The 72089-nt window shown below is 36.8% G+C and overlaps 1 protein-coding gene and 1 pseudogene across 1 annotated transcript; both read right to left on the bottom strand.

The window, feature by feature from the left end:
• Positions 1–33670: 33670 nt before the first annotated feature.
• LOC149206601 (cytochrome P450 85A1 pseudogene) lies at positions 33671–34063 on the bottom strand (annotated as a pseudogene).
• A 298-nt stretch (positions 34064–34361) lies between these two features.
• On the bottom strand, positions 34362–56844 carry LOC149206600 (FRIGIDA-like protein 3). The gene is made up of 3 exons (XM_089397747.1): positions 56629–56844; positions 41602–41611; positions 34362–34981 (listed from the first exon to the last, which is right to left on the bottom strand). Exons 1-3 carry the CDS (start codon positions 56842–56844, stop codon positions 34362–34364), a joined length of 846 nt encoding a protein of 281 aa, XP_089253873.1.
• Between the last annotated feature and the right edge of the window lie 15245 nt (positions 56845–72089).

Below are 72089 nucleotides of genomic sequence, written 5' to 3'. Positions count from 1 at the left end.
CATTCACATGAAGTTTGGTATCAGAGCTCTTGGTTTTCTTTGTGCAAGAAGGATTTAACTATTTGCAAGTGAATGTCATGCTTACAAGGTTGAAGCTCAAGAGAGGAGAAGGGAAGCTGGTTGAAAGTCCTGAAGTTGGGTCAAGGAGAAGGAATGAAGGGTTGCCACAATCACCAACACCATTTCTTCCTCAAATTGCAGTTGAAGCTTTAGTGAGCATGTCACATGAAGGAGAGCCTACAAATATGACAGAGGATGAGAAGGTATTTAGGAAGGCTTTCTTTGACATGACAGAGATGGTGAAAGTCCTCTATGAAGAGAGGAATACCAGACTGCAGGGTGAAAGCTCCAAGCCTCCAAAAGGAGAAGGTTCTTCAGGAGGAAGAGGTAATGGAAATGGAGGTAAACCTCCACCCTCTCCACCATCTTCTTCATATTCATCTTCACAGGCATCTTCACCCTCTTCCACTAATACAACCCTTACTCATACTCATCAACATACCTCAAAAGGAACTGGTAAAACACCCCTATTAAAACTTGATGTTAAACTTGACCTACCCATGTATAATGGTGAAGAGAATGTAGAGAATCTTGAAAATTGGGTTCATCAGTTGGAGGTTTATTGCATAATTCAAAACCTTCAAGATGATGCCATAAAAATTCAGCTAGCTTCCTTGAGACTAGAGGGTGCAACACTAGTATGGTGGGAATCCAGGACACAAGAAGAGATTAAAAAACACGGTAAGATATCAATTTCTTGGTTTGATTTCATTGCTGCAATTAAAAGATAGTTTTACCTTCTAGCATATATGTAGAAAGCCATCATGAATTGGCAGAACTTTAGAGAACTTAAAGGTCAAAATGTGCAAGATTACACCCAAGACTTAAGAAGAAGGTCTCTAATGTTAGGTGTAGATTTGTAATCACAAGACACGTTGCTGATGTATATAGGGGGTTTACATAGTTACCTTAGGCATATTATCCTTATGTTTAATCCCAATAATCTAGATGAGGTGTGTGTGCAAGCCATTCATCTTGAGGAAAGAGGAAAAAAATACTCCAGAAGATGGTAGTAAAAAGCCATTTAAGGGTAAAGGAAAAGAAAAGGGTTTCGAAGGGAAAGGAAAGAAAAATGCATCCATTAAGAAGGAAGGAGAGAAATTAACATGCAAAAATTGTTCCAAAGAGGGTCACGATGAAGCTCATTGTTGGAAGCCTCATCCTGAGATGAAACCAAAGAAATTCAACAACAAGGGAAAACAAAAGACAACTGAAACCACTCAACAGGATTTGGGATTTGATTCGAGTGATGAAACTAAAATTACAGCCATGGGTATGAAAGGAAAAGAATCCATTGCTAGCACAAGTACTTCAAATTTACACAATGAAACTCCACATGAAAAGAAGAGGATAGAACTTTTTCACATAAGGGTAATCTCAAAACATAACAAAAATGTTACTCTTTTTAATAGTGGTGCTCAAGCCAATCTCATCTCTGAAAACATTCTCAAAAGTTTAAACTTAGAAACCATTCCACGTCATAAGCCATATCCATTAGGATGGGTGTGTGACAATGCACAATTACAAGTAACTAAAAAGTGTAAACTGAAATTCGCCATTACTGCAAATTTCATATATGAAGTGGAACTTGATGTTGTTCCATTGGACATCTATGGTATAGTTTTGGGCAACCCGTATCTCTATGACATAAAAGCTATCTTCCATATACATGAAAACAAATACCATTTGTTCAAAGATGGAGTAGAATACATTGTAAGAGCCCATAGTAAGAAACTAAATCTTTCACTTGTTAATGCGGGGCAGATGAAAAGACTAGTGAATTCTAGCAAGAATTTTGTGCTTCTAATGATCAAACCCAAGAATGATATTGATAATGAAGCTTTTCAAGGTTGTGACTCAAGATTGAAATCTGAATTGGTTGATGTTGTTAACCAATATGATGAGATGTTTCAGGAACCAAAAGGATTGCCTCCCAAGAGAGGAATCCAACATGAGATACAATTGCAGCAAGATAGTCCTCTTCCTAACATTGGCATGTACAGGATGTCAGTGATGGAAAGTGTAGAAATTAAAAATCAAATTCAAGAGTTGTTGGATAAAGGGATCACTAGGCCAAGTTCTTCGCCATGTGGGTCACCTATTGTTTTGGTGCCAAAGAAGGATGGAACATACCGCATGTGTGTGGACTTTCGTGCATTGAACAAGATTACGGTAAGGAATTGTTACCCACTACCTAGAATAGATGATTTACTTGATCAATTGAAAGATGCAAAGTATTTTACTAAGTTGGACTTAAGGAGTGGCTACCATTAAATTAGAATTGTTGAAGGAGAAATTTGGAAGACAACATTCACGATAAAACAAGGTTTGTTTGAATGGCTAGTTATGCCTTTTGGTTTTTGTAATGCTCCTGATACCTTGATGCGTGTGATAAATAATGTGTTGAGGGCATTTCTTGATGAGTTTGTTATAGTCTACGTAGATGACATCTTAATTTTCAGTAAATATCGTGATGAACATGTCATGCATGTGAGAAAAGTACTTGATGTCTTAAAGAAAGAACAATTGTATTTAAAGATGTCAAAGTGTGAGTTTGGAAAAACTTCTTTAGTTTACTTGGGTCATATTGTTGGAGGAGGTGAGTTGAAAATAGATCCCTCCAAGGTTGATGTCATTATGAATTGGCCAAGGCCCAAGACAATTACTGAGGTAATTTTTTTTGGGAGATGCCCAATATTGGAGGAAATTCATTGCTAACTTTTATTCTATAGAAACTCCTTTGCATGCATTGACTAGTGTGAAAAAGGTTTTTCAGTGGGGAGGAAAACAACAAAAGGCCTTTGATGCATTGAAGGAAAAGATCAATTCAAACCCAGTACTTGCACTTCCAGACTTGAGACAATCATTTGAGATCCAAACTGATGCTAGTGACTACGCCATGGGTGCAGTCCTCATGCAACATGGTAAGCCTATCTGTTTTCATTCGGAAACTTTCAATGGTGTAGTGATTAATTATCCTACATATGACAAGGAATTGTATGCATTGGTGCAAAGTGTGAAAAATTCGAAACACTACTTGATGGGTAAGGAAACAATTATTCACACTGTTCATTAGCCATTGCAATACTTGCAATCTCAATCTAAGTTGCAGCAATCAAGGAAATTCCAATGGATGGGTTTTCTTCAACAATTCCACTTGGTAATAAGGTATAAGAAAGGTATCTACAATAAAGTTGTTGATATGCTTTCTAGGCCTATTATTAGTGTAGCTACTTTACTCGAGCGTAATTCTGATTTGCATGAAAATTATATTGAGTAGTATGCATTATACAATGAATTTCAGGATGTTTATGCAAGCTTGAGTCAAGGTAACCAAGTAGAGGAATTGGATTATCATTTGCATGATAACTTGTTGTACCATCTTGGTAAGCTTTGTATTCCACAGGGAGAAAGAGTCAACATCATAAGAGAGGCACATACTTCTCTTATTGCTGGTCATTTCGAGTGTAAGTAAGATGGTGACACATCTACAGAGGTATTGCTATTGGCCTCGTATGCTTGAAAGTGTGTCACGTTTTATTAAAGGATGCTCATTATGTGCAGTCAGTAAGCCTAACAACAGGAATTTAGGATTATACACACCACTTCCGATACCTTCATGACCATGGGAGATTGTTTCTATGGATTTTGTAGGAGGTATTCCATTGTCAAAAAGTGGTCATGATTATTTGTATGTAGTTGTGGATAGGTTAGAAAAATGTGTATTTTGATGCTGTGTAAAAAGAAAATTACACCTGAACAAACTACTAAGTTATTCTTTCAAAATGTATGGGTGCATTTTGGATTACCCACATCCATTTTAGTGATCAAGATTCTCACTTTGTTGGGAATTTTTGGTCAAGCTTGTGGGGATTCATGAACACTAAATTGAAAGAGTACAACATTTCATCCACAAATAAATGGTCAAATAGAGGTAGTGGACATGACAGTGATACATATTCTTCGTGGGTATTGTAGCAAGCATCCTGATCCAGGAGGGTCCTGGAGGATTGATCCAGGTGGATCTTCATAAAAGTACCAGTGGCATGGTAAAAGGCTCAAAACTCAAAGTGGCAGAATCTAGATAAACTTAGCATCGGATCAAAGTTCTCGTCATCCTGATTCCAACGGTGTGAATGACACTCAAATCCGAGTCCAGATGAAGAAGTTAGAGCAAGTCAAAGTTTGAGTTTGACTTGTCCAGGTGGCAGGAGAAGATGACATGGCAAAAGTTCCAGCGAATGGGGAGGCGCCAAGTGGCAAGCTGCCATTGGGTCCTGCATATCGCATATCAGGAAAAACAAAGGTCGCAGGTCAAGAATCGACCCCCAGCAGTTCCAATTTGCGATTTGTGATATCGCAAATTGGGGGTGGACGAGTGTTGAAGAATCGACCCCGACACAAACTAATTGCGATGCGATCGCAATCGTAGAAACGAGAAGGTGCTTGCGATACAGTTCCGACTGTGAACGTCGATTAAGATTTGCGATAGGGCGCCAGACGCAATAGTTCTATATGTTACATTGTATACTTCCGCCGAGTCTGCGATTACCACAGTGTATGGGTCAATGCGCCAATGGTTGAAAGCGCTGATTGCGATGGGGACCGCCAGATGCGATACATTATATATGGTGTTCTATCAACCAGTGGGTCTGTGTATCGTAGAAGAGCCTGTTGTAATGGGTTTGGACTGTCTGTCGATAGTTAACAACAACGATAAACATGCCGCCTAACCTTATGCATAGTTAACTGGGTTTTGCTATGTTTGAAAGGGATTTCACCATTATTATAAGGTTGTCACCATATATCCTTCCAGCGTGATCCCGCCTGCCTAACTTGGTTATTATGTTAAAACATCTCGGGTTTTAAGGGATGTCACCATGTCTATATATATATATATATATATATGGTTGTTGTGTAGGAAAGGGGCAGGGGGAGTCAGCAGAATAGTTCAGAAGCACACGCACATCACAGACATGGACTTTAGCAGCAGGCTAGACCTCGCCTTGAGCAACAAGGAGGTTTCGAGAGGTTGCAGAAGGCCCAATTATCCAAATTGGGAGTTTGGATAGGCATTTTTGCACTATTTTTCACTAGGAGTTCAGTGGTATTGTCTATTTCTGAAGCTGGGCTCTCCATTCTCTGCCCATCTTTCAGCTTGGAGGTATAAGGGTTGTAATTGCTTGTTGCTTGTACTTTTATCTATTTTATGCCACTAATTGAATGAAGGCATCCCCACTATTGAGTAGGGATCAAAGGCGTAATCCAAATTGGACGAACTCCGTAATCAAATCATTATGTCAGGGATTTTTGTGTCCTTCTGATTATTTCTGCATTGTTTATGTGATTTTAAGTTCCATGGTTAATTAACTCTGTTATATGTAATTCTGATGCATCTGTAAGTAAAAGATCTTGGATCAAGTTTGGTATCAGAGCAAGTCTTTGTAGATGCAAATTGCATGAGTTTATGCTAACCTGGAACAAGCTGCGAAAAGGAGAAGGAACGCTTAAGTCCTTTGATCCTGAAGTAGGACGTGCACAACAAAGAAGAAACATGGCCAATGAAGAAGCTCGTTGGGAAGAGGAACATAATTTCCAAAAGGTATTCTACAATATGGCAGGAAAAGTGGACAAGTTGTTCGTAGAGTATGAGAAGGCACTTGGGCATGAGAAGAAGGATGTCAATGATCATGGATCAACAAATCAGGAAGGTGGTGGAGAAGATCCTCCTCCCTCTCCTTCTTCCAGTGATATTTCTCATCACTCTCAATGAAATTCCAAGCATACCTCTAAGAAACCGTTCTTCAAGTTAGATGTAAAGTTTGACCTGCCCATGTACAATGGAGAGTGTAGTGCAGAAAAACTCAATAATTGGATCAGATAGATAGAGGTTTACTGTCGAATCCAACAGATTGAAGAAGATGAGGCCAAAGTCCAATTAGCATCTCTTCAACTGAGTGACACTGCTCTCATTTGGTGGGAGAGAAATTTGCAGAAAGGAAGTACAAAGTCAGGTAACCTTTTGTCCTCTTGGTCTAGTTTTATTTCTACATTGAAAGACCAATTATACCCTCTGGGTTATAAGAAAAGGGCACTTATGGATTGGAAATATCTAAGGAAAGGTAAGGGCCAGAATGTGCAAAGCTTCATTGAAGAATTTCAGAAACAAGCACTAAATATGGGCATCTCATTAGATGCACCTGAGACTGTAACTAAGTATATAGGTGTGCTACATAGTTACATTAGACACTCATTGTCACTATTCGAGCCTAGTAAAATTGATGTGGCTAGCGTAAAGTCTATTCATCTTGAAATCCAAGGCAAGAATGATCGATATGATCAAGCCAAAAAGGCACCATTCAAACCTTAGCATGGAAAATTCTAGAAGAAAGGAAAAGGGAAGGATAAGAAGATTGTTGTAGCCAAGAAAGGGGACGGAGCAACACCGTCTTGCAATCATTGCAAGAAAGATGGTCATGGCGAGGACCATTGCTGAAAGTTGCATATGGAGTTGGGACTAAAGAGATTCGGTGAAAAGAGGAAGCATAAGACAACGGAAACAACGCAGGACCTTGGATCAGATTTCGGCGATGAGACATTGATCATAGCTGTGGGCACAAGTGGTACTCTTTATATTAATGATAGTTCTGATTTGGTTGCAAGTAGTAGTTATTTGAATGAGCCTGTAAGTAATGAGCGGAAGAGAATTAAGTTATTCCACATTAGAGTTGTCATAAATCATACAAAGGTGGAAACCCTGTTTGATTCAGGTTCCCAAGCAAACTTAATCTCAGAGTCCTTAGTGAAAAAGTTAGGCCTTGAAACTAAGCCTCATCCGAGTCCATACCCACTTGGTTGGGTAAGCGATAAAGCCAAATTGCAGGTCACCAAGCAGTGTAGGGCCAGATTTGTTATTGCTTCTAAATTAGTTGATGAGGTAGAGTTAGATGTAGTGCCTTTGGACATATGTGGAATCATCTTGGGAAGCCCATATCTATATGATAGAAAGGTCATTTTCTTTCGGCATGAAAACAAATACCACCTCATAAAGGATGGAGTAGAGTACATAGTCAGAGCTCATCATACAAAATTTAATGCTAGCCTTGTAAGTGCAGGACAAATTAAATGACTGGTTAATTCCAACAAAGTGTGCATGCTCATGATAGTGAGAGCGAATGAGGCCGAGATGGCTGACACTTTCAAAGGATGTAATCTTGATCATAAGAAAGAATTATTTGAAATTGTTTCTGATTATGATGGATTTTTTCAGGAATCGAGAGGATTTCCCCCTAAACGGGAAATCCAAAATGAGATCCATTTACAACAGGATGCTCCTTATGGAATGTTGGCATGTACACGATGGCTTCTATCGAGATGGAGGAGATCAAGAAATAGGTGTAAGAACTATTAAATTAGGGAGTCATCAGGCCGAGTTCTTCTCCTTGTGGCTCACCGATCGTGTTGGTGCCCAAGAAAGATGACACATGGAGAATGTGCGTAGATTACAGGGCGCTGAACAAGATCACAATGAAGAATCGATACCCTGTCCCTCGCATTGATGAATTGTTAGATCAGTTGAAAAATGTTGTTTATTTCACAAATCTAGATTTGCGTAGTGGTTATCACCAGGTTAGAATTGTACAGAAGAATATTTATAAGACTGCGTTCAAAACCAAATAGGGGCTATTCGAATGGATGGTGATGCCATTCAGACTGTGCAATGCTCCAGCCACGTTTATGAGGGTAATGAATGATTTATTTAGGCCTTTTCTTGATCATTTTGTTCTTGTATATCTAGATGATATTCTTGTGTATAGTAGGACATGGGATGAACATGTGTGTCACATAAAGAAAGTGCTTGATGTTCTGAAAAGTGAAAAGTTGTATTTGAAACTGTCAAAGTGTGAGTTTGGGAAGACTTCTCTGATTTATTTAGGCCACATTGTTGGCAATGGACAATTGAAGATAGATCCCTCTAAAGTGGAGGTGATTATGAATTGGCCTGAGCCCACAAATGTTATAGAGGTTCGAAGTTTTCTGGGTGTGGTACAGTATTGGAGAAGGTTCATTGCGAACTTCTTTGTTATCGCAGCCCCCTTGCATGCCTTGACTAGTGTGAAGCAAGCCTTTCAGTGGGGAGGAAAACAACAGAAATCCTTCGACACACTAAAAGAGAAGATCAGCACAGCACCAGTGCTAGCCTTACCAAACCTTCAACAACCTTTTGAGATTGAAACAAATGCCAATGGATATGCCATGGGCACTGTATTGATGCAACAAAGGAAGCCTGTATCTTACCATTCAGATACTTTCTCCTAGGCTATTGTGAATTATCCCAAGTATGACAGGGAGTTGTATGCCTTGGTTCTGAGTGTAAAGAAGTGGAAACACTACCTGATCGACAAGGAGACCATCTTCCATACGGATCATCAGCCCTTGCAGTACCTTTAGTCACAGTCCAAGCTTCAGCAAGCCCGTCACTTCAGATGGATGGGATTCCTCCAAAAATTTCATTTGGTAATAAAGTACAAGAAGTGCGCCAACAACAAAGTAGCAGATATGCTTTCTTGCCCTCCTATTTCTGCATCTGTAGTTTTTCAAAATGTTTCTTTATCATTAGAAAGTTATGCTGAACAATATGCTAATAATGATGATTTTAAAGATATTTATGCAAAAATGACTCGTGGATAACAGGTGGACAATTATCATTTGCAGGGTAATATATTGTACCACCTTGGAAAACTTTGCATAACCATTGATGAAAGGGTTCATGTAATCCGAGAGGCTCATACCTCTCTGGTGTCTAGTCATTTTGGGATTGAAAAGACTTTATGTAATTTACAAAGGTTTTGTTTTTGGCCTTGTATGAAAAACATTGTGACTCCTTTTGTAAAGGTTTGTGTGTTGTGTTATGTTTCAAAGCCCTCTAATAGAAAACTTGGGCTATACACACCACTCCCTATTCTGAGTTGACCATGGGAAAGTGTGTCCATGGACTTTGTAGGAGGTTTTCCTATGTCTAGGAAAGGTCACGACTATTTGTATGTCGTTGTGGATCGGTTTAGTAAAATATGTATTTTAATGCCTTGTAAAAAGCAGGACACTGTTGAGCAGACTGCTTTTCTTTTCTTTCAGCATGTTTGGGTCCATTTTGGGTTGCCCACATCTATTATGTCAGATTGAGACTCTCGCTTTCTTGGGGAGTTTTGGACCAACTTGTGGAGAATGATGGACACTAAGCTGAAAAGAAGTACGACATTTCATCCATAGATTGATGGATAGACAGAGGTTGTCAATCGCACCGTGGTACACTTGTTGCGAGGCTATTGTGGGAAACATCCCAAGTTGTGGGATGAACAACTTCCTTATGTGCAACATGCATACAATCGAGCAACACATTCATCTACACAGAGCTCACTGTTTGAGACATGTTTTGGCTATCTACCTAGAGATCCCTTGGACATGGTCTTTGGGAAAGAGGAGGATAGAAATGGATGAGATGATAGGGACAAAGCACAGAAGTTCATTCAACAGATACAAGTGATTCATCAGGAAGTGCAGGAGTAATTGGAGAAGAGTCAAGCTTGGTATAAAGCTGACATGATAAGCACCGAGTTGACCATCGATTTCAAGTCGGGGACAAGGTATGGCTCCATATAAGCAAGGATAAAATGAAGGGAGAAGGGAAGAAGTTGAGACCCATCCGATATGGTCCCTTCACCATATTGGAAAATATTGGAGACAATGCTTTTCATCTTGACTTGCCTGTTTACATGCAAATGTACTCAGTGGTAAATGTAGAAAACTTGAAGCTTTATGAACCTCCATTGATTATGGATACCAAGGAGGTTGCACAGATTACTACAGTGGATGATTTTTCACTAGAGTATCTAGATAAGTTGCCCAAAGATATCATACTCGACCGGAAAACCAGAACTTCACGATGGGGAGATGTGGAGTATATCCATGTTGGCTTCAAAGGAATGCATCCAAGCAAAGCTCGATGGATGGAGAAGGAAAACGTGAGGGAGAAATTTCCTCACTTGCCAATTGACTGAAAATTCTTTTGGTGGTCCAAAAGCTCTTAGTGGGGAGGATTGATCTAGGAGGATCCTGGAGGATTGATCCAGGTGGATCTTCAGAAAATTACCAGTGGCATGGTAAAAGGATCAAAACTCAAAGTGGTATAATCTGGATAAACTTAGCATCAGATCAAAGTTCTCATCATCCTGATTCCAACGGTGTGAATGACACTCAAATCCAAGTCCAGATGAAGAAGATAGAGCAAGTCAAAGTTCGAGTTTGACTTGTCCAGGTGGTAGGAGAAGATGACATGGCAAACATTCTAGCGAATGGGGAGGCGCCAAGTTGCAAGCTTCCATTGGGTCTTGCATATCGCATATCGGGAAAAACAAAGGTTGTAGGTCAAGAATCGACCCCCAACAGTGCCAATTTGCGATATCGCAAATCGGGGGTGGACGAGTGTTGAAGAATTAGCCCCGACGCAGACAGATTGCGATGCGATCGCAATCACAGAAATGAGAAGGTGTTTGCGATACGGTTTCAGCTATGAATGTCGATTATGATTTGTGATCAGGCACCAAATGCGATAATTCTATATGTTACATTGTATATTCCCGTCGGGTCCACGATTACCACAGTGTATGGGTCAATGCGCCGATGGTTCAAAGCGTCGATTGCGATGGGGACCGCCAGATGCGATACATTATATATTGTGTTCTATAAATCGACGGGTCCGTGTATCGCAAAAGAGCATGTTCTAATGGATTTGGATTGTCCACCAATAGTTAACAACGCCGATAAACATGTTGCCTAACCTCACATGCAGTTAACTATGTTTTTCTATGTTTGAACGAGATTTCACCATTATTATAAGGTTGTTGCCATATATCCTTCCGGCGCGATCCCGCCTGCCTAACTTGGTTATTATGATAAAACTACCCTAGTTTCGAGGGATGCTGCCATGCTTATATATATATATATATATATATATATATATATATATATATATATATGTCTGTTGTACCGGAAAAGGGTAGGGGGAGTTAGCAGAATAGTTCAGAAGCACACACGGCATCAGACCTTGACCCTGGCAGCATGGAGGTTCTGAGAGGTTGCAGAAGGACCAATGATCCAAATTGGGAGTTTGGATAGGCGTTTTTGTACTGTTTTTCACCAGGAGTTCAGTGGTACTGTCTGTTTCTGAAGCCGGGCTCTCTATTCTCCGCCCATATTTCACCTTGGAGGTGTAAGGGTTGTAATTGCTTATTGTTTGTACTTTTATCTCTTTTATGCCTCTAATTGAATGAAGGCCTCCCCACTATTGAGTAGGGCCTAGAGATGTAGTCCAAATTGGACAAACTCTGTAATCAAATCATTGTGTCATGGTTTTTTGTGTCCTTCTGATTATTTCCACATTGTTTATGTGCTTTTAAGTTCCATCTTTAATTAACTTTGTTATATGTAATTCCAATTCATCTGTAAGTAAAATATCATGGATCGCATCCTAAGTTGTGGGATGAACATTTTCACTACATTCAACATGCTTACAACTGGGCCAAGCACTCTTCAACTCAAACATTGCCATTTGAAGCATGTTTGGTATACTTGCCTAAGTCTCCTTTGGCTTTCATTTTTGGAAAGGATGTTGCGATTGATGGTCATAGTGACATAGAAAAAGCAAGAAGGTTCATTGAACAAATCCAATTGGTACACCAAAGAGTTCAAGAACAGCTGGAAAAGAGCTAAGGCAAGTACAAAGTAAGGCACGACAAGCATCATGTAGATCACAAGTTCCAAGTCGATGATGTAGTTTGGCTTCATATTAACAAAGATAGGCTCCAAGGAGAAGGTAAAAAATTGAAACCAATTAGATATGGTCCATTTAGAATTTTGGAAAAGATTGGTGACAATGCCTTCAGGTTGGATTTGCCTTCATATATGAAAATTTATGCTGTTGTTAATGTTGAGAACTTAAGGTTGTATGAGCCTCCTTTAATTGAAGATCAAGGAGAAAATGTCCAAATTCCTTCCATTGAGGATTTTTCTCTTGAATACCTTGATGGACTACAACAAGACACCATTCTTGACAGAAGAACAAGGTCTTCAAAATGAGGGAGTGTGGACTACCTTCGAGTGGGGCTCAAAGGAACAAATACTTCAAAAGCCAAATGAATCAATATTGGAAAGGTGAGGGAACTATACCCTCACCTGCTAGACAACTGAAAGTGAAATTTTGGGGTCTAAAAGGCTTCGAGTGGGGAGGAATGATCAGGTGCTAAAAAAATAGCTTAAAATTCAAATTTGTCGGATCATTATGGAACCTGAATGATCGCGTAGTGCTCGTCATCCTGAATTCGATGCAACTCGTTTTGCACAAAACGAACTTCGTATGCTCCCAGAATCATGTTCTGTTCGCTTTCCCAAATAGGCGAATTTTTGCAAAATGTGATGTTATGAAACCAACTCACAGAAAGATAGAAAAGATAGATCAATGCCTTAGAATTCAGCCTCTTCGAGGGGGAAACCTCCTTTACATTACACAAATGAATGATTCTTTGGTGATTCAAATGACAAAAGCTCCTTTCTATATATAGGAGTCTAAGGAGTCACAATATAACCCAGCCGACCTAACAATAATAATACAAAGGCACAAAAATAACAATAGAGGGATTCTATGGGGCACAGTATTAACAATTTTGGGACAATAGGGGCACAACAATATTAATAAGGGATACAACTACAATAGTAATGGGGTAATCACTAGTATTATAGGGACCTAAAATGCCCCTCTCCTTCAAAAAAGTGTTGTCCTCAACGCTTGAGTAGTTCTGGATGCTTCTGTATAAAATTCTCATCCTCCCATGTGGAATCTTCAGTGGATAAGTTTTTCCACTTGATGAGATAATCTGAAATTTATCAATTTCGTAGTTGTCGAGTTCTTGTTTCTGTGACTGCTTCCGGTTCCAATATAATTTTTCATTCCTCGTCAAGTTCTGGCAATATTGTTTGAACTGGGAGCTTGTTGCCTATAACCTTATTTAAACATGAAACATGGAAAACTGAATGCACTCGAGAAGCTGCAGGAAGCTCCAATTTGTATGCCATAGTACCAATCTTTTGCAACACCTTGTACGGACCATAGTACTTTGGTGATAATTTATTATCCTTCTTAGCTTGCTTGAGGGACATTTGTTTATATGGTTGTAGCCGTAGGAATACCCAATCACCTACATCAAAACTTCTTTCACTGCGATGTTGATCTGCCTATTGTTTCATTCTATTTTGCGCCAACACGAGGTTATCCTTTAAGAGTTGGAGGACTTGTTGTTGATGCTCGATGTGATGTTCCACTACTTGAACCTTAGAATTTTCTCCCTAATATGATGTGATGGATGGTAGCTGATATCCATAAAGTGCCATAAATGGGGTCATTTTTTTTGCTGTATAGAAGGAAGTGTTATACCACCATTCAGCCATAGGCAATCATTTGACCCATTGTGTCTGTTTATCAGATACAAAGCAATGAAGATATCCTTCCAAACATTTGTTTACTATCTCAGTTTGCCCATTAGATTGAGGATGATGAGATGAGCTATGAGCTAACTAAGTACTAAGACAAGAAAATAATTCTGTCCAAAAATTTCTAGTGAAAATGGGATCTCTGTCACTTACAATAATCTTTGGGTTTCCATGTAGCTTTTGAATTGTTTCCATAAATGCAGTAGAAACTATACTGACTTTAAATGGATGTGATAATGCACAAAAGTGTGCATACTTGGTAAGTCTGTCAACTACCACCATGATGACACTCTTTCCCTCAGCCTTGGGTAAACCTGTGATAAAATCCATTGCAATCTCCTCCCAACGTTGGCTTGGAATGGATAAAATTTGTAATAAACCCAGGGTCTTAATTGTTTCAACTTTATTTTGTTGGCAGACCAAACATTTCGCCACAAACTTTTGAATATCGGATTTAAGGCCATCCCAAAAAAATTCCTTCTTAACCCTGTGGTAAGTTTTTAAAAATCTTGAGTGTCTTCCTAAGGGAGAAGTGTACAATTCCATAAGAATCTTTTTGTTTGAGTTGGGAATTCTTACAGAGGTATAAGCGATCTTTGTACCATAACGAATCATTTTTCCATCTAAATGTATCAGATGTACTGGAATCTTGTTGTAACTTTCGAATAAGTGCCCACACTTCTTCATCATTCTTTCATTCCTCCCTTGCTTTGTTTATCCAATCTGGTTGGATAATAGAAATGGTGCACAACAATGCTTCCACATCCTCATCCTTTCTTGAGAGTGCATCTGCCACCACATTTTGCTTCCCTTTTTTGTAGATGATTTCAAATTCATAACCCAACATCTTTGTGACCCACTTTTGTTGCTCTTCAGAGGATAATCTTTGTTCTAAAAAGTATTTAAGGCTATCATGATCCGTTTTTACCTTGAAGTGTCTTCCCATTAGGTAGGGTTGCCATTTATTAAGTGCATGTAGTATTGCCAACATTTCCTTCTCATAAATAGCTTTGTGTAGAAAATTTCCCTTGATTGGACGACTTTCAAAAGCAATGGGTCTTTCATCTTGCATTAAAACAACACCAATTCCATTTCCTGAAGCATCACATTCCACAATAAAGGTTTTTGTGAAGTCTGGTGTAGCTAAGACTGGTGCTTGGCACATTGCCTCTTTAAGATGTTCGAAGGCCTTTGTTGCTTCTGGAGTCCATGAAAATGCATCTTTCTTCAATAATGTTGTTAGAGGTGCTGCCATTCTCCCATAATTCTTAACAAACTTGCGATAATACCTTGTCAACCCGAGCAATCCTTGCAGATGCTTTATGGATGTGGGGATTTTCCATTCCTTAATGGCTTTAATTTTGCTAGGGTCTACCTTAACTCCTTCATGAGATACAATATGACCCAGATATTCCGCCTCTTGTACTCCAAAGAAACATTTGGATCTTTTTGGATATAATTGTTTCTCCTCCAATAATTGTAGCATCCTGTCAACATGATCCTTCGAAGACTTGCTGTAGATTAGTATATCATCAAAAAATACTAACACAAATTTTCTAAGGAATGGTTTGAAAATGGAATTCATTAAACCTTGAAATGTAGAAGGTGCATTGGTAAGGCCAAAATGCATGACCAAAAATTCATAATGACCGTCATGAGTTCTAAATGCTGTTTTCGGAATGTCTTCAATCTTCATTCTGATTTGATGATATCTTGAACGAAGATCCAACTTGGTGAAGTAAATTGATCCATGCAATTCATCTAGCAATCCATCAATGATAGGAATGGGAAACTTATCTTTAATAGTGAGCTTGTTGAGCTCCCTATAATTCGGACACATGCGCCATGATCCATCCTTCTTGTGCACCAATACTAATGGAGTAGAGAAAGAACTGTGACTAGGTTGAATTATACCCGCCTCTGGCATTTCTGCAACCATACGTTCAATTTCACTCTTTTGGGCATAGGGATATCTGTATGGTCTGATGCTTGGAGGAACACTTCCTGGAATCAGATGAATAGCATGATCATGATAACGAATAGGTGGGAGACCTTTGGGAGTCTAAAATACCTTGGAATGATTGTCCAAGACTTTTTGGAGATCTGGAGAAATAGATGATTTCGATGTGGAAACATCTAGCGAACATAATTGTGCGATTACACCTCTTTGTTCCTTTTTTAGAAGCTTTGTCATACCGTTAGAGCTGATTATCTTTCTCAATTTCCCTGCAATACCCTTTAATTCAACTTCCTTTCCTTCCATAGAAAATTTCATGAAAAGTTCTTGAAAATTAAAAACTATTGTACCCAAGGATTATAGCCATTGGACTCCTAGTACAACATCAACACCTCCCATTGGAATGGAAAGCATTGGGTTAGTCAATACATATTCTCCCATGGATAGCTTGATATTATGCACTTTCCAGAGAAATTTATCATTCCTCCATTTGCAATCATCACTTGACACTCTGGTGCTGGATATAGGAAGCAATTCAATTCTTTTGCTATCTTACAATGAATAAAATTGTGGGTACTTCCTGAATCAATCAACACCATTACCTTTTTCTTCTTGATTTTTCCTTCTATCTTGATGGTTTGAGGAGTAGTAATTCCAGCCAATGCATTACAAGATATGGTCGGATTCATTTCTTCTTTATCTAGGCTTTGTTCCTGGAGTATATCCTCTTCTTTTGACCTTTCTTGCTCCTTTTCTTCTTCCTCTTCACAATTTATGTAGAATAATTTATTCTTAGCACACTTATGACCTTTAGTATATTTGCTATCATAACTGTAACAAAGCCCTTTTGCTCTTTTTTCTTCCAATTGTTGTGGTGTCAACCTTATAGGTTGTGGAAGGCTAGGGGCAACAACACTTCCATCTTTATAGTTGTGAGTGGTATGCTTCCTAGTTGCCATAATTTTGCTTTCCATTTTCTTGCTAACCTGAATGCCTTCTCTAATGAATCAGGTTCCCAAAGGCGAACATCATGTTGGATATTATCCTTTAAAGTCCCTAGAAACACATCAATCCTATGCTCATCTGGAATATTTTTTACCCTTATGTTCAATTTTTGGAACTCCTCAATGTGCTCCATTATTGAACCCTTTTGTTTGAGACTTATCAATTGGCTAAAAAAAGTGTTGCTTTTTGTATCCTCATAATATGCTGTCAATTCTTCCGTACAAATTGGCCAAGTGATAATTTGTTTATGAGAGTAAAGCCATTGATACTATACAAACTGATTTGGTTCCAAATATAAAGTTGCAATACATACCTTTTGTGTGTTTTGCACATTATTGAGATCGAAAAATTGCTCCATCTGTAATATCCATGTTGCAGGATCCTTGCCATCAAACTTCCTCATATCGATTTTTGGAATACGGTGGGTCTTCGATCCAACATTAGAGTCTATGAAATCATGATTAACATTTCTTTTGTTCTCATCATGAGTTTCCTTTACTACCCTTTCACCATTAGTAAGTATTTCTTGTAGAAAATTTGTCAAATCTGCCATGCCTGTCTTCAAATCTATCTTCAAATTATCCATCTTAGCTTCCACGTCATTCATCTTAGATTCTACATCTTTCTTTAAACCATCCATCTTAGATTCTGTTACTTTTTGTGCGAGTGACATTTGTTGCACTTGGTCTCGTAATTTTGATATATCATGTTGCATTTCTTCCTCTTCTTCCTAAGTCATGCTAGAGCTTTCAGGTTTCTTACTAGGTGTTTGCATTTTCTTTCCTCGGGGCATCAGTTACCGATAATAATTCTCTACTATGCCCTTTGAATTCCTTCAAAATAAATTTTCAAACCAAGCTTAAGCAAAAATTTAAAAAAATATACACACTTTTTTCACTTTGTAGGAGCTCGATATTGCCTATGATGTATCTCTGTAATTTTTGATCATCCAGTTCTAAAATTGCGACCTGCAGTAGTCCTCTGTGTCCTCTTTCCAATGCCACCAGTCGGATTGAATTTAGATTCTCCAAGGTAGAGTTATGCACAATATCCCAAGTTGACCTGATTATAGACCTTTTCAGAAGAGCGAACTTGTAGGAAGTGCCACATGTCACTGTTTTGACCTTAGGATCTTAAAAATATACACAGGAAACTACAGTTCATCCTCTTTCTATAACTTCTTACGAAATTTCAATCTGATGCTCAAAATGAAAGTTATGACTATTTTCCCCAGGTCACCTGTTTGGAATGTAATTCGGGAGTTTGCAAAAATGCCAACTTCCTCAGATCATATCTCCACAAATATAGCGTGAAAATCTCTGAAATTTGGACCTGCGGTTTAGAATGATTTCGACCCAAATTTGTTTTTTTTTAGCGTCTGAAACATCGCAAAAAAAAAGTTATAGCGCAAATGCCACGATGACCTGTTTGGAGCAGCGAAACCCTAGAATTCAAAGCTCTGATACCAAATGTTATGAAACCAGCTCACAAAAAGATAGAAAAGATAGATCAACGCCTTAGAATTCAGTCTCTTCAAGGGGGCAACCTCCTTTACATTACACAAATGAATGATTCTTTGATGATTCAAATGACAAAACCTCCTTTCTATATATAGGAGTCTAAGGAGTCACAATATAACCCAACCGACCTAACAATAATAATATAAAGGCACAAAAATAACAATAGAGGGATTCTATGGGGCACAATAATAACAATATGGGGACAATAGGGGCACAACAATATTAATAAGGGATACAACTACAATAGTAATGGGGTAATCACTAGTATTATAGGGACCTAACATGTGACAACCCAGTTAGTATTTTATACTGTTGACATGGCACTGACAGTGTATGCTGATGTGGCAGGGTTGGCTGGTCAATGGGCCTTCGGTGAATCATGTGGTGCCAAGTTTCATGATGTTATTAGGTGCATTTGGCATAATTCTATTGGATGGGTGGTGGCCAACCACAGGTTGCCACGTGGCAGGCCAAGGGCCAACAAAATTTTGGTCAATGTCCAAGTAGCAGCGACGGGGGTCAAACCCGCAACCTCTAAGCATCAAGACCAAGCCTTATACCAATGCGCCACACCAATAGTTCTTAATAGACTATGGTTGTGGCTTTTATTTGAAGTCGACGTCATGCACACTTCGGGGAAAGGGCTAGCCCTTGGACGCACCACCCATATGTACACTAGCGGAGTGGAGAGGGGGCCCTGTTGGCCTTAGCCTCGGGCACGTAGCCCCCATGTGGCCCAAAAATTGCGGGTTTTAGGCATTAGAGGACATTTAATGTATCTGAAAAATTCACCCTAAAATCGGTGGAAATGGTGCCCGATTAGTAGAAATCCGGTCAAAATTGTAGGGTGGTGACGAATTTTGGGGAAATTGGGTGCGATTAGCAGAAGGACTTGGGGAAGCCATAACTTCTTCAGTTTTTGACCAAATCAGGAGCAAAAAGAGGCTAGACAGGCATTTTTGGGAATTCTAGAGCTATTGGAGCAGGTTTCAGATTTATCTGAGCATTGTAACTAATGTATTCACACTTTTGAGCATAATACAGAGGGCCAAGCCATTGGAACCTGGACCAAGGAGAAGTAGCCCATGCGGGGTGGACTTATTCATCATGTGCTGTTGTGATACTATTTTGGTGGTGTTCATGTCTATTATATGTTGTTGTTCAGTCATCTGTTTATGTTAATTTGTACATAAAATTGACATAAAAATACTAAAAAAAACTCATGTTTAAACATGCAATTAACCTCATGAATCCTTAAGCACTTTTAACATATTCTGAAAAGGAATTTAGTACAACAAAACTAATTTTCCCATTCAGATCAACTGGTACCTTGAGATCTCTCCTTTGTCTCCACCCAATTTTAGATTATGAAACATCATAGAAAGAAAGTAAGAGTGAAAATACCAAGCTAACTTGTTTGAAGCAAATTTCAGGAGCATTAAGGAAGCCTAACTTCCTTATACTATATCTTTGAAATTATAGCAAATCGAGGTCTATAATTTTTACCATAGGTACATGAAGATCTTTTATATGCTTCTTCCAAGTTTCATGTTTTGAAATACCAGAAAAAAAATTATATTGAGAATGCCAAGTTGGCCTATTTGATGAGCATTCAGGAAGCCTAACTTTCTTAGACCATATATATGAAATTTAGCAATTCAAGATCTGAGTTTTGAACCATAGGTATGTGAATATCTTCTATCTATATCCTCCAAGTTTCAGATTTTGAAATATTACAAAACAAAAGTTATAGTGAAAATGCCAAGTTGGCCTATTTCATGAGCATTCAAGAAGCCTAACTTCCTTAGAACATATCTCCAAAGTTATAGTGAATCAAGGTCTAAAATTTGAACCATAGGTACATGATGATATTACATATGTATCCTCCAAGTTTCATGTTCTGAAACATCCCAAAAGAAAAGTTATAGAAAACAATCCAAGATGGCTCGTTCACCCCATAAATCACATTTTTTCTTCTACCTTTAGACTCCAAGAATCATCCCAAAAATTATTCATCATCTCCTCTTGCGACTTCATATATCTTCTTGCTTAGATTGGTGATCAAATGCAGTCATATCCCCTTGATTTATGGTGTTGTATGTTCACTTATGGGGTTCACTTGTAAAAATGGTTGGGTCAGCGTACTTGTAATTTAGTTGGGTCATCCTAACAAAATTTTTCATATCTCCACTTTCCTATGGAATTAGAGGGAGTTCCATATACCATTGGAAGGGTCTCAAAATGAGCTTTCCAACCATATATCCTATGTGTTGACGACAATTTTTGTCAAAGTTTGCTAATGCAGGCTCAACTATATCTCCCACCTCACCGCATCTAAATTTTTCAGCCCCGGTCTTACAATAAGCACCACTTGCATGTCCACATTTATCTCTCAATTGTTTTAAATTACATGCCCTATATATCTTCCGCTTATGATTCTAATATTAAAAGAAAAAGAAAAAGGCTCCCTCCTTCGACCTAAAGCCAAAGAGGGAACATAATCCCTACTTTAAAAGGGGAGGGCATATCTTTTCTTAGTTCGAGCTTCAAAATACCACGAGAAGTATTTTGTCCACATTAGTGAGCAAAACTTTTTAAAAAAAAGAGGTTTTATATTTTTTTCCACTAAACCCTCGACCCCTTTGGTGCATTGTTAAACCTCATGTGGCAAAATCCTTGGTCCACTCTATCCCTTCTTATATTACAATATTTATGTTGTGAAAATTGTGTGGTCCACTCTATCCCTTTTCATATTACAATATTTATGTTGTGAAAATTGTGTGGTCCACTCTATCCCTACTTATATTACAATATTTATGTTGTGACCTCTGCCATCATCAAAAACTATATTCATAACCTATTGAACATAACTTATTATTATTATTATTTTGAAATTCTTATATTACAATATTTATGTTGTGAAATGTGTTTCCTCGGCCCTCATCAAAAACCATATTCATGACCTATTGAACATAACCTATTATTATTATTTTGAAAAAGGGTTACCTTTATTATCTATCCATAGCCAACATTAATTCAGGCGACCTTGTTATATGTAGACTGCCAAATACAACAAAATGGATATATATATATATATATGATGCATGGTATTTGCCGACAATGGATGTGGGAAATCAGATTTTATTTTTATAAAAAGGATTTCATGTATATGCATTGACCGTTGATAAGTGAAGCCACTGAGCCCATACACCATAAGAAGATTCAAAGTAAGGTCCCAAGCCAACACAATAGAAAATAGACAATGGACAACGGTGGTCTATATATACAAGTTATTGCATTTAAACACACTACATATGGGATATGTGACTTTATTTTTATGGAAAAAGATTTTATAAATAATTTAATTGTGTGGGGAATGAAAACTGTTAACTTCCAAGTCAAGGCCCCATGACTACCAAAGGGACCTCGTTATCATCGAGAATGATACTAGCAATGATATATGTAAAATCTATTGCTCCTGCCCATGATACATGTGGCATATGTAATATCTATTTTTATTTTTATTTTTTTAATTGAAACAAGACAGGACCAAAGACACCTTGTCATATTAAAATTCAAAAGTTTGAGTTAAAAATGCATACACATAATAATAACAAGAAACTAGTGGCACGATCACAACACAAACCTGCACCATAGTGCTCTGTCCTTTATGGGCTTCTAGCTAATCAACGTATGGATATTTGGGTACAAAGTTTGAATGAAGGGGATTAATTGCTAAAGCCCGTGTCGATTCTCTTGGGTACAATTTATGTTACTAAAGGTCTTCGAAGTTTACGTCGTCAAGTAAGGATAAGTATCTGTTATAAAATTGGCCTTTTAATGCTCATTATTATCAAAGCCGAGTATACATCTATGATTATGATCTTCGTTGTGCGCAAACACTCATTCCATGACTTAACACCACTAAGGGTCGTTGTGATAGTCAGAGCCAGAAAGCATCGATGGTATACATCTACAATATATTGTGCTGACCTAACTTCATGTGGAACATCGTTAATACAAATTTATACATGCGTTGCATGCTGAGTTCACAACGGAGACCAACGCCCAAAATCAACCGATTATCCCATAAGTATGTTTTGGAAAAGACGTTGAGATGAAGTTGAAGTTTGTTGAAACATCTGGAGACAAAAGGCTTCTGATGACCTATTCGTTCTAAGAGCTTATAAAATTAGATTGTGATTATGTTATCTATTCTCCACAAATATACACTTGAGTTATATTCCACAGTTTTCATTTTTGTGTTGTCTACCTTTCAAGTCTAGAACAGGACTCATCCTCAGTCTTGAGGATAAGTATTGTTCTAGACTCGAATCATATACAACACAAAAATGAAAACTGTGGAATATCCAAATTCTGAAATTCAAAAACCACACCACAAAAATATGCAAATATACACTTATTTATCAGGGGATTTAGGGGTTGCTTTATCTAAACCTGAGCTTGAATTAGAGAATGACTACACAACGCATAAGGCAGAATCAACATAAAGCAATTTTCCAATACCAATATTCTCACCAAAGAAAGTACAACATGTTCTAAATTGAGGAGCGACAAACTCATAGAATTTTTAGAAGGCCGACAAAGTTGTGGCAATACTATACGAGAGGCAATAAGTAGAGAATAAGCAGCGTGGGGAGTCAAGTGAAGTCACCCGTTTAATGTCGATATCATTTTTTTGTCCCAAATTAGAGAATATTTACGAGGTGGATAGGAAATGTGCACCATCGATCATATTCATTGATTAACTTGACATTGTTGAAGGGCGTCGAGGTAAGGGTTTTAACAATGAAAGCGATTGAATATTAAATAAGTTATTAACAGAGGCAGATGGATTCAAATCAAACATTGAAATACTTGTCATAACTACAACAAATGGGTAAGAATCTCTTGATCCATATCTCTGCAGATCAGGCTATTTTTCTAGAAGAACATCTATAATAAAACTAGATTTGGGTGGGAGAAATATAGTTGTTGGGTTTAATAGTTAACGATGCCACAACGATTCGTAAACTGAGTTAAACATTGAATAATCATCACATGGTTAATATTTCAATTTTCTCACTATAATAGAGTTGTCATCCTACGTGGCATTCCATAGAGGTAAGTGTTTAAACATAACAGATTTGATGGAGTAAAAGTTTAAAGGAAAATGTTGAACGATTACAAATAGTTAAACTACCACAACAGCCTAATTCGTCCGACAGTTGAAGCTAGTCATCCAACAAAGATATGAACCACTTATTGAATCCAAAAGATCTATAAAAGAAATAGGACTACTCTACGTCAAGGATTCCCACTTCATCATACCAAAATGTTTCTCGTCTAGTGAGTGAGTGTTGAGAATGCAACAAGATGATTGAGCTTAGTGGAAAGGAGACGCCTTCACTAAGTGGGCCCGCAGGGTATTTTTGGCGCAAAGTCTATTTTTAGACTATGTCTATTTTCAGACATATGGATCATGGTCTATGAGTTGCAGGATGCTGTTTATGGAGGATTGGTCATGTTGGGAAAAATAGATGGACTTCTATTTCTGGTTCACAATGGATTGATCAAAGTATATTTTTAGACTGCCAGGTTAAAAATAGAAAAGTCAAATATTATTGTCTCATAATAATATTTAGACTATAAACATTATCTTATCCTCTTGGAGCACTTCAGTTTGAGCTATGGATGTGGCACATGCAACTGTCAGAAGAAAATACGATTTTCTTGTGAGTCAGTTGAGCTATTGCATGCATGACATTAGTTAGAACTCATGCATGTGAGTTTTGTGGAGTTGGATGTGGAGTTAATGGAGTTGTGTTCAGTATGACTTGGTTAGACCAGTTGTAATTAGTCTAACTGCAAATAGACTAGTGATGAGTGATGTGAATTAATTGATTAAATTAATTCACTAATTATTGACTCATAATGCAACTGAAGAATACATCAATTAACTCAGTGCATGTACAGTTCAGTGGAGACAGGTGTTAGAGGTTGAGATTGCTACCAGTTGTGACTATAGTTGTGCATGAGATCTTGCACAATCAATGGATTGAGTATGCCCATGATGATTGCCCAGTATATGCCCAGTATTATAGCCTGTGCTCACGTGATTTCCAGTGTGAGTGATTTTCACATGGTATTGTGTGCAATAGAGGCAGGGAAAGCAGCAGAGAAGATTTGAACCTGTGACTTGTACGGAACTGAGCTAGTTTTGTGTGTAACAGGTGGAGATAGTGCTGGATACTTGTGAGGAGTATTGTACTATGTAATGTTACATGTTCTCAATCATTAATATACAGATAGTGTGGGGTTTTCAGCTGTAAGCTTTCCCCGGGTTACATACTGTGTTAATGGGTGCATGCGATTGATGTTTCATTGTTTTTAATGCTGCTAAATTGATGATCAACATAGAGGAGATTATGTATTATGCATGTATTCCGCAATAGTGTATAATCGGGATAATATTTGTTAAATAAGTGTTTATTATTCAAAATTTCTACATGGTATCAGAGCTGTTGATCATCAGATCTATTATTCAGAAAGTGTTTACATCTTATTTCTTAGGCAGAGTCTGTAATCGAGCCAGGTAGCCTCTGGATTCATCCTTCCCTTGGAAGGTGAGATATCTGGTAAAAGCCCATACAGTCAATCTCTATACGAGAAATACTTTGTTCTCACGAATTCTAGATCAGAGGCGGTTGAGTTTGGAGCTGGTGGAATTCAAATTTGTAGCAGCGTTTTCTTGGTATCAACGTGGTAATGTCTTTCAACGGATTGCGATTGGAGTATGCTCTTGAGGGTAGCTCTAACTATATTGCATGGAAGGATAGGATGGAGGCAGTGTTGGATGATAATGGGTTGAAGGATTTCATAGAGGCTGATGTCCCAAAGCCTACTGATGCTGCGCAGGTTGATGCTTGGCAAAAGAAGACAACAAAGTGTCGAAGGATTCTGTTGGAGGGCGTGAAGGATCACATTATGTCCAGCTTGCATGGTAAGACTTCTCCATACTTGATGTGGAAAGCGTTGACAGATCTATTCCAAATCAAGAGCGATCAGAGGAAGCTGGCGCTCAAAGATAAACTCAGAAACATCAAATGTGAGAAGGGAGACAGTATGCCCAAGTATCTCACGAAGTTCACTCAGTGCAGAGATGAGCTGGGAAGTGTGGGGGTGACTGTCGATGGTCGGGAGAAATTGCCAGGATGGGAGAGACTTTGGTCAGATCTTGTGCAGGAGGAGATCAGGCGGAATACCAGGGACGGATCTTCATCAAAGGGAACTGATGAAGAAAATTGTGCTTTGGCTGCCAAAGCAAAGAAGGGGAAGAGCAAGAAAGCTTCTCAGTCTGGTGCGAAAGGCAAGAAGCAGGACATGTCCAAGGTGAAGTGCTTTCACTGTCACCAGCACAGACACTATGCCACTAATTGTCTGCAGAAGAAGAAGAACGAGCAAGCTGCTAGATCTATAGCAGGAGAGGCTCTAGCCTCGCAGTTTGAGCTTGATTTTTCATTGATTGCATGCTTGGTTTCAAGTGTGATGGGATCAGTGTGGTTCTTGGACAGTGGTGTGTCTTTTCACATGACAGGAGATCGAGATTTGTTTTCTGATCTGGAGGACAAAGATCTTGGAGTGCACATTGAGATGGGCAATGATGGTAGATACAGTGCGACCAGTATCGGTACCATTTCCTTTGAGAGGGAGTCTGGTAAACCCTTCGTATTGAAGGAAGCGATGCATGTTCCAGGATTGAAGAAGAATCTTATCTCTGTGGCGATGTTAGAAGACAAGGGATATGATGTTGTTTTCAGTGAGGGAAAGGCTTTCCTGCGTAGCAAGACAACTGGAGAAACCCGGAAGATAGGGGTTCGAGTGAGGAACCTTTATCAGTTGCATGTAGATGGATGCGCAACAATGGCATGCAAGGCAGAAAGATTGGGGAGCCAGGATGATGACAAATTGTGGCACAGGAGATTGGGTCACCTTCACCATGGAGCCTTGAAGATACTACACTAGATCACTACATGGCTTCCTAAAGGCACTCTTGCGCAGTCAGATCAGTGCAAGGGGTGTACTTTGGGAAAGTTTGTGAAAGCCACCTTTCATGAGAAGGATAGTCGCGCCACGACGATCCTTGAGAGAATTCACACAGACGTGTGTGGACCTTTCTCAGTAGCTTCGACAGCAAAACACAGGTATTATGTGATTTTTGTTGATGATTTCTCTCGTAAGTGTTGGATCTTCTTCATGCAGAAGAAGAGCGAGACATACTCAAAGTTCTATGAGTTCAAAGCATTTGTCGAGAAGGAGTCGGGGAAGAAGGTGAAGGCTCTTAGGAGCGACAATGGTGGTGAATACATCTCTGACGAGTTCAAGGATTTCTACAAAGTAGAAGGGATTCGAAGAGAGCTCATAGATCCCCATAACCCACAGCAGAACGAGGTTGCTGAGCGGAAGAATAGAACGATTGTGGGTGCTGCATGGGCGATGTTGCATGATCAGGGCCTACCCCTTCACTTGTGGGCGGAAGCATGCAATACTGCAGTGTATGTGCAGAACCGTTGTCCTCACAGGATACTTGGCATGAGTACACTCGAGGAGGCTTATTCTGGTAAGAAGCCTGATCTTTCTCATTTGAGAATTTTTGGTGCTAATGTTTACATGTCGACCGCAGAGGTTGGGATATTTGTGGGGTACACTGATACACCCCACAACTATCATGTGTATTTTCCAGACAGTGGTAAGACTGTTGTGCGACGGGATATAAAATTTCAGGAAGAGAAAGCCATGAAGTGTTCGCTTGAGTGGGAGCTACACTTGCATGCAGATGAGGAGCTATTAGTTCCTAAGGATGAGCTTTAGGATGTGGAACAGCCACAGGACGAGGTTCATGGAGTGGAAGAGACCACTCATGCAGCGCCAACCATCAGAGGGCGAAAGCGCTTGACAGAAGCTGAGCGACTAGCTCAAGATGCAGAGAAAGTTGTAGGACCACCTACAGCCCAACGCAGGCAGAGACAATCACCTGATCGGTACACTGGATACATGGCTTTTGTGAGCAAATGTGTTGTGACTAATCCATCCTCTTTCAAGGAAGCTGTGGAGGATCCCGCATGGATAGACGCGATGGTGGAAGAGTATGATTCGATTGTCAGAAATAGTGCATGGGAGATTGTTCCTAGACCGAAAGGGAAATCAGTGGTGGGTTCGAGATGGATCTACAAAGTTAAGCAGGTAGCTGACGGGAGTGTGGAGAAGTACAAGGCAAGATTTGTTGCCCGAGGCTTTTCATAGATAGAGGGGATCTATTATGAGGAGACCTTTGCACATGTCGCAAGGTATTCTTCCATACGAACGATTCTTGCTCTCTCAGTGCAGATGGGATGGCACATTCATCAGATGGATGTGAAGACTGTGTTCCTCAACGGAGTCATTGAGGAGGAGGTGTACATTGAGCAGCTCGAAGGTTTTGATATCTTCAGCAGCGAGTCGCATGTGTGCAGGCTCAAGAGAGCGTTGTATGGGTTGAAACAAGCACCACGTGCTTGGTACACATGGATAGACAGTTATTTCACTGGACTTGGATTCTCCAAGAGTGAGGTGGATCCTAACCTATACCAGATTGTGGTGGAGGGTAAGTTGCTTATCATTGTACTTTATGTAGATGATTTGATTCTAACGGGTGATGAGCTGTTGATACTTTCATGCAAGGATGATCTTGCTAAGGAGTTTGAGATGAAGGACTTGGGCCTCCTTCATTATTTCCTGGGATTGGAAATTTGGCAGCACAGTGATGGACTATTTGTTTCTCAGGGTAAGTATGCTCGGGAGATACTGGAGAAGTTCAACATGCATAGCTGCAAGCCTGTTGACACTCCTCTTCCTGGAGGTTGGAGGAAGGAGGATGCCACTTCGGTAGAAGAAGTGGATGCCACTGTTTATCAACAGTTGGTGGAGTCGCTTATGTATCTGGTCAATACACGACAAGATATATGCTATGTTGTTAACCAGCTGTCACAAGCTATGGTTAAGCCTACCAAGCTCTTCTGGAAGGCGGGCAAGCATGTATTGCGTTATTTGAGAGGCACATCGAGATATGGTTTGTGGTACAGACAGGAGGATGAGGTGAAGCTGTGTGGCTTCACAGATGCAGATTGGGCAGGGAGCCCAACGGACAGAAAGAGCATATCAGGAGGGGTCTTCAGTATCGGGTTGACAATAGTTTCTTAGTACAGCAGGAAGCAGAGATCCGTGGCACTCAGTTCAGCAGAGGCCGAGTATATGGCAGCAAGTTTGGCTGGATGCAAGGCTATATGGATGAGGAAGATCCTAGTCGGTTTGTTCGGTTCTCACTTGGATCCTACTGTGATTTAATATGATAACCAGAGTTGCATTAAATTCTCGGCTAATCTTGTATTTCATGATAGGTCTAAGTACATTGACATCAGGTACCATCATATCAGAGATTGTGTGCAGCGGAGAATCATGTTACTTTCATACATTCCAACGGAGGATCAAGATGTTGATATCTTGATGAAGGCACTCACTAGGAGCAAATTCGAATACCACCGAGGCATGATAGGGGTTGCCGATAATCCATATCTTGTTGAGAGGGAGTGTTGAGAATGCAATAAGATGATGGAGCTTAGTGGAAAGGAGTCGCCTTCACTAAGTGGGCCTGCAGGGTATTTTTGGCGCAAAGTCTATTTTTAGACATATGGATCATGGTCTATGAGTTGCAGGATGTTGTTTATGGATGATTGTTCATGTTGGGAAAAATAGATGGACTTCTATTTCTGGTTCACAACAGAGTGATCAAAGTCTATTTTTAGACTTCCAGGTTAAAAATAGAAAAGTCAAATATTATTGTCTCATAATAATATTTTGTTAAATTTAGGTATGTTCTATGCTAGAGCAATTTATTTAAATTTTCACAGTTAGCAATCACATCAGCATTAAGATAAACTGTAGATAGAACATAAATATAAAACGCAGAAGACAAGCCAAGACAAGAGGACACAAGATATGGCGCGAGCCAGGGACAAACCCCACAATGTGTGGGGAAACCCTTTGATCAAATCTTCTTTTATCTTCAAAGTTCAACAGAGAAAGAGAGAGAGAGTACATTTACAACAGAAGTCAACACTTTGACTTGTCTAGATCTGAGCATAGATCATCTTCTATAACGATGAGATCAGTTGAAGACATTCTGCTTCAACTGATCCTCCAAGGTGACTCCACCTATCATCGTGCTGCATCTGGTCCTCTTGCTGCACCACTGCATACTGCATCATGCTGCACTAGTCATGATAATCATCATGCTTCCCATGTCCATGATCTTATCATGCTGCCCTTCATGTCCATGATCTCATCCATCATCATCATCAAGCTGCCTATGCTCATAATTACATTCATCATGATGTTGTCCATGCATCATTGTGCTTCCCATGCATATCATACATCACGCTGCATCATCATGCTGCCCAGATGCTGCCCATATGCATTATGCTGCTTATATATCATGTTGCCCAGATGTTGCCCATATACATCATGCATCCATATGCTGCTTATATATCATGTTGCCCAGATGTTGCCCATATACATCATGCATCCATATGCTGCTTATATATCATGTTGCTAGATGCTGCCCATATAACAATTTATATGATTTCACCTGCGAGTATATATGTCCATTTTTTCAACCACATACATTTGCTGCGTATGACCATTTATATTCATTCTGGACCAGCGTATATATTACTGCCCAACATCTAGCGTTTATGTTACAGTCCAATGACCAGCGCTTACATTCATCATAAATATGACTACATTCATAATGACTATGACCCGTATATCTCTGCGTTCCATATAATTGCGTCCATAAATACATCACTGCCTTCATATGTACAGCCTTCATTACTTGACTGCGTTCATATGCGTGTTAGGGTTTACAACATCAGCGTACCATAAATATATCAGCGTATACAGCGTATCAGCGTGTTAGGGTTCAGTTTGTAGATGAATACATCTCAGCGGATCCATGACTGTGTTGGATAATGACCTGCGTAACCATGAACAGATCATGACTGTATTATATATATCTGCAATCCTTATATGTGACAGTCTAGCGTGAAGCAGATATTTATATAGTGTTCACCATAATCCTGACTGTCAGCGTTCCATATGGTCCAGCGTGAAGCGGATATATATATATATATTTCCTGCGGCTCTATACCTGCGTATGACAGCTGCTATGCGTATTAGGGCCTGCGCATTACAGTGATACATGACAGCTGTATTAGGGCCTGCGTATACATCGTATACATGACTCGAAGTCTGCGTGTATAAAGTTCTCCATCTATGCGTATATTATCTGGTAATGCTATGCGTATATATATGTATCCACGTATCTCTTAAACTGCGGATAGGGTATCTTCATTCGCTTGCAAATTCGAGACCCAACGTATTTGATTTCATTGTTTATGACCTGCGTATAAATGTCATGATCAGCATAACTGCGACAACGTGTAGATGTCTCTTCATAAATAGCGTATCAGCGTTTTCCATAACCGTATATGAATCCCTTGGATGTTGTGTGTATATATAGATTTCCATGCTGTGCGATTTCAGCGTATATATATCTCCATGAATCAGGGTATTACGTTGACTGTGACTGCAGCTAGGGCATTCTTCATTAGTGTATCTCCTTCACCAAAAACCCAGGACGTGGAGAGGAGATCACATGAAGAATGTGTGTCTAATGACTCCAAATCCTCTCTTATTTATACTAAAAATGTAGAGGTTGAATAGACACGTCGGTTGGGCTTCTAGAGCCTACATAAGAGCTGGTCGGCTTGATAATAATTACATAAACAAAATAAATTCATATCTCCATAAATACTTATCGGAATCGGATGATCTTTGGATCAATCCTACACCTCTCGATGAGAGGGAACCAATAAAAATATCAGCTGCCAGAAATAAGCTAACCCACATGGAGTTTGGCCCTAGTTTCCAATTTAACATATTTAGACTATAAACAATATATTATCCTCTTGGAGCACTTCAGTTTGAGCTACAGATGTGGCACATGCAGCTGTCAGAAGGAAATACACTTTTCTTGTGAGTCAGTTGAGCTATAGCATGTGTTATCTCAAAATCAAGCCCTGGATGGCTGCTGACCAGGAAGACTTCAAGTAACTGTTTCAAACCAATCTTTTGACTAAGGTTTAGCCTCCTTAGCCTGAGAGGGCTCTCTCAAAAGGTTATTGATTTTGATTAAAAAATAAGAGGGCTAACTCTTGTGAAATAACAGTGACAAATATGAAGGTTGGACAAACATTACATAAGTTTCCATTGGGCCTATGGAGTCAATAAAACCTCAGCAAATAATGATACAACCTTTACATAGAAGTCAGGGCATGTGGCATTTAAATGTTCGAAACACAACTCTTATAAAACCACAGTTCATGAATGTGTACAGGAAATCAGAGCAGCATAAGTGAATTCTGAGTGATTACACATCTATGCAACTGTAAAATAAATCAAGGATAAAGTAAAACCACACATCTTGAACATAGAAACACTTTATGAATCCTGAGAAGAAAAGCAGTTCTATTATATTACTGAACTCTGTCTTTCTACATAAGCCAAAACAGTACTCTGTTTTATAAAATCTCCAACCCCTATTACATTTCTGCTTTTTCTATATATAGAGTTCCTATTCTACTGTATCGATATTCCTCCTCCAGCATGAGGGGAATTCGATAACTACCTCTAATGACACCTATCAACTATTTACCTAACTAATAATTACAACTAACTGTTGACTGTAGTTTTTAAGAGTTCTAAATCAACTATGACTCTAACACCGTGTTATGCATGATGGCTTTAATTACAATGGTTCTTGTTCTTTGACATCTGGTTCCTTTCTGGCGGTGGCTGTGATGGATGTTTGTAGCTGCTTGCTGGCCTTAATGTCGTATCCCTTTACCTCTGCTGAGAAACAGGAAACTGTCCCTGTTTTTATGCCTTTGTTTTCCTCAAAGATATCCGAAAGTAATTAGCCATGTTCTTTATCCTTTAATTACCCAAAATGGAGCAGACTGCCACGTCCTTGATGTGCTGTCCACCGTTTTCATGTACCTGTGTGATGACAAAACATTTCAAAAAGATTTGCCGCTTTGTTAATCATAATTGATCAATCTGAACTGTAACATGCAGCTACAGCAGTTTCGTAGCGCGCTACGAAACTGCTGTGTAATTTCAAAAGCACAGTCTTCCTTGATCATTATTCATCTTCATTTCTGGGATCCAATAATCAGAGATATATGGTCTTTTTTTATCCCTGCAAACTCATTCATAACCATTCATGCCAGTCCAGTTTCTTGAAGAGTTAGACAAATTCAAACCAAAGCCAATATATTCTGCAAGGGGCATTTTCCTATCCATCTGAATGCAATGACTATAAGCTTTTAACTGACAATCATCCTTGGCATGAGACCATTCACTCTCAAACTGGAAACATTTCATTTCTTCTATTATATACCTGTGTGCTTTCCTTCTTATGATTGGCACTTTTTTCAAAAGCCACAGAATTAGTGGTGTTAATGATGAACTTGGAACAACACTGATTTTTACACGGGCACCGTGTTTGGTTTTTGGATATTGATATTAAGATATTATCAACCTTCTCAATCCCATGTTGGCAAATATGGTTATCTTTTGAGTTTGACAATCCATTCCATTTAACATGTTGAAACATGTCTACCTTTTGTCCACTGTCTTCTTTTCCATTTAATGACTGCAAATTGTACTCTAAAGAAAACATCTGGTCATAAACTAGTATTTTATCTGAAAATTCTCTTGCAACATTGAGCTTTTCCATTGAATCATTTGGAGAAACGTATTGAAATGCTCCATCAATCCGCTTTAAATATCTGTCATTTCCCATTGGAGTGTGACAATCAGATGGTGACAGAAGCTGCTGACTTGATAAAAAATCTTTCAGTGTGCCATCTTTCACTTTGCAGACTCTTTTTCGGGCTTTGTATATCTCACAGCGCTGCCAATGGAAAGGCCTACATCATAGCTCGAAGACTGCAATGCTTCTATAGAAATGTTTTCTAAATTTGAACAGTTTTGCATGACATATTTTTCTCCTTCACATTCTGGGTGGAAAACTGGGTCATATGTCAAGTCAGACTCTAAACTGGGCAAAAAATAACACTGAGATTTATTACTTAAATGGCTACAGCTTCTGGGCAGATTAACTGATCCCCTTCCTGAATATTCTTTTAAAGGTCTATAAGATGCATTCATCTCTGCAATTACATGTCCAATATGTTGGTAACAGCCTCTTGTGAGTAATACGCATGCATAACAAGGCTGTGAGTATCAACAAAATCCTTTGAAGACCTGCCACACACAATGCAACTTAGAGAACCAGACTTCCCCTGCTCCTGGTATTTTTTCCTCCATTCTAAATTGCTAGGTGTTCTTCTCTAAACTCTCGGAGAGCCTCGGGACTGTCATGGAGATACTTGACAGCCATTATGGTTGTGGTGGAAACTGTTTCTTAGCCAGCATTGATAATAGATATTAGTAAATCGAATATCTGTTCATCTGTGAGCTTGCAATTAGCGGATGCGCCATCTGCTTTTTCTTCTTTGTCATTGAGAAGCATTGCAATCATATCATTATAAGTGTCCATGGAAGCCCTCCTTTCCTTGAGCACTTCTCTCAACATTCTCAGGATATTTTCCCTTGCCTGGAAACCACGTTTGTAGCTGGTACCAGGAAGATTTATAGGCATGGAAATGGTTCCTTCCACGAGTTTACAGAATTCTGACAAAAATGCCTCTGCCTTCGGACCAGACTTGATACTCATTACCCGCTGTAAAGACAAAAGCAAAACCATCTCTTTAGTTTTGTCCTGCAGATTGATTACGCGGTCATTCCAATGTTGCATTTTCCCAATAAGTCAAACATAAACTGCGGGTATCCAGGAATTAGTCCTCGGCCTTCATTCAATAAGATATATCTGTTGAGAGCTGGATCTGTCGATATCACCGTCGGGCATCCTAGAATGTGAGTCTTGAACAAATCTCGATATCATGAGCCCTGTTCTAGCCGTGCCAGCAAGCAACTTTCCCTTAAATGCATTCAGATGTCTTCTCTCTCCTGTTCCGGTTTTTTTAGTTTGTCTTCAGGAAAATGACTTTGCAAACCATACTTTCTGACAAGCTCAATAACAGCTCCCACTGCCGTCATCTCACTCTGGAGTCTGGAGATATAATTTGATGGCTGAAAGCAGACACGTTCCTTTCCTTTTCAGCCTTCTCCAACTCTCTCAAAAATGATGTCAACAAATCCACAGCATCTACTTTATCCAGTATGCCAAATGTATCCGCATATCTAAGAGCCTCTAATGGTTGACCACTTTCTGAAAGCTTATCGATAAATTCTGATATGTAAGGAGACAACCCAAGAGACCGACACAGTTCTGGAGTTTGCTCGCTGCTCGAAATAATAAACAGTAAACCCCAAAGCTCATCCCTCAGGTAACCTGCCGCGATTTCAAACGAAGCCAAGAGCTTCAGGAACGCCCTAAGATCCCCCTTACCGGTGGAAACTGTATACTTATCAAATTTAATTTCTTTTCTCCAAGCCTTAGCAATCTTCCAGGCCGAATCCTTGACATCCGACTGAACAACACGACTGTCATCGTTACCAAAAATGAGGAAAAGTGAATCTGAGAGTAAGATGCGAGATTTTCTGTTTATAGAAATTTGGGGAAGATGAGTCAAGCCACACTCTGCGAAATCACAGCTGTCCAGAGCTTTTATCACCAGCTTCGCCGCATCAGGAACGCCACCGCCAATTCCTTCTGAAGGGTTTCAAACTCGTTAGTAAACAGAACCCTTTGTCTCCTTCTCAGCAACAACTGCAACATGTGTCAGTACCACAACACCTAACGATCTAAAACACAGCAGATTCTGATAAGTATGACAGCTGGGTGAAAATGGCTATGGATTCGAAAAAATCCCCAATTTCGTAGCGCAGCCAGTGCAAAATATGAATTATGCGCTACGAAATCACCTAAAAGATGTTGCGCTGCGAAACTGATAAAGGGATCTATGCGCTGCGGAAACACTTTGTCCTCAAGCTAGTCTGAGCAATTTTGGCATCAGAATTTTCAGTGATAACAGCATGCATGACATCAGTTAGAACTCATGCATGTGAGTTCTGTGGAGTTGGATGTGGAGTTGATGGAGTTGTGTTCAGTTTGACTTGGTTAAACTAGTTGTAATTAGTCTAACTACAAATAGACTAGTGATGAGTGATGTGAATTAATTGATTAAATTAATTCACTAATTATTGACTCATAATGCAACTGAAGAATACATCAGTTAACTCAGTGCACGTACAGTTCAGTGGAGACAGGTGTTAGAGGTTGAGATTGCTATCAGTTGTGACTATAGTTGTGCATGAGATCTTGCACAATCAATGGATTGAGTATGCCCATGATGATTGCCCAGTATATGCCCAGTATTATAGCCTGTGCTCACGTGATTTCCAGTGTGAGTGATTTTCACATGGTATTGTGTGTAATAGAGGCAGGGAAAGCAACGGAGAAGATTTGAACCTGTGACTTGTTCGGATCTGAGCTAGTTTTGTGTGTAACAGGTAGAGATAGTGCTGGATACTTGTGAGGAGTATTGTACTATGTAATGTTACATGTTCTCAATCATTAATATACAAATAGTGTGGGGTTTTCAGCTGTAAGCTTTCCCCGGGTTACATACTGCGTTAATGTGTGCATGCGATTGATGTTTCATTGTTTTTAATGTTGCTAAATTGATGATCAACGTAGAGGAGGTTATGTATTATGCATGTATTCCGCAATAGTGTATAATCGGGATAATCTCTGTTGAATAAGTTTTTATTATTCAAAATTTCTACAATGAGCGTCTTGTTAGTAGAGAGGTTCCTTTACTATTTTCTTCCCTTTTTCTTATGCATTGACATTTGCAGGTAGTTGATGATGATTGATGATCATAGGGATTTCCTCTGAGCTTTCCCGAAGATAAGAGACAAACCTCCACAAACCAACAATAAGTTGAAGGTATAATCTTTGAAGGATGCGATTGTAAGCACACAATTATTGGTTGGCACGTCATGCAAGATGACCAACAATACTTTTGGTTTCTTGTCAAGCCATTATCACTACCACGCATGGTAGTTGGTTGTTAGGATGCTCATCCTTTCCTAACTACAATCCAACAAGCCATAAACCTCACATGCAAGACTCATGACTCTTTTCTCTATGTCGAGTTTCATATTGTATGAATGTTATGTCTTGAAGTCTTAATTCGTACATAAATAAACGTTTAAAAAAAAAGCCACGAAAACACAATTTATTTTGCTTTCTTGTGCTTTTATATTTTTGAGCTCGCTTTGCTTTTGTTTCACCATTTTGCTTTCTCTTTATGATATGGTTATCACTACAATATTTGTAATTTTTTGTCTTTTTCCCTATGTCTCATCTTGAATAAGCTTTATTGCTTCTTATTTCACTTGTTGTTTATTGTCATGAAGGAGGGTGCATCTCAATCAGTTTTGATGGATCAAAAATGAAGAAGGGGACATATTTTGCATGATTTATCATTGACTTGCTCATTTTTTACGAGAACAGGGAATGCAAGAAATATATAAATTCCTCCCATGCTTATCATTAAATAGTCTGTCTGATCTGATTTTGGCTCGCCTATATGGAGGCACCCACATGAAGGAAATATTCGTCTTGCTTGTTGACCTCTTTGCTTTCACCTTCTCTCTTTGCATTCTTGAGTGAATTGGCATGCCCATGTGAGACCCTTGAAGACTTGTCTTCATCCAGACTTATGACCTTTGGTTCTCACCCTCGACATGCTGTATTTTCACCAGCTTCATTCATCTTTCTTACATCCTTGGTTCCTTAGTTTTCTTGAGAGATTGGCTTGCATGCTGCTGTAAGCAATGTGCTTTGTTGGCTAGCACATGTTGATGAAAATTTTCATCAACGTTTAATATTGTAGGCTCGACTATATTGCCTCATTGCATCTAAAATATTCTTACAATAAATGCCACCTGCTTGTCCTTGTCCATGTTTATCTCTCAGTGGTTTTAAATTGCGCACATTATAGATTTTCCCCTTATAACTTTAATATTAAAAGATAAAGAAAAAAAAAGGCTCCCCCTTCAAGCCAAACCCAAAGCGAGAACCTAATCCCTACTTTAAAATGGGAACACATATCTTTTCTTAGTTAAGCTTCAAAATACCATGAAAAGTCTTTTGTGCACATTAGTGGACAAACCTTGTTCTAAAAAAGAGGTTTGATTTTCTTTTCCACTAAACCCTCGTCCCCTTTGGTGTACTATTAAAGCTCATGTCACAAAACTAAAACTAGTGGTCCACTCCATCCCTTCTTATATTACAATATTTATGAGGTGAAAATTGTAGTGGTCCACTCCATCCCTTCTTATATTACAATTGAGGTGAAAATTGTGTTTCCTTGACCCTCATCAAAAACTATATTCATGACCTATTGAACCTAACCTATTATTATTATTTTAAAAAAGGGGTCACATTTATTATCTATCCATAGTCAGCGTTGTTTCCGGGGACCTCGTTATATGTGCATTGCCAAATATAGGCACACAATGATGGGCCCATGTGACAATACGAGTCCATGTCTCAAGGCCTCTCAAGGACCCTTTATCATCTCGAAATGGAGTGGAAATGATGATGTATATACGACAAATGGTATTTTGCCACCGTGGATGTGAGAAACTAAATTTTATATTTACAAAAAGGATTTTATGTATATTCATTGTCATGGATAAACGAAACAATCGAGCCCATGCACCATACGAAGATCAAAGTAAGGTCCCGAGCCAACCCAATAGACTCCATAACCATTGGACAGATGGACAATGACAATACTATGTATAAACGTTATTTCATTTCAACATGCTACATATGGGATATGTGACATTACCTTTTGATTTGTTGTCTCGGTTTTAATTTTATGTTTTGTACATAGTTGTCTCATTTTTCTTTTTTCTTTTTCTCCAGTAAAAATAAAAATTATATAATATAAAAAATTAAAAAAACAAGAGCTTAAAATAATAAAAGCACTGAATTATCACTGATGATCATGTTTACACTATTTTTCAAGCCCTTAAATCAATCATATGTTTACATGATTTAAAGTGGGTTGTTTGTTTTTTCTAGTGTAAATATTATAATAATAATTTTGTTCTTGTATCATCTTTTTCCATTTTGTTAAGTAACTTGTTCTTTTTTCATAATTTTTGGGGTAGTTAAGAGGTATTTACTAGTTTTTATAGTTTTTTTTTCCTTTTCTTTTATCAAAGTTGAAGTTTTAAGATTGTTCCTTGAAAGTTGCAACTTTGACATAGTCGGAATCATGTGCTCTAGAAATTTTCCTTGTCGATCACAATTCTCTCAGCAAAGGCGATAAGTTAGGGTTGCACCAAACTTAGCGTGGACTCTACCTTACTTGCCCGACTATAAACATAAGGGTACCTTACTTGTGCGACTATAAACATAAGGGCAAGTGCACCTTACGCTTCTTGTGAGCCGTTGAGAAGTTCAAAGGTGTTGGGTCCAAAGCAACCCATTTTGAAACATCAACACTATGTCGGTCAATTCAATTGCAATAGAATCGGTCAATTCAACTGCATAAGAATTCCATTACGTTAAATTGTCAATCCATATTTGTAAATTATGAAGTGCATGGAAAAACACTATGTCGGTCAATTCAATTGCATTAGAATCGGTCAATTCAATTGCATTAGAATTCCATTACATTAAATTGTCAATCCATATTTGTAAATTATGAAGTGCATGGAAAAATATATGCAAGGAATCAATTTCTAATTCTATCAAATGTAAATTGACATGAAAGGAAATTGTATTCTATGAAAGCAAGTAAAGTGACATGAAAGGAAATTTTAATCTAGGAAGCAATGGAAAAATAAACTAGCAAAGCAATGGAAATTTACTCTAGGCAAGTATTTGAAAATTAATCTAGGAAAGCATTGGAAAATTAATCCATGAAAGCAGGTAAATCTTATCTATAAAAGCACATAAACTAAATTTATCTTATCTATGAAAGCACATAGACTTAATTTATGAATAAACTTAATGTATCTTATCTATGAAAGCACATAAACTTAATTTATGAAAGCACGCAACTTCAATCTATGAAAGCATGGAAACTTAAGCATGGAAACTTAATCGATGAAAGCATGCAAATCTAATCTATGGAAGCGATTCAAATCTCCATTTATAAACATAGAAAAGAAAGAGTGTTCATGCTTGGCAAAGGGGGCCCTCCAATGCTCAACAAACACACTAGAAGTTGAAAATTAGAATGGCATCATATCTTAAGTGAAATAGGCTTGGAGCAAGCTCCAAAAGATTGAAGTATAGCTACAAAGATATCTCTTCAAGTATTTTGATTACAAATTCTAAATTTCTTCTCCCTTCCTCCACTCTCAATGGAGAAAACACTCCTATTTATATATGAGTTTCTTTGAAAAGAGGATAAGTGACTAGTAAATTCATATCCACTTTTCTCTCAAGTACGTACGACCAATTTCCTAAAATTAGGAGATCATTATCTTTATACATTCGATCACAACTCCCTAATAACTTTGATAGGAGACACTTATAAAAACTTCCATTATTCTTCTCTACGAAATATGCTTGAATAATGATCTCAAATCTTCAAGAGTTTGAAGAGGACGAGTTTGAAACTTAGTGGCCAAATATGACTTTGATGCAATATTCAAATATGCCTACAAACATCATAAAATTCATCCAACTTTTAGATATAAGTGAAAACATGTTATTTTTCTAATATTTAACCATAAAATCACTCAAAATACTAAAATAAATGGTTTGGAAAATAATAAGTCTAAACCCATATATAATCATGAAAATGGTCTTAATATAAGGTAATGGAGCTACTAAATATGGTAAAAATAAAGGAAAGTGAAAGAAAATATGGAAAATAATAAGTCTAAACCCATATATAAGCATGAAAAATGGTCTTAATATAAGGTAATGGAGCTACCAAATATGGTAAAAATAAAGGAAAGTGAAAGAAAACAGAGTGAAAAAGACGACATTTTGGAGAATCAACATTTCCCCCCATTTGAAGATGTTGCATATCCTTGTCTATCTTTGCACTAATTTTCATGGATTGAAGTAATCTCATTTTCTATAGCATTTTGTTCTCTTTTCTTGTAGCCTTGAGGAGTGAAAGGTTAAGTCATTTTGTGACTTTGAGATACTCTCCAAGCCTTGGAAAATATTCTTCAATTATTTCTTTTTCTCAAGAGCTTGCTATCGTGGAGAGTATTCTTTCTCTAAAATATATCTAAGTGGAACCTCTTGTGGTTGGTTCTTGTGCGGCAACCACAAGTATTGCAAGTATTGGTTATTGTGTGGCAACACTTTTGTTTTACTCTTCTTGTTGCAATAAAGAATGCTTGTTCATATGCATATCAACTGATCCTTGATCCAGATTTAAACAGGAACGCAAAAAATTACAGAGATAACCATAAACACAAAGATGCAACAGAAATAATACTTCATTTCATTAATGTAAAATACTGAAATATGCTTACAAACAGAAAATGGAAATAAACAACTAGGGCAATGGTAGCTTATCTCTAAGAAGAGATGTGGTGGCTACATGCCTCTGAATTGTGTTACAATGAGGCTCGAAGGCCTATTTATTGTTGAGAAACAATGTAAAACCCTTCACTTCCCAAAAACTAACCTTAGAAGATGAAACGCCAAATTGTGGGCCCCGTTTGGGTAAATTGGTACATCAATTTCCCGGGGTCGTAACTTTGGCATATGATCTCCGTTTGACGCATATAATAGCTTGTTAGAAAGATCTATCCGAGCACTACAACTTTGGGAAGGGAAACATTGGTCCATGGGCCCATGTTTCCCCCAGATTTCGCAAAAAACGTCGTTTAGGGCCTCAAAACGGCTTCGGAAGTTCAGGACCCGAAAAAAACTGCTAAAAATAGTAAACTGTGCTACAATTTAGGAAACTGAAAAACTGAAAGAGACAGTTGTGGGGGTCCAAATGGGATAGTTGGGTGGCCACCAACATCCACCTGGATCAATCCCTGATTATAATTTAAATCTTTTCAAAACATATCCATATTTGAAACAAAAAGCAACAACAGTTAGTTGGGAGAAGCATGTTGGTCAATAACATGTAAAATTATGGAATATGTAATATAGGATTTGTTGAAAGATGATAATGAATATTCCCCCCCAACCCCCTCCCCCCCAAAATGAAGGTGTTTTCTATTTTTAGAGAATAGGGAAATTAATGTCACATGGGAAATTTTCCAAATACATGTCTTTTAACTTTCAACGAATTAATGATTGAAGATTATTAAACATCATACCTTCACATACCTGAAATAAAACGTGAAAATGAGAAACACTTTTTGGAATTAGGGTTTTATGGTTAATAAGTATTGGGAGAAATAATACTAATAGTAAATATTATGAAAAAATATCATGAACTATGTAATACCATACTTTTCTATCTAAATTTTTTTAATGAAAAATGATTTCTAACTAGGAAAATTTCACAGATACCTAAAAAATGAAAACATCAAAAAATAAGGAAAAGTGTTACCCAGATTCACATTTTTAACCAATAGTCAACAAGCTATACATTTGAGAGATTTGGTTGTCACTATTGGATCATGAATTGTGAAGTGAAAGAATTTGATATGCTTCTTCTTTTCTCTTGGCTGTATGAATAAAGGATGGAATATGAAATTGGAACCTTAGTGCTTTCTTATTGCTAGAACTTGGTTACTATTTTTGAATTCTAAAACTAAATCTTGGTTTATTGGAACATTGTTACAAGATGCTGAAACCATATAGTCTTCATTCATATCCACATCGTGGCATAATTCTTATCTATGTGAATTAATTTTTCTGATGTTGAACATAGAAAGAAATTGTTGGACTACCAACCATTAATGAATGTTATTAACCAACACAAGACTACTCACCATTAATGTTAATGAGAGTCAAGATGCCCAAGTACATCTTACTAGGTACAAATAAATGCAATGTAGTCTAGTCACCTAGAAGTTCTGAAAGACATGATACATCAATGTATTCCCACTATTTGTTGGTGAGAGAACTTGCCATTAAGGCATGCAAGCCTCAAGCTACTAAAAAGATCTCTAGTCCATATTTAAGATAATATGCTAAAGTCGATGGGTCAAGAATTGTTAGAAGGAGGGCCTTAATGAATTCCCCATCCTCTAATGCGAGCATAAAGTAATGATTTAGAGGACCATACATGAAATATTTGCACTATCAAGCTGACTTTATTTGGAAAAGAAAGGAAAATGAGGTAGCTCAACATGGTAAGTGAGTTGAATGACTTTATTCATTGGTTAGGGGTGAATGCAGGTGAGGCAGGAAAGTATGAAACTTGCAAAGGGAAAATGCTTTGAATTCATGATATAATAGTGGTAGGAAGATGGAAATTTTGGCTTCAACATGGATGGACTATTAAAATTATTGATGAAAATGAATGAGTATGCCATGACATAATGAAAGTATGAAACTTGCAAAGGGAAAATGCTTTGAAGTCATGATCTAATAGTGGTAGGAAGATGGAATTTTTGACTTCAACATGGATGGACTATTAAACTTATTGATGAAAATGAATGAGTATGCCATGACATAATTCACTTCTGAGACATTTATTTTGATAACAATGACATAGTGGATGTTATCTGACATGGAATGAAATTGAATTCTTCATGAGACATGTTCTTCTGAAAATAATTTGGTCTTTGAAAATCACTTGTGCATAGATTGATTTTATTTGATCATCCCGGAACCTGCAAAAATTTAGCACTAATCTGTAATAAAACATAAGATTATCAAAGGATATAGGTGATCGACCTCTCTTCATTTTATATATACGCAAATTTTTTTGGCATTATGATATAGGTATGCCACAAGTGTTGTCCTTGATGGCAACTCTCTCAGATAAAAGATCACAGTATAGCAGGTAAACAACAAGAATGAAGAAAGAAAAGTATACGCAGGTTCACTATATACAAAGTCGCGTATACACGCAGGTTCACTATATACAAAAGTGCGTATAACGTACACACACAATTTCACAAAAGAAAAGGTGCGTACATGTCAGAAAACTAAGTTTTGGTCTGTGGTATTTGGACCATGGTATTTTGGTATTGGTTCATCGTATTTGGTTTGAGGTATTGACCCCAGGTATTGGGTCCAAGGTATCGGTCCTACATGGTTTTGGACAATGGTATTGAGAGAGGCCTAAACCTACATAAGGAGAAGAAGATCATTAGGCCAAAGTGAAAGTGTGCAAGTGATGAATATCTGATGAAGTGTGAGATCTAGTATGTTGGTTATGGGTTTGTGATGCTTTGCTTGATCTGAACCAAGGATGCACCTATGCAGTTGATGATGGATGGTGGATTGAAATCATAAGGCTTGGAATGTATTATCATTATGTGGTTTTATCATGGATAAAATAGATCTGAATTATTGATGCCCGTTTTATTGTATAAATGTTATGATCTGGGTATGAATGATGTCTGGAATAACTGCAAAGTTATGAGTAAATATTTGCAGATTTGTATGCGGGTTCACTTTGGTAAAAGCGCATATACACACTGGTTTGGCTCATCAGAGTAGCGTATATAGTATGAAGTATGATATTTGAAGTTGCAGTTGGATCTGGTTGTTGTTGCAGAATTCTGTGGTCTGCTTTGTGTTCTGGTGACTGTGTTTTGTTGACAGGGTTTCAGTGTTTCAGTGTTGGGTGATTCAGAGATTGATGATGCAGGTGTAGTTGATGGGTGTATTGCAGTGGTGATTAATTTTGTGCTTCAATGTTGTTGATGGGTCCAATATGAAAATTGGATGAAATGTGGCCTTCAGATTATGGTGTTGTGCTTCAGGAGTATCCAGTATGAAAATTTATGAACGTGGTCCTTGGAGGAAGAGAGAAGGTTGTAGCCTTCTGTAGGCCGGTGCCTACGTACTGGTAAACATATTGTCTAGTACAAGAGCCAAGGGGTTGGAGCTCCCTTTTAGTAGCAGCTGGAAAACGAGTGAAGGTTGGAGCCTTCAATAGGTCGGCGCCTACATACTAGTAAACATATCGGCTAGTACAAGAGCCAGGGGGTTGTCGCTCCCTTCCAGTAGTAGCTGGAGAACAAGAGAAGTTTGTTGCCTTCTGCAGGTGGGTGCCTGCGTACTAGTATGAGCCTGTGCCAGTACAATATTGTAAACAGTTTTTTCTTATATTAAAGGAAGACGATAGTAGGTGGTTTTTGTCCCGCATTGGGTTTCACCTTATATCATGGTGTTCATGTGTGTTTCTTATGTGTGATTATCTATTCTATTTTACTGCATCTGTTTACTGTTTATCTGGTTAATGAAGTTCTGATGCACTGATTAAAGATCAACATATAATGGATTAACTGAATCATAAGTTTATTGGATATATGCTAGTTGGATTAAACATAGTTGCGTGTACACGCGGGTTCCCTTAACAGAAGTAGCGTATATGAATCTGATTATGTAAATGAAAAAGTTAGTGATTTGCTAATACTGATTCAACCCCCCCTCTTAGTATTATTTCCAACAATTGGAGTCAGAGAAGGTCCTTTGGTAGAAGCTTGATCGCTTGAAGGAGATGCATAGAACAATGGGAAAGAAAGCGCGTCAGAAGAAGAAGACAACTCAAAGGAATAGTGACAACCTGCCGTTAAGTGGAAGCAAGTATTTAGATTCTGAATCACCTTAGATTGAAGATGAACAAGCAAATGAAGCATTAGATAAAATCATAGATCAATAAGATATATTTAACAAAAGGGAGAGTTCCCTCAAAGAAGAATTTATCAGCTTAAAATCTCAGTTGGAGTGTGTCTTCAGAGTACGTCAAATGCTACAGGAGCAGAATAAAGAACAAGAAAATGAGATTCTCAAACTAAGGCAACAAGTGGAAGAAGGAAGAAAGTCTGAAGAAATCTTGAAGAAGCAATATCTAGAAAAGGAAGAACAACATCAGGTTGAGGTAAATATCTTGAAAGGTAAATTAGAAGAAAAAGATAAACTATTACGATTTCAAGACAATACTAAGATTTTGGATGATATTCTTAGTAGTCAAAGGTCGCCTGCTATCAAAACTGGTCTTGGTTTTTATGAATCTGTTGAAGGTGAATCTAGCTCACAAGGTGAGGCAAGGAACTCTAATACAAAATCTGAAATGCTCAACAAGGAGATGAGAGGTCAACCCCATCAACAACCAAAGAAAGAAAGTCTTCAAAGAAAATCCTTTACTCCTAACTGTGGAAGTGATAGACGGTTATTTCCTCCGATGAATAATGTTGCATGTTTTATATGTCATAAATTTGGGCATGTTGTAGCCAGATGCAAAAGTAGAATGGTTCAAGACCATCACACAGAAAGATCATCACGTTCCAGGTACTTTAAGGGATACTGTTTTGCTTGCAATATGTTTGGTCACAAAGCCATTGACTACTATAGAAGGAATATGAAACATATAAGATGTTATGCATGTAACAAGCTTGGACATATAGCAAAGGAATGCAGGAGAAGATTTTGGGCACCATACCAAAAGGAGAAAATATCATCACAGTCGAAGATATGGAAGAAAAACGAAGTACAGTAAAAAAGATGTGGCATAGCAAAGTATACAAATATGACAGACTCAAAGGGAGTTGAAGGCATGGAACCTCAGTGTTCTAAATATCATATGCAAGTTTCATAAAGACAAGTTGCGTGTATACGCAAGTTAGAGGCTGCACAGTCGCGTATATGGTGCTCTGAAGAAAAAGCAGTAGGACAGATTCACAAAAAGAAGTTTGATATGGTTCATTCATGGTATGTGTTGGTTGGCACAGGTTCAGGGGGAGCATATGCTTCGAATAATGCATTGTTGGCATTATGGTTAGAAGTCTTTGGTGATGATGCTTATGTGGCTAAATGATACATCTTGCTACTTATTGTTGGTTGGCCAAGAGAATGGTATTGCAGGTTACAGGTCTGGATGCTGGTGACAAATGCTTATGGTGCAGATCATATATGGTGTACGATAGTTGCTGATGACTATCATGGTCTTGTTTAGATTGCTGGTCATTGTTATAAAAGTCATGTATATCATTTGATGTAAAGGTCATGAAAAGACCTAATTTGTAAACCCACTTTGCATGGGAAGAATGATGTAATAATGTCTATTTCAATCATGCATAAACATTTGGTATATCCCCACTTGGTTGGGTGGATGAGTCAAAATGGTGTATCCCCACTTGGTTGGGTGGATGAGTCAAAATGGTGTATCCCCACTTGGTTGGGAGATTGATGTATGTATGAGTCATTGGTGATAGGAAGGTCATACTCACTTAGTTGAGTTGTAGAGTCATGTTATTCTTTTGAAAAATATTTTTGCAAACTCGACATGTGCTCAAGGGGAGCATGAACGGATTGATACATCTTAGCATGTACAAAGGGGGAGCTCAATCAGAGATTTCAGCATGTACTCAAGGGGAGTATGGATAGCAGAATGTATATCAAGGGAGAGAATATCTTGGTCTGCCCTTTGCCCTTGATGTCAAAGGGGGAGAGTGACTTGGTGTGGTTGTTGCCATCAAGTCCAAAGGGGGAGATTGTTGGAATTATGATACAGGTATGACACAAGTGTTGTCCTTGATGGCAACTCTCTCAGATGAAAGATCACAATATAGCAGGTAAACAAAAAGAATGAAGAAAGAAAGGTATACACAGGTTCACTATTTACCAAGTCGTGTATACACGCAGGTTCACTATATACAAAGGCGCATATAATGTACACACGCACTTTCACAGAAGGAAAGGCGCGTACATGTCAAAAAACTAAGTTTTGTTCCATGGTATTTTGGTATTGGTCCATGGTATTTGGTCCGAGGTATTGACCCTAGGTATTGGGTCCAAGGTATCGGTCCTACGTGGTTTTGGACCATGGTATTGAGAGAGGCCTAAACCTACATAAGGAGAAGAAGATCATTAGGCCAAAGTGAAAGTGTGCAAGTGATAAATATCTGATGAAGTGTGAGATCTAGTATGCTGGTTATGGGTTTGTGATGCTTTGCTTGATCTGAACCAAGGATGCACCTATGCGGTTGATGATGGATGATGGATCGAAATCATAAGGCTTGGAATGTATTATCATTATGTGGTTTGATCATGTAGAGACTAGATCTGAATTATTGACGCATGTTTTATTATATAAATGTTATGATCTGGGTATGACTAATGTCTGGAATAGCTACAAAGTTATGAGTGAATAATTGTAGATCTGTACGCGGGTTCACTTTGGTGAAAGCGCATATACATGCTAGTTCGGCTCATCAGAGTAGCATATTTAGTATGAAGTATGATATTTGAAGTTGCAGTTGGATCTGGTTGTTGTTGCAGATTTCTGTGGTCTGATCTGTGTTCTGGTGACTATGTTTTGTTGGTAGGGTTTAAGTGTTTAAGTGTTGGGTGTTTCAGATATTGATGATGCAAGTGTAGTTGATGGGTGCATTGCAGTGGTGATTAATTTTGTGCTTCAATGTTGTTGATGGGCCCAGTATGAAAATTGGATGAAACGTGGCCTTCAGATTATGGGGTTGTGCTTCAGGAGTATCCAGTATGAAAATTTATGAAACGTGGTCCCTGGAGGAAGAGAGAAGGTCGCAGCCTTCTGTAGGCCGACGCTTATGTAAAGGTAAACATATTGGCTAGTACAAGAGCCAGGGGTTGGAGCTCCCTTCCAGTAGCAGCTGGAAAACGAGTGAAGGTTGGAGCCTTCAATAGGCCGACGCCTACGTACTAGTAAAAATATCGGCTAGCACAAGATCCAGGGGGTTGCAGCTCCCTTCCAGTAGCTACTAGAGAACGAGAGAAGGTTGTAGCCTTCTGCAGGTGGGTGGCTATGTACTAGTATGAGTCTGCTCCAGTACAAGATTGTAAACAGGTTTTTCTTATATCAAAGGAAGACGGCAGCAGGTGGTTTTTGTCCCGCATTGGGTTTCCACCTTATATCATGGTGTTCATGTGTGTTTCTTATGTGTGACGATCTGTTCTTCTTTACTGCATCTGTTTATTGTCTATATGGTTAATGAAGTTCTGATGCACTGATTAAAGATCAACATATAATGGATTAACTGAATCATAAGTTTACTAGATATACGCTAGTTGCATTAAACATAGTTGCGTGTACACGTGGGTTTCCTTAACAGAAGTAGCATATATGAATCTAATTATGGAAATGAAAAAGTTAGTGATTTGCTAATACTGATTCACCCCCCCTCTCAGTATTATTTCCAACAAAAAATTCACAAATAGTGTCAATAAAACAAATCCAAGGAAGATAAATAAAAATGAATTACACTTTTTACCTATCAATAAGTGATACATCTTAGACTACCCATCGGTGTTTTGTTGATAACTTCTTTGCTTGATGTGTGATTTGAGTGATTCGAAAACCATATTAAAAAAAATTCATAACAGAAACATGCTTTTAATGATTTCATGATTTATCAAAGTCTAGTTGCCACAAAATTCAATAAAAATGAAGATTTTTTAATAGTCTCAAATGCTGATGAAAATGAATCTATGATGTATATCTTGTTTAGGCCTTTCCAATGATTCTTAAATCACTTTAAATGGACGTCATATGTGAAAGTTATGGCCATATGAAGTTTTTGGAAAACAAAGAAAAATGTTATGCAAAGGTGCCACGTGGTAGCGCCAGAGAGTACCATGTGGACTATATGATTTTGATTGGGTAAATGACATGGTGAGGTGAGGTGGCATGATAATGTGTCAAGGTGATGTGGATTACTGGCATGGAAGGGTGATGTGTCAGGATGAGTTGGCGGTGATTGGGCAACTACTGACATGAACTAATCCTGGGCAATTCATAGGATGCTGAGGTGGGCCAATCCCTAGCTGTCATGTGGACCGATTGATGGCTACCACATGGAAACCTCTTTTTGGTCAATTTGTTTTTATTGAAATAGACAAGCCATTGTAAGAATCAAACTCATGACATGGTGGAAGCAAACACTGTTAGAATAAGAAATTACTTGGGGGGGGTGTGAATCAATAATGGGTGTAAATTTTAACATTTAATCCATTTTAACTTAGAAATCACCAATATGAGCAGTCATAATCAAATGCATAAGCAGTAGGTTAAGTCATTCTCAGGAACACACATCATCAACATGAGAAACATACACACATATACACAAATATTTAACATGGAAAACCAAATGGAAAAACCACCAAGTTGTTTGTTATTGTTTTTTGTGAGCACCCACTCAAAGGAGGCCCCAACCCCATTTAAAAATAGCAATCCACATCTTGCTAAGAGACACTAACCTCTTATATATGTAGGCCCTAATTTGTTTCAGCCAACTGTCCTATTTTTCATACAGTTTTCAATTTGAGAAACAAAGGCCTACCACTATTACATAGAATTATAAAGAACATGATTTGTTGTCACACACAACTCCTTCCTCTTTGTTCTGCAACCCCTCTCTGCACTGCACACTTCACTACTCCATTAACTATCCTCTTGGTCCTGAATTTGTTTGAATAGATATCAAATCTTAGTCACAATTCTCCTTGTACACACCCATAGTCTCTTTCAACAATTTATACTCACACACAACATACAATAATTCTCCCCATAGACTTAGTGTTTCCTAAGCTTTTTGTTCAACAACAACATTGTTGGGCCTAAAAATTGTCATTCACTTCCATTACATTTTCAGTTATATTTTCATATTGTCATCTTCACTCCACCTCCATTTCATTACATTTACTTTACCGTTATCATTATTGAGTCACATTTATGTTTTTCCAAACTTTATTAATTCTTAGCATTTTTAAGTGAATTTATGGTTAAAATTAGAAAATAATGTGCATATGCTTATACCTAACAAGTGGGATGAGATTGTTCACATGTGTAGGTCAAAAGGAAGCTTCTAAAAGATCCTTATGTGGCCTCCTAAGGCCAAATTCGAATTTGAGTGGGGAAGATCATGGAATCATAAGGATATGTGTCTCATTTCCTATTTGTATTGAAACCCTAAGAAGATATGCGTCTTATCATTTTCTATTTTGATTGTAATTCTAGAGATATAGGGAGAGATTCATGGACTCTCATTAATGAGATAGCTTCTCATATTTTTGTATAAATAGGGGAAGTTTTCTCCTATCATTTTATGTGTAAAGTTGGGGAATTGCTCATGTTTTGAATAAAGAAGAGGACTTGCCTTTGGAGCTTCTCAACTTTCATCCTCATACTTTTGGATTGACCATCTACAATGTGTGAGATTTATTTGTTTTCATAGATTAAGATTTATTTGCTTTCATAGATTAAGATTTATTGCTTTCTTAATTACCGTGTAATCTTATGCTAATCAAAGCATCTCAAGAAAATAATTTTCTCTTTTCCAAAATTGAATTGTGTTTGAAGCATTAGAGCATACAATGATCTTAGTTTTCCTTTACATGTTTTTACAATGCTTTCTTAGGATTAAATTTTACATTCACTGTTTAATCTTATGTAGAGCATTTCAAGAAGGTAGTTCTTCCAAAATTGATTGCTTGAGGCATTTAGAACATATAGTGATTTAGTTTCCTTTCTCATGCTTTTATCATGATTTTTAGATTAAATTTCTTATCTATTGTGTCATCTCATGTTCAGCATTTCAAAAAGGTAGCCCTTCCAAAATTGATTGCTTAAAAACATTAGATTACATAATCATTGCAAGTTTTTACATGTTTTCTTTTACATGCTTTCTTTATGCTTTCCTAGATCATGTTTTCTTTCATTTAATGTATAATCAAGTACTTAATCACTTCAAGAAGATTACTTCCTAAATTGAATGGTTCATGGGTATTTGATCATACAATAGATCATAGTTGTTTTTTCCATTTGTTTTATATTGTCATTGTTATTTTGCTTTGAGTCCATGAATAGGATTAGTTTGATTTTGATTAAGAGCTTTCAAGGATAAGAAAGGAAGTGATTTCATTTTCAACTTGTCATATGAATGCAATTGTATTTAGATTAATGCTTTGTTTTTCATAGATTAGTTCAAGTACATTTCCTTTTCTTCCTTCTTTTTCATAGTTTAAACATTTCATTTAAAGTAATTCTTAGTTTAGTTTCTTTCATCAAAACATTTTCTTTTATTCCTTCTTTAGAAATTAGTTTTCAACATTAAAATTCATTAGATTTTGTCCATTAACATTTAAAGATTTCATCTAGAAGCATAACTTTCATTTCTTAGATTAATTTCCTTAGGCATAAGAAACAAAACACTAAAACAAAATAAAAACATACTCAACGAAGTAAGAAACAAGGTTAACTAAGCACATATTGTGCATCACACTTCATCAGTTTACTAACCCCGGTCGATAATTTATGTTAGCAATTTAAGACATTAAATTGACTGAGCATTTTGATGCCATTGCCGGGGAAGTGTAATTAGGAGACCTTATTTCTTACACACACACATATATATATTTTTTTCCTCAAGTATGCTCCCCTCATGCGCTTTGTGTGATTTGGAAGATCAAAAAAAATATTATTATTTTTTTTTTTAATATATATATGTTTAAAAAAAAATAACATCTATTTTTTTAAGTCATTAAAAATAAACCAAAAACAAAACACAAATAAAAAAAAGATAAAAAATAAAATCATTTAAAATATTAATAAAAACAAATAAAAAAACTAAATAAATAAAAATACAAAAAAGAAAACTACAAAATTAAATTAAAAATTAAAACTAAACAATAAAAACAAAGCCCACACCATATAACTAAACAAATAAATGAAAAAACGAATGCATAAAAAAATACAAAAAAAAGACCAAAAACTAAACCATAAAAAACGACGCAGGGCTAAAAGCAACGAAACAGAGATATAAAATAAGGGTTGAGAAAATTAATGGAAGAAATAAGGCGCCAACACAACCCTGTACAGTGGAGGCTATGGCAATCTCTAATCTTTGCTCTGAATTTAGCCCCAAATCGAACCGACACGAAGATCTCCACTGTGACTAAAGATATCGATAAACATCTAGCAATGTCAGGGCCGGTGCACATGGTCCGATTTCAAGAGCAAATTCGAAAGATCTTAGACGGAGACAAGCATGTTATTGAAGCTATGGCTGGTCATAGCATTTCTGCAAGCATTTCCCAAGACGCTTATGAACCAATAGGCATAACCAACAACAAACCTGCAAATAAAAAAAATCCAACCACAACAATCGATTTTTGTTGCTTGAGCATCAGAGAAAACGTAACTATTTTGACACACAATTTTAAAATGAAATTTCTGAGCAAACCTAGGCGAATTAGAAAAATACAAGACATGGGTTTTTTCGGGAACAGGTTGAATTAGGTAACCCAAAAATGATTTTCTGAATTTCATAACGGTTTCAGCAAATTTTATGGTTCTTCAGAGCTCCATTTTGCAGATTACGTGAGGAAAAAACAATTTGTTTTGAAAAAAAATTTGTTTTGAGTTGTTTTAACATGGCAAGTCGAAAGCAGAAAAATACAAGTGAATAACAAACTCTGTTCCACATGGCATGAGGTGTAAGAGTCCAATTTGATTTAACAAATTTGATTTTAGACACATATGTGTCTCATGATTAAAAAAAAAATTCATTTTCTTTATTTATAATTTCTTTTTGGTAAAGAAAATTATATATATATATATATATATATATATATATACAATTTTTTTTTGCAATGATACAATCAATTTTTTTGAAACAATTTATAAAAACGAAGAATACTTGCAAAATTTGATTGAAATAATTTTTTTGTACAAGTACTTTTTCATATTTTTGCCGCTTCAAATATTTTTGATAGCATGTTATTTTTGCAGCACAGATGACGATTCAATAATGGCTTGCAGAACAATTGGAAAATTATTTAGATGATTTTTGAACATTTGGCATTAATATTGTTGTTGTGTATTTTTTTATGAAGTTTTAACTTGCACGACCGAACAAATCTTTGTGATGCCAATTGTTTTACTGAGCAAAGTGCATGAAGTCATTCGACAACAGGGAGTTGATTTATTTTTCATGGTTATTTCTTAAAAATGGATTGTTATCAATATCATGAATTGGACTGAATATAACACTTTTTATTTTCCTTAATTTGTTTCATTTGATATTCAATTTTTGCGTAAGAATCATAAAGAAATTAGCTATTTCTTTTTTAACACACTTATGTTCTTTGTATCAAGTTTTTTTTGTACATTTAGTTTGATTGAATGATCAACAAGGAGATTAAATTGTGACGACAATTGGTCTTCAAAAGACCAATCTCATGAGAAACATAAGAACAAGTCAATGTCCATATCCATCAAAACCATATTCTTCCTCCCTTTTTAATTATAAATCCAACCAAGAACTTCGAATCAAGCCACAGTTATTTTCCCAGCAAGAGTCAGTTGTTCATTTTCCTTTATTCACATACACTTCCCATTATTTTTTGTCTACTCCTGATCCACAAATAAAAGCAAGAAGCTCATTGACATGCTTATTGCCCATTGTCATTATTATTTTCCATTGTCATCTTCTATTTTCATTTTTCCTTTCCTATCTTTTTCATTTCGCAAATAAACCCTGCTTCAATGCAAATTATTGAGTCAATAGTCCTTTGAGTCTAAAATCCTTGCAAAACCACCTTGAGGCTTGCATGCCTTAATGGCAAGTCCTCATGCCGACGAACAATGATAATACATTAATGTCCCTTGTTCATCAGATCTTTTAGGTACTCGACAACAACCAAATTATTCGTACTTAGCAAGATGTGCTTGGGCATCTTGACTCTCATTGTCATCAATGGTGAGAGTTGTCGTGTTGACTAGTGGCATCCATTAATGGCCACTAAGTCAACAATTTTATGCTATGTTTGACATTAGAACATATATTCACATAGCAGGAATTGTGCCAATGAGTTTTGAAGACATGAAGACTATCATTTTCAGCATTTTGGAGCAAATGTAGAAGACATGCAGCTACGGAATCAACTGACAGCTGTAGAATCCAATAATAGATGCAGAAACAAATAACAACTGCGGAATTAGATGGCAACATCAGAATTAACACCATTCCGCAGTAGATTCAACAAGTTTTAATAAAAGCAATAAAAATTCATCTTGACTCTTTTCTCCATGACTTGTCCAGCCACTTGAAGAAGATTATGATCAGAATTTTGCAGCCACCACACATGCGGCTCATCCATTTCCAAAGGGTAAGTTAAGGTATGTCATTTCCTAACTTTTTACCATAAAATTCCTTGAAAATCTAGAATGATATTTTTTGGAAAAAAACATTTCTCTTCCTCATCACATAAAATTGCTAATATCATCAGTTTGGGGGGGGATACATTCATATTCATATTTTTCCATATTCATACCACATTCAAAAGCCCACATTCTTTCAAAAGATATTAACTTTTACATTATTGTTATGAGTATACAAAGGATTTTCAAAAGTAATGAAAAGATAATTAGATATAAACACAATCATGGTTGTCACACAAGAACCAACCATGATGCAATCCAATAAAGATATACTTTGCAACAATAATCAAATTATCATTATGCAAAGTTCAAAGATAAAAAATGAATGCAACAACAAAATATGGTTGTAACACAAGAACCAACCATGTTGCAATTCAACTAGAAGACTTTGCAGAAGTATGAAGTTATCAAACGATATCATGCAAAGTTAAACCAAAGCTCAAGGATAAAAAAGAATTAATATAATAGATTGAATGAGGACATGCAATAGCTTCAGTTGGGGGTATGTTGGGCCTTGAAATTTTCATTCAACTCCATCATATTTTCACTTATATTTCCATATTGTCACCTTCACTCCACCTCCATTTCATTACATTTATCTTAACATTATCATTATTGGGTCACATTTATGTTTTTCCAAACTTTATTAATTCTTAGCATTTTTAAGTGAATTTATAGTTAAAAATTAGAAAATAATGTGCATATGCTTATACCTAACAAGTGGGATGAGATTTTTGACATGTGTAGGTCAAAAGGAAGCTTCTAAAAGACCCTTATGTGGTCTCCTAAGGCCAAATTCGAATTTGAGTGGAGAATATCATGGGATCATAAGGATATGTGTCTCATTTCCTATTTGTATTGAAACTCTAAGAAGATATGTGTCTTATCATTTCCTATTTTGATTGTAACTCTAGAGATATAGGGAGAGATTCATGGAATCTTATTAATGAGATAGCTTCTCATCTTTTTGTATAAATAGGGGAAATTTTCTCCCCTCATTTTATGTGTAAAGTTGGGGAATTGCTCATGTTTTGAATAAAGAATAAGGCTTGCATTTGGAGCTTCTCAACTTTCCGTCCTTATACTTTTGGATTGGCCATCTACAATGTGTGAGATTTATTTGTTTTCATAGATTAAGATTTATTGCTTTCTTAATTACTGTGTAATCTTATGCTAATCAAAGCATCTCAAGAAAATAATTTTCTCTTTTCCAAAATTGGATTGTGTTTGAAGCATTGGAGCATACAGTGATCTTAGTTTTCCTTTACATGTTTTTACAATGCTTTCTTAGGATTAAGTTTTAAATTCACCGTTTAATATTATGTAAAGAATTTCAAGAAGGTAGTTCTTCCAAAATTGATTGCTTGAGGCATTTAGAACAGACAATGATTTAGTTTCCTTTCTCATGATTTTATCATGCTTTTTAGATTAAATTTATTATCTATTGTGTCATCTCATGTTCAACATTTCAAGAAGGTAACCCTTCTGAAATTGATTGCTTAAAAACATTAGATTACACAATCATTGCAAGTTTTTACATGTTTTCTTTTACATGCTTTCTTTATGCTTTCCTAGATCATGTTTTCTTTCATTTAATGTATAATCAAGTACTTAATCAAGAAGATTGCTTCCAAAATTGAATGGTTCATGGGTATTTGATCATACAATAGATCATAGTTGTCTTTTCCATTTGTTTTAGATTGTCATTGTTATTTTGCTTTTAGTCCATGAATAGGATTAGTTTGATTTTGATCAAGAGCTTTCAAGGATAAGAAAGGAAGTGATTTCATTTTCATCTTGTCATATGAATGCAATTGTATTTAGATTAATGCTCTATTTTTCATAGATTAGTTCAAGTACATTTCCTTTTCTTCCTTCCTTTTCATAGTTTAATCATTTCATTTAGAGTATTTCCTAGTTTAGTTTCTTTCATCAAAACATTTCCTTTTACTCCTTGTTTAGAAATTAGTTTTCAACATTAAAATTCATTAGATTTTGTCCATTAACATTTAAAGTATTCAACCCAGATGTGGGTGTCATTAACAACATTTAACTGATAAGACGGTCCACCGGCGGGTTGGGAGGCCATCTGGCTAAACGCATCGTCCTGAGAGCCCACCGCAGTTGAAGTTAACACACCTTGCAGGTGACATTTATTGTCTTCGAAAGCTGTGACGAGCTTATTTCCTTCCGCACCATGGCCTCTGCAAACAGTATAGTTTATCCTCCCCTTCTCCATGGCGTTTGTTCTCTGCAAGAGACCGAAGCCTATCTCAGAATTGTTATAGGTAGGCGCTGCCTGATTCTCCCTTGTCAGGATTTTGGTAATGGTTTTCATTTCTCGTATTTTTGTCATTGTCATCTTCACTGTGGCTTGCCCTCCCCTGCTCTCGCTCAACGTTGCCTTCAGCCCAATACTTCTGCTATCAATTCTGCAATGCCTCGCCTCAGGCACCGCATGCGCAGTAGACGCAGAGGCTCGCGTGAAGGCTTTAACTGCTCGCGAGTTTCTACCAGATCCTCCTATGACTCCCCAAACTCAACCACTGAATTGCCCAGCTACCCAAATACCAGAAGTGGGTGAGGTTGGCGGGACAATGCTGTCCACACCGTGGAGCTCCCACTCGTTCCTCTTTCTGGCCCTCACAACACCCAATTTCATTTCTGCAGTTCCCTAAACAGGCCTACAATTATTGCTACCATCACAATTTCTTTCAAGGAGGAATCTGCAACACAAAATACTCTGTCCAGTCGTGAGAACAAGCAGAACAGGGTAGAGCCAGAAAGTCATGGGATGAGTAACATGCAGCAAGGTGAAAGCAGTCAGGCTCCGCATGGCAACGACAAAGGTGGGGATACTGGTAAGCGACAGATGGATGCTGAGGGCACTGTGGAGGCTCCAAACGTTCATGGATGAGGTGCGTCTGAAGAGGAAGACGTTTGGTATCAGTTTGCTTGCCAGATTGAGGAAGAGCTAGCTCTGGAGGATCTTCCAGCCTAACACGTGGCCTCATGCTAAGGCCTTTGGCTCCCAGATGGATTTATCGCACTGTTTTGTGGTCTCTTGGTCTCAAGCACAGGACTCCGGCTTCCAGGTGGATATGTTTCTACGTTACGTGGTTTTGTGGTCTATTTGTGTTCTGTCTCCACGCCAAATGTCTTGTTTTCTCTGGTGTTTCTCTGCCAAGTGGAAATGTCATATTGTTCCTTAGCTCTGTTCCTGTTTTTTTGGTTTAGGATTTGCATTGTTCCTGTCTTTCTGGTTCATTTTGAAAAACCAAGGTTTAGTTATTATGGTTCATTGGCTGGTTTCCCCAATAACAGGGGCAATCTTTAACTCTTCTTGGACTGGTTTCCCCTCTGTTGGGGCAATCCAACACCAACAGTTGCATTTTGAGATGATGACTGATGCTTAACTTCTCTGAGATCAGGTTTCTCTGTAACTTTTTTGTAATATATTAATAGATCAATATGACTTAGAAAAAAACATTTTAAGTATTCATCTAGAAGCATAACTTTCATTTCTTAGATTAATTTCCTTAGGCATAAGAAGCAAAACCCCAAAACAACATAAAAACATACTCAACGAAGTAAGAAACAAGGTTAACTAAGCACATATTGTGCACCAAACTTCATCAGTTTACTAACCCCGGTCGATAATTTATGTTAGCAATTTAAGACATTAAATTGACTGAACAAACGTCACAGGGAACGATGCAACCTATCAATTCATTAACTAGCACATTCAACCTGCAATATGGTACTCTTGTCTTCAATTAAGAACCTGTGTGTGGGCTCAATTTTACTCAACCAATAGGTACATTCATGGTCTCAATTACAACTTTGTAAGGCTCTGTTATCAGTGATTTAATTATGCAACAATTACATCAATTTACTTGGCCACTGCACAACATTTAAATAAGAGAATTCTCACCTAAGTGTTTCCCATACTAAGAATTAACTCTCAATCCACCTGCATACTCAATGAGTTCCTCTATTGAATTATGTCTGTAGAGATAACATGGCTCTCCAACACTCTTTTGCAGGTCATGGTCCTCGTTGCCTTCTTGTTGACTGATATTTTAATTCTCCTCTATCACCATTAGTGACCAGGGATGACACTCTTCAATTTATGCGGTGCTCCATTAATGCCTTTGGTACATTGCTAAGTGTGGTGGAGTGATCACATACTGTCGACCCATTCACTTTTTCAAGTGCCCGCATTACTCAAATATGGCTAATAACCAATTTTGGTGTATATACCACATATGGAGGAACCTTTCCAAGTACGATGTCAACCTATTTGTGACCATAGGTGCTAAGCCCTTTCTAATATGCACACAGTGCTTAAATACTTAACACTTTGCATAAAACCCTCATCCCACAACGTTTTTTCATTGAAATAATCCTGAAGGCTTTTGATAACTTAACATGCAAAAACATCGCATAACTAAGACTTGGGCACATCTTTCATTATTTGATGGAACCGTCAAATGTCAGCAAAATATCAATCTCCCGACTCAGCCATTACCTCAGATTTATTTCCTGGCATGCCTTTTTTATTCCTCCGAGGTAAGCCTTCAGGTATTATATGTCTAGTTGGTCCACCCTATGCCTTTTCCCATTGGTCTTGTGCTGCCTCTTTATCTGTCGTCGTGTCCTGGTGCCCAGTCATCCCAAAGCAATCTCTCTTGCACTTTTTCATTACTTTCCAGGGTGGCGCCTCAAGGATGACATGTCCTGACCTCATTCTCACTGGTTCTCATCTTTGTTGTAACTGCCACCACATCCCGATGCTTAGTCAGCTTGGAGATCCATCTCATGCACTCTTTTAAAACCTTCCAAGGATGTTATTCTGGGAGGATGTGTCTCTATGGGACCTCTCCTATGAATTTGGACTAACCAATGATCAGTCGGGGTGAGCTATTCTCCACATATGCTCAACGCCTAGCTTTCTCGGAGTCTTCTCTTGTTGCACTTTTAAAACCTTCTCGGATCAAGCCTCCAGGGTGAGGTCGTGCTTACGTCAACCTTGCCACGTGCTTCCTCGTAAGTGGTTACATGTGTAACACATTTTTGGCCCACTTGGGTACCCAAAAATGTTGAATTTTCATGCCACGTGTCCCCCCTGTATTGAAATTATGATGGCGTCATCCCAGGCTTACATCATCACGGGCGCTTCCAAATTTTGTTGCCCCTTTCTCTTCTAGGGAAGGACCTCCGAGATGATGTGGCTATGGGATCTTCCGCTGGCCAATCAAAACTCATTTCACTACTAATGTCCTCCTGGGATTACGTCATCCCAGGCACTCAACACTTGCATGCAATTTGAACCATCGGGGGAACCTTCATGTTAAGATTACATGTTATATGGGCTCCGCCACTAGAAAATGAGAACTTGATATGTTGTTCTATTATCTACCCACATTCGCCCAAATATCTATTAGTTTCTCCGCCAATGACTCCGTTGTGTTTGGAAAAAGTGCCAAACTTAACTTGCTCCAATTTTGACCCTACACAATATTTGGAGTTGCTACTTTGACCTTGGGGCTAGCCACCTTTGACTGTTAATAACTCTATGATCCAAAAGGCCTTTTCTCAACTTCAACATACCATTGGAAAGCCCTTTCCGAGCACAATCCAACTATGTCATTTCCAGGAGCATCTGAGTTGATCTCCTGAGGCAAAAATACCTTCAAGGCTTGAGACTCTCAAGCAACATATCTATAATATTTTATAGCTTCTTCACTTATCCTGTTACTATGATGATTCACTACCAAATATTGCATCGACCATAAGACTCCCCCTAAACTTGACACATTATGCATCTGCCTTCCTTTCCCATTTGATATCAATGCGAACATTATGCTAAAAAAACACAAATCCTTACTATTAGACCACAATTCAATGTTTTATTATGAAATGACAACAAATATTTTTAAATTTTCAAAATTTGAGAATGCGTTTTAAATGACACAACCATGGGGATGGATTCGAAGATATTTGCTCAATAAATTAAATGTATCAATTATTGTAGCGATGCATCAATTTTTATAAGCCACATGGAGATAACCATACTTATGTCATATGATTCCCCACACAACCATTTGAATTTATTTGATGACTTAAATTGAGATTTAAACAATAAACCAACAACACATGATCGTTTTTTTCACAGGTTTCAAGGCCAAAGCCCTAAGGAATGGAAAAATCAGATTTCAACTTGGTAGGTACAAATAGCGTTGTGCAATAACTCATTTGTGTTTTTGACCCTTTGTTTATTATTTTGACTTTCAACTTTATTTATCGTTTTATTATGTAATGGGTTTATTAACGTGGTCCATGGGTTTTTATTTATTGTTGGTTTTTATTATTTTACATGTTTTTTTATGTGTTTGTTTTTTTTTAAGCTTTCGTTTTGTTTTGTTTGTTTTTAGTTTTATGCACTAGTTTTGTATTATTTGTTTTTTATTGTTTTTAATTGTTTTTAATTTTATTTTTTTAGGTTAATTTTTATTAATTTTTGTTAATTTGTTTAATTTAATAATAAAGTAAAAATCTCATTTTAGAATTTTTGAGTCAAATCTGTTTCAGTTGGAGATCTAAATTTAAGCATTTTTTGAAATCATCAGTAATATAGATCTCTTAGTCATTTTTCAGATCTTAAACATCTATGAATTTTATTGCAAAATATCATATCAAAGTAGATATTACATGACTAATTTATATCCAATTTTCCTTTTTTTATCTTCTAGCTCGCAACAAGGCGCGGGAAGAGAGTATAATTTGAAATTTTGGCAATTCTTTATACATTTGAAAAACATAGTAAGAAGATTTTTTCTTAGACCTCAAATTTTTAGCTCCCAAAACTCTACTTGTTTTCCTCTTTCATAAACATCCCTTCTCTTGTAGATATTCATGCCAATAGTTAGTAAATGAGGTGGTTCTTACTACACCACCAAATGAAAATTTCCAAGAAAATAGATGAAATCGAATTTCAAAACAAAAACTCAAAAAAAATAAATCCTATGTACATTTCCCTAGCAACGATGCCAGAAATATCGTTCAATTCAATTGCATTAGAATTATGTTACATTAAATTGTCAATCCAAGTTCATAAACTTACAAATTGCATGGAAAAATATATGCGAGGATTCAATTTCTAATTCTATCAAATGTAAATTGACATGAAAGGAAATTGTATTCTATGAAAGCAAGTAAATTGACATGAAAGGAAATGTTAATATAGGAAAGCAATGGAAATTTACTCTAACAAAGTATTTGAAAATTAGTCTAGGAAAGCATTATAAAGTTGATCTATGAAAGCAGGTAATTCTTATCTATGAAAGCATGGAAACTTAATCTATGAAAGCATGTAAATCCGATCTATGAAAGCATGGAAATTTAATCTATGAAAACATTTGAAATGTAATCAATGAAAGCATGTAAATTTAATCTATGGAAGCGAATGAAATCTACATCTATAAACAAAGAAAGGAAATAGTGTTTATGCTTAGCAAGGGAGACCCTCCAATGCTCAAAAATCACACTAGAAGTTGAAAATTAGAATAACATCATATATTAAGTGAAATAGGCTTGGATCAAGCTCTAAAAGATTGAAGTCTAGCTACAAAAATATCTCTTCAAGTATTATGATTACAAATTCTAAATTTCTTCTCCCTTCCTCCCCTCTCAATGGAGAAAGCACTCCTATTTATACATGAGTTACTTTGAGAAGATGATAAGAAACTAATAAATTCAAATCCAATTTTCTCTCAAGTAGGTACAACCAATTTGCTAAAATTATGAGATCGTTATCTCTACAAATTCTCTCACAACTCTCTAATAGCTTTGATATGAGACACTTATCAAAACTTCCATGATTCTTCTCAATGAACTGTATTGAATAATGATCTCAAATCTTCAAGAGTTTGAAGAGGAAATTCGAATTTGAGGCTTAGTGACCACATAAGGCTTTGTTGGAATTTTCCAATATGCCTACAAACATCTTAAAACTCATCCAAATTTTTAATATAAGTGAAAACATGTTATTTTTATGATATTTAACCATAAACCCACTTATAATACTGAAATAAATTCTCTTGAAAATAATGAGTCTAAAGCCATATATAATCATGAAAACGGTCTTAATGTAAGGATATGGACATACACAATATGGTAAAAATTAAAAGAAAGTGAAAGAAAAGAGAGTGAAAAATATGACATTTTGGAGAGCCAACATCCTATGCTCCCATTTGATCTAGGTAATTGGAATAAGAATGCCTCCAAATATAGGGTATCCAAATGGGGCATCAAAAGTCTAAAAACATCAATATTCATTGCCAATAATTATCTTGGACATAAGTAGTCTCCCCTTGTCTTTGACATCAATGACAATAATATTTCCAACAACATTTAAGTTCTCAAATGATGCATGTTGTAGTATCCATTTTCTAATCCCTAAGTTTTATAAATGTAACTAAAAGATGACAATGCTAAATCGCTATCATGAATAGATTTCCAAACCTATTTGATTTAAATTGTTGAAGTTGAAGAGAAAGACCAACCTATATGTACCCATTCTAAATGGATATTTTCCATTTCAAAACCTTTCCTCAATTCTTTCTTTATGGATATAATATAATTTTCATTGTCCCATATCATTAGAAGATTATCTACATACACCCCAAGATATACAACAATTTTGCATACTTTCCTGACAAACAAAGTTGCATCATAAATATCATAGTGTTTGAAATTTAGTTTCAGAAGATGTTCAATCAATTTCTCATACCAGGCTCGCAGTGCTTACTTGAGGCCACACAAGGATTTGACAAGCTTGCATACTTTGTGCTCTTGTCCCTTAAAAAAAAATCCTTCTAGATGTGAAATAAAAACATTATCTTTTATATCTCCATTCAATAAAGTAGTTTTTACATCCATTTGATGGACTTTCCAACTTTTCTGAGCTACCAAGGCAAAGAGAGTCTGGATGGTAGCCCATTTTGCTATGGGGTCAAAAGTCTCCTCAGAATCGATCCATTATTTTTGTGCAAAAACTTTTTTCTTGTTTCTTATGCATTGAATTTTGCAGGAAGTTGATGATGATTGATGATCACAGGGATTTCATCAGAGCTTGCCCGAAGATGTGAGACAAAGCTCCACAAACCAACAATCAGTTGAAGTATAATCTTTGTTTCCTGTAAAATTTCCACTACTCTTATCGGTAAACTAGTATTGATTGGTGATGGTCTTGCAAGATATGGTTTACCTTCAAGCGGTTTTCGTTTAAATGACCTTGATCCACCTCTTCTTTGCATGCATATACCATCTGCTTGTAGAATTTTGTACTCAGAAATTCTGAAGTAATAAATAAATTCCTTTGTTGGTCAATCACCTTGTCTCATTGTTCTATATTGCATTTTGGTTTCGTCTCTTAACTCTATATTGCATTTTGGTTTCGTCTCTTAACTGTGATATCTATTTTTGATTTCTTTTTCTTTTCTTGTATAAGCGAACCATTCTTGTACAACCTTTCCACGTTGCTTGAATGTGAATTCTGCAAGTGTAAATAGTTTGCGAGCTTATTTTCTCAGTCAAGAAACAATAAATACAACTAAAATCTAAATTCATATTTCATATTCGACCCATATTAGGCCTTTATGTATACTTGCACAATTCTTTATCTAATGGAAATTCCTTTGTATATACACATGGGTTTAATGCATATTAAACTACTTTATTTCTTTTAAAATGCTAAATTTGTCGTTTCTATAATTTGTTTAAATTTTAAACATTACCTTTTGATTGGTTGTTTTGGTTTTAATTTTATGTTTTGTACATAGTTGTCTAATTTTTATTTTTGCTTTTTCTCGAATAAAAATAAAAGTTATATAATATAAAAACTTTAAAAAACAAGAGCTTAAATAATAAAAACACTGAATTATCACTAATGATCATGTTTACACTATTTTTCAAGCCCTTAAACCAATCGTATGTTTACATGGTGTAAAGTGGGTTGTTTGTTTTTTCTAGTGTAAATATTATAATAATAATTTTGTTCTTGTATCATTTTTCTCCATTTCATCAAGTAACTTGTTCTTTTTTCATAATTCTTAGGGTAGTTAAGAGGTATTCACTGGTTTTTATAGCTTTATTTCCTTTCCTTTCATCAAAGTTGAAGCTTTAAGATTGTTCCTCGCAAGTTGCAACTTTGACATAGTCGGAATCTTGTGCTCTAGAAATTTTCCTTGTCAGCCACAATTCTCTCAGCAAAGGCGATAGGTTAGGGTTGTGCCAGCCTTAGCATGGACTCTACCTTACTTGTGCGACTATAAATACAAGGGCAAGTGCACCTTACGCTTCTCGTAAGCCATTGAGAAGTTCAAAGGTGTTGGGTCCAGAGCAACCATTTTGAAACATAAACACTATGTCGGTCAATTCAATTGCATTAGAATTCCGTTACGTTAAATTGTCAATCCAGGTTTGTAAACTATGAAGTGCATGGAAAAATATATGTAAGGAATCAATTTCTAATTCTATCAAATGTAAATTGACATGAAAGGAAATTGTATTCTATGAAAGCAAGTAAAGTGACATGAAAGGAAATTTTAATCTAGGAAGCAATGGAAAAATAAACTAGCAAAAGCAATGGAAATTTACTCTAGGCAAGTATTTGAAAATTAATATAGGATATCATTGGAAAATTAATCTATGAAAGCAGGTAAATATTATCTATGAAAGCACATAAACTTAATTTATCTTATCTATGAAAGCACATAAACTTAATTTATGAATAAACTTAATTTATCTTATCTATGAAAGCACATAAACTTAATTTATGAAAGCACGTAACTTAAATCTATGAAAGCATGGAAACTTAATTGATGAAAGCATGCAAATATAATCTATGGAAGCGATTCAAATCTACATTTATAAACATAGAAAGGAAAGAGTGTTCATGCTTGGCAAAGGGGACCCTACAATGCTCAACAAGCACACTAGAAGTTGAAAATTAGAATGGCATCATATCTTAAGTGAAATAGGCTTGGAGCAAGCTCCAAAAGATTGAAGTATAGCTACAAAGATATCTCTTCAAGTATTTTGATTACAAATTCTAAATTTCTTCTCCCTTCCTCCACTCTCAATGGAGAAAACACTCCTATTTATATATGAGTTGCTTTGAAAAGAGGATAAATGACTAATAAATTCATATCCACTTTTCTCTCAAGTACGTACGACCAATTTGCTAAAATTAGGAGATCATTATCTCTATACATTCTCTCAGAACTCCCTAATAACTTTGAGAGGAGACACTTATCAAAACTTCCATTATTCTTCTCCATGAAATATGCTTGAATAATGATCTCAAACCTTCAAGAGTTTGAAGAGGAAGAGTTTGAAACTTAGTGGCCAAATATGACTTTATTGGAATATTCAAATATGCCTACAAACATCATAAAATTCATCCAACTTTTAGATATAAGTGAAAACGTGTTATTTTTATAACATTAACCGTAAAATCACTCAAAATACTAAAATAAATGCTTTGGAAAATAATAAGTCTAAACCCATATATAATCATGAAAATGGTTTTAATATAAGGTAATGGAGCTACCAAATATGGTAAAACTAAAGGAAGGTGAAAGAAAAGAGAGTGAAAAAGGCGACATTTTGGAGAATCAACATTTCCCCCCATTTGAAGATGTTGCATGTCCTCGTCTAAATTTGCACTGATTTTCATGGATTGAAATAATCTCATTTTCTATAGCATTTTGTTCTCTTTTCTTGTAGTCTTGAGGAGTGAAAGGTTAAGTCATTTTGTGACTTTGAGATACTCTCCAAGACTTGGAAAATATTCTTCAATTATTTCTTTTTCTCAAGAGCTTGCTATGACATGGAGAGTATTCTTTCTCTAAAAGGTATCTAAGTGGAACCTCTTGTGGTTGGTTTTGTGTGGCAACCACAAGTAGCACAAGTGTTGGTTCTTGTGTGGCAACACTTTTGTTTTACTCTTCTTGTTGCAATAAAGAATAGTTGAATGTGTAATCAAAATGAAGACCCATTCATATGCATATAAACTGATCCTTGATTATAATTTAAATCTTTTCAAAACATATCCATGTTTGAAACAAAAAGCAACAACAATTAGTTGCGAGAAGCATGTTGGTCAATAACATATAAAACTATGGAATATGTAATATAGGATTGAAAAATGATAATGAATATCCTCCCCGCCCTCCAAACTGAAGGTGTTTTCTATTTTAGAGAATAGGGAAATTAATGTTGTTTAGTCAATTTAGTATGTCCTAAATTGCTACATTAATTATCAATCCGGGAGTCGTAAACTGATGAAGTGTGGCGCACTATATGTGCAAGACAACCTCTTTCTTACTTTTTTATTGTTTTCAATTTTATTTTGTTTTGGGGGTTTTATCTTCGTTTATCTCCTAATGTGAATGGAAATCCTATCCCTGAGTTTTAAGAATACTCTAGAAGGCAAGTATGGATATAGATTTTAAGGCAATTATGTCCTCTATAATGATTTCCAGAACTTAACACTTCAGAAGGTCTTAAAACATACTAGTAATGAAATTAGTACTTGAACAAGAATGGAAATATGCTGCTATTCAAATCAAACAAATAATGAACTACTGATCATGAAATCACTATCTCTGTTGCTTATCTAAATACAGAAACAAAAGTTAAGCTATTGCACTCAAACAAATAAAAAACTGCAAACTAATAAAAGTAAAACCAATTCACTTCATTTATAGTCCGATAGCTCGCCAAGTAGTCTTTTCGGGGTTAAGCTATGGCTCTGGAGATAACGTCAATAATATGAGGAATTGATATCTAATTGTAGAAAAATAAAACTAAAATCAAATCACATCATTCATAGTCCGATAGCTCGCCAAGTAGTCTTTTCGGGGTTAAGCTATGGCTCTGGAGATAACGTCAATGACATGAGGAATTGATATCTAATTGCAGAAAAATAAAGCTAAAATCAAATCACATCATTCATAGTCCGATAGCTCGCCAAGTAGTCTTTTCGGGGTTAAGCTATGGCTCTGGAGATAACGTCAATGATATGAGGAATTTGATATCTAAACTAACTAACAAAGCAAATGAATAAAACTGAAATCAAAGCATAACTGAAATTGAAAAGCTAAGAAAAGCAAAGTCAGCAGAGAGGCTAATCTCATGTCACTAGTTATTGTAAAAATTGTATGAAAATGCCCGGGCCTAGCCTATCCTGAAACACACACTGACCAATGTTAGCAACAATATACAATGCTTGAAGAATCATGTACAGGAATGCAACGTTAACATCATAACTAACTTATGAAATATACACATGTGAACAAATTATGAAATATGTGCAATGGAAATAAGGAAACAACACGTAAAAACTTTACAAAAATAAAGAAAACAAAACCTCAGCCAGCAGGGGCCCTCTGCACGGCCTTGGTCAACATGCTATCAGTCTGGAATTACGCTCACACAGTCATATAAAACAAAGTTTTATTGTATTGCAAAACAGAGGAAGACTCCTCTCGTTACAACAGCAGGACCAGTTCACGACACAGTACAATGACTAACAGCAAAACGACATCAAAAACTAACTCTACATGCGTTTGCAAACGCGTTATTTATAAGGGAAATTACATAACTGTTTTCTTATGAAACACCTTCAACAGAGGACACGTAAAAAGACAGCATCCGTGAGTTTAGCATGATGGTTGCCAAGATCATTCAATCTATCAAAAGATGGTTGTTGGATTTGCGTCGTGGAAGTAGTCTACAGCTGTCAAAATGAACCCATGGATCTAGGAACGGTCTCGGACCCTTCACGTGTTTGAAAACAGAGACCTGTTTGCTGTAGAACTCTTCGTTTGACCACCGTTTGACCAAGGGATTCCTTTGCGAATTTGGTTGAACCAATAGGACCTGATCCATGTCCAGATCATTCTTGAACTGCCCACGTGCCTCGTTTTGCTTGATGACACCTGTAACCTAGAGATCAACAAAAACAGTTGCGGAAAGTCGAATCAGCTGCGGAAAGTGGCTGTATTCCGCAGCTAATGAGAAAAATCTAATTCAAATAGCAAACACAAAAACATAGTTAGAAAACCACTTAAATGCTCTTTTAGAATCAATATGCAATGATCTTTGATAGCTTATGAGGTACTGGTGAGGGGAAAAAGTCTAGGAAAATGTGTAGGAGAGATGTAGTTTCAGGGCTCAACAAATGTCACATGGGAAATTTTCCAAATACATGTCTTTTAGCTTTCAATGAATTAATGATTAAAAATTATTAAACATCATACCTTCACATACCTGAAATAAAATGTGAAAATGGGAAACACTTTTTGGGTTAATAAGTGTTGGAAGAAATAATACTATTAGTCATTATTATGAAAAAAATATCATGAACTATGTAATACTGTGCTTTTCTATCTAAATTTTTTTAAAGGAAAATGATTTCTAACTACGAAAATGTTCACAGATACCTAAAAATGAAAACTTCAAAAAATAAGGAAAAGTGTTACCCAGATTCACATTTTTACCCAAAAGTCAACAAGATATACATTTGAGAGATCTGGTTATTACTATTGGATCATGGATTGTGAAGTGAAAGAATTTGATATGCTTCTTCTTTTCTCTTGGCTGTATGAATAAAGGATGAAATATGAAATTGGAACCTTAGTGCTTTCTTATTGCTAGAACTTGGTTACTATTTTTGAATTCTAAAACTAAATCTTGGTTTATTGGAACACTATTACAAGATTCTTAAACCATATAGTCTTCATTCATATCCACATCGTGGCATAATTATTATCTATGTGAATTAATTTTACTAATGTTGAACATAGAAATAAATTGTTGGGCTACCAACCATTAATGAATGTCATTAACCAACACAAGACTACTCACCATTAATGTTAATGAGAGTCAAGATGCCCAAGTACATCTTACTAGGTAAAAATAAATGAGTTGTAGTCTAGTCACCTAGAAGATTTGGAAAACATGATACATCAATGTATTCCTACTATTTGTTGGTGAGAGAACTTTCCATTAAAGCATGCAAGCCTCAAGCTACTAAAAAAGATCTCTAGTCCATATCCTAGATAATATGCTGAAGTCGATGGGTCAAGAATTGTTAGAAGGAGGGCCTTAATGAATTCCCCATCCTATAATGCGAGCATAAAGTAATTATTTAGAGGACCATAAATGAAATGTTTGCACTATCAAGATGACTTTATTTGGAAAAAGAAAGAGGAAAATGAGGTAGCTCAACATGGTAAGTGAGTTGAATGACTTTATTCATTGGTTAGGGGTGAATGCAGGTGAGGCAGGAAAGTATGAAACTTGCAAAGGGAAAATGCTTTGAAGTCATGATATAATAGTGGTAGGAAGATGGAAATTTTGACTTCAACATGGATGGAATATTAAAATTATTGATGAAAATGAATGAGTATGCCATAACATAATGAAAGTATGAAACTTGCAAAGGGAAAATGATTTGGAGTCATGATCTAATAGTGGTAGGAAGATGGAAATTTTGACTTCAACATGGATGGACTATTAAACTTATTTATGAAAATGAATGAGTATGCCATGACATAAGTCACTTCTAAGACATTTATTTTGATAACAATGACATGGTGGATGTTATCTGACATGGAATGAAATTGAATTATTCATGAGACATGTTCTTTTGAAAATGATTTGGTCTTTGAAAATCACTTGTGCATAGTTTGATTTTCTTTGATCATCCCCGAACCTGCAAAAATTTAGCACTAATATGTAATAAAACATAAGATTATCAAAGGATATAGGTGATCGACCTCTCTTCATTTTATATATACGCAAAAAATTCACAAATAGTGTCAATAAAACAAATCCAAGGAAGATAAATAAAAATGAAATACACTTTTTACCTATCAAGAAGTGATGCATCTTAGACTAACCATCGTTGTTTTGTTGATAACTTCTTTGCTTGATGTGTGATTTGAAAACCATATTAAAAAAAATTCATAATAGAAACATTATTTTAATGATTTTATGATTTCTCAAAGTCGAGTTGCTACAAAATTCAATAAAAGTGACCATTTTTTAATAGTCTGAAATGCTGATGAAAATGACTATATGATGTATATCTTGTTTAGGCCTTTCCAATGATTCTTGAATCACCTTAAATGGACGTCATATGTGAAAGTTATGGCCATATGAAGTTTTTGGAAAACAAAGAAAAATGTTATGCAAAGGTGCCACGTGGTAGCGCCAGAGAGTACCATGTGGACTATATGATGTTGATTGGGTAAATGACATAGTGAGGTGAGGTCGCATGATAATGTGTCAAGGTGATGTGGATTACTGGCATGGAAGGGTGATGTGTCAGGATGAGTTGGTGGTGATTGGGCAACTACTAACATGAACTAATCCTGGGCTATTCACAGGATGCTGAGGTGGGCCAATCCCTGGCTATCACGTGGACCAATCGATGGCTACCACATGGCAACCTCTTTTTGGTCAATTTGTTTTTATTGAAATAGACGAGCCACTGTAAGAATCAAACTCATGACACGTTGGAAGCAAATGTTGTTGGAATAAGGAATTACTTGGGGGGGTGAATCGATAGTGGGTGTAAATTTTAAGATTTAATCTATTTTTAGAAATCAACAATATGAGCAGTCATAATCAAATGCATAAGCAATAGGTTAAGTCATTCCCATGAACACACATCATCAACATGAGAAACATACACACATATACACAAATATTTAACATGTAAAACCAAATGGAAAAACCACCAAGTTGTTTGTTATTCTTTTTTGTGAGCACCCACTCAAAGGAGGCCCCAACCCCATTTAAAAATAGCAATCCAAAACTTGCCAAGAGACACCAACCTCTTATATATGTAGGCCCTAATCTGCTTCAACCAACTGTCCTATTTTTCATACAATTTTCAAATTGAGAAACGAAGGCCTGCCGCTATTACACATAATTATAAAGAACATGATCCTTTGTCACATACAACTCCTTCCTCTTTGTTCTGCAACCCCTCTCTGCATTGCACACTTCACTACTCCATTAGCTATCCTCTTGGTCCTCAATTTGTTTGAATAGATATCAAATCTTAGTCACAATTCTCCTTATACACACCCATAGTCTCTTTCAACTATTTATACTCACACACAAATACAATAATTCTCCCCATAGACTTAGTGTTTCCTAAGATTTTTGTTCAACAACAACGTCACAGGGAACGTTGCAACCTATCAATTCATTAACTAGCACATTCAACCTGCAATATGGTACTCTTGTCTTCAATTAAGAACCGGTGTGTGGGCTCAATTTTACTCAACCAATAGATACATGCATGGTCTCAATTACAACTTTGTAAGGCTCTGTTATCAATGATTTAATTATGCAACAATTGCATCAATTTACTTGGCCACTGCAACAACATTTAAATAC

This window comes from Pinus tabuliformis, chromosome 1_2 (genome assembly GCF_031772625.1).
Source record: "Pinus tabuliformis cultivar Carrire ecotype Pingquan chromosome 1_2, CPIR1, whole genome shotgun sequence".
Classification (NCBI taxonomy): domain Eukaryota; kingdom Viridiplantae; phylum Streptophyta; class Pinopsida; order Pinales; family Pinaceae; genus Pinus; species Pinus tabuliformis.
Note: the sequence above shows the minus strand (reverse complement) of the source record. Positions and strands in the feature narration are given on the sequence as shown.

Bases quoted from the DNA above. Each gene is read 5' to 3' on its own strand.
- LOC149206600 (XM_089397747.1), bottom strand. From the start codon at position 56,844: ATGGAGAAGGGGAGGATAAACTATACTGTTTGCAGAGGCCATGGTGCG.